Genomic DNA, 72,089 nt, shown 5'->3' with positions numbered 1-72,089 from the left:
TCAAACGTCATCTTTTTGGTGGATATTGTTAGCAATTGATTTCACTTGGATTTTCATCTGTTATTCCTGAAATTGTACTTATTTTATGTATTCAATCTGTTTGTTTGAATATAGTCTTTTTATTTGGTCATTACCAAAACGAAAATTGAAAAACACCGACAGTAATTGTACTTGCCGTTTTTAACAGTAAGCAAGCTTAAAATTAATGTTTGATTAACAATTTTCGGGGATTTGATACATCGCATCTGCCCCAAAGAACTTGATATAAAGGAAACTACAGACACTGTAAGGTCAGCCTCATATCTTGACTTACTCTCAGAAATCGATGGTAAAGAAAAACTATTGAACAAACTTTACGACAAACGTGATGACTTTTCATTCAGAATTGTCAACTTTCCTTTCATATGCGTATGGAGTGTTGATATTACAACTCATACGTTATGCCAGAGCTTGCCGAAACTACGCAGACTTTTTGTATCGCGCTAGAACTCTAACAAATAGGCTCCTGAAACAGAATTATGTTGCTACAATATTGAAATCATCACTACAAAAGTTTTATGGTCGTCATCATGAAATCGTGGATCGTTATGGTGTATCCATCTGAACCATGAAAATTGATTTATTCAACGGACCATAGTTTTCTTTTCCTCGTTTGTCTACCCCGGACTTGACTTTTTATGAGAACTCGGCGGGCGGGTGTTTTTAGAAAAGCAGAGGACGCTTACCATACCCGTGCACCTGGTTCATGCTTCCAGTTTTTAGTGGAGTCCGAGTTGCTCATTTGGTTTTGTTGCTTTGTATGTATGATTTTAGTTACTTTATGTTCGTTGTTGTGTATGTCTATTTTCCATGTCCGTTCGTTGTCCCTGGATTGCATTCTTTCGATTACCGCTATATTCATGGTTCCCTTGATTACTCTTTGAGGCCAATTATCTAAAAATGTACAAACATTTTTTTGTTCCTGTGAACTGGAAATACATATTTCAGTGAGAACTGCCTAAATCAGTTTTTCCATATTCTTGTATAATCTGAAAGTTATGTTATATTTTCTGGTTTGATGTACATGTGAAATTGTTTTGAATTTGCATTAGATTTAGTAAATATTATATTCCTATGTCGTCTTGGTCTTTGTTTGAAACATATTTCATTTACTACACGTACTTTACATAGCCGGGTCATTTTTCAAGTATTATAAGCATAAAAAAGACCATGAACGAACAAACGATTTACGCATAAATAACAGATCTGTAAGTACAAACAGTACCTCCACTAAAAATTTCGGAATTACTTTGGAACGGTTAGATGTTATATTGCATTACCCCATTTACTTCACATATTTAATTGAAATACCTAAAACATGCAACTTGACAATATGTTCTAGTTTTTATCATTGTATTTTGTAATCTTAAATTTTCATTTTTGATGACTGACATAGTATTGATAAAAACTATGTGTCATACGTTAAGTGTAATAAATATAATATGGGGACAAAATTGAAATTAAATGCGGAAATCGGATATACAATATGTTTTTGCCAGATTCATTCCTATATATGCATTTCCTTATTTGATGAAAACATGTTATTAAAACCAAAAGAGCTATTGAATAAAACGGTATGTAAAATTAGTTTTTAAATGAAATAATCGTTAACTTATAAATTCATGTGTTTTGTTGATACACTTACTAGCAATGTTCAAATACTTTTAAATCGTAAAAAATATATTAAAGCTTTGGTTAAATGGTATTCAAAGCTAAATTGTTCATGGATAAATATTTAATGAAATGGAAGAGGAAGATCACAAACATGTCAATACGTATAATGGCAGAAGTGTGTTCAGTGCTCATTCAAAACCAGAAAACTTTGGAAAATTCAGGAAAAAATAGGTCAATCAAAACTTTAAGTGAGGAAACAGGCAAAATAAAAACAAGAAATAAAAAAGTAAAAATAATAGACCATTGAAACAACAAACAACAACAACAAACAACGAGAAGAAACTGCTTCATTGTCTTACAGATATAATTACAAATAATTTATGTTTACTTAGAATGTTTCGATATGTCAAGCTTCATGTAGATTCCAAAGAAAGACGATGTTGTTTGCCTTTGTAGTTGTATTTACAACTTTTGAAAGTAGGTGCTTATAACGTTTGATGATAGAAGATAATATGCAATTGATATTTATAATGTCTGACGCCTAGGCTTATACTTCAGTAGAAAATTCTTTTGAGGGGTTTAGTAAATGCATCAAATACAAAAGAACAATTTAGTGCTTGAAAAACATGTATCTTTTTTCAAAGTATTTATCTCTGAGAAATTGAGATTAAGCAGTTGAGCTTGAACGTTCAGGATTGATAGAATTTAAAGATTTCCATCAGTCGTCATTGTTTTACTAGAACTGTCTTGTTTTATCAGTCCACTTTTGATATTTTTTTTTTCATTTTTCAAATCATGTATTTGTAGCATGTTTGTACAAAAATACCACGAATGCTTAAAACTTTATAAGGTTTTTTTGTGTGAATTTGTTGCGCCTGTTTTTCATGCATTAATTCTAACTGCGCGTTTCTTTTAGATGTATTCATGTGCAATGAAGAAATATGTCTGACTTGGAAAATTGCTCAAAAGTCGTTGATCATAACATGCACTGTACCCAAAGCGTCACTTCGTATTTCAATCATCGATCCAACGGGGTTCACACAAGCCTACTGCATTCCTTCCCTTAGAATTTGTGAAACCTCAAGAGACAAACGTGTGATTTTTTCTGCTATTAATAAAGATATTTTATTTACTTTGCCTTTAAAACTCGAAAACACATGGAATGGAACTTGGAAATGCCTTCATGGGGTTCGCAGGAATGTGGCAAAAACCAGTGTATCATTTACAGAATCAAAAGGTAAATCAAAAACAATCTTCGTTAAAGATTATTTTGTTAAAATAAATCCTTTCTTTTCTCTTAAAATTAACAGGTAAATTGCTTTTCACCCCAAAATGGACCACAGACCAGCGTACAACATTATAGATGGATATGTTGTCATGTTGTCCTGCCAAATAAAATTAAGTTTCCGTTTATTAGGGAACAAATAATTTTTTAACATAATCGTCCAAACACTGCTGCTAGCCTCGGCAAGGTCAGGATATTTTAGGCGACGATAGTATTTTCCAATCAATATTTATTACCACCTAGCTTAAGGCTTTTCTATTAAGGATAGAGAAGGTACAATGTAACATCTGTTATATGTACATATGGGGTTTTGACTCTATGATTGATCTAATACCGAGACTGTTTATTTGAGATATAACTCCATTGGATTTCGGCTGGCATGAAACCAAACCGTATGCACACATACACACACATAAATACACACACACACAAAGCTGGCCGAGTGGTCTAGGGAGTTGGACTTTGTGCAAGCGGTGTTGCAATAGATGTCACAGCGGTTCGAGTCTTGCGGAAGGAACGGCCAAAAATTTGTTTATCAACTTCTCACGAACTCAATTTGTTATGTTTCTTATGTTAATATTAACTTATTCTTCGTGGTTTTTGGGGAGTTCCCATCTATCTTAACTTGTGCCAAAACACGTGCTTATTTTGCAGTGGTCAAGATAGAATACCTGAATTTTTATAATAAGATTTAAATATCAAATATGGACTGACAAACTTTTGTTCAGATTTCTAATGGAAACCTGTAATTGAAATATTTTTCTCCTCCTCTTCAGGCCATGTTAGATGACCTAATGTCACTGCTGTAATATCAATTAAAATCATGTATATATTTCACCCAGTACATTAATGCATTGTCCGTTAAATATGTATCGTGAAATGCTTTTTCAGGACCAAGCCAGACTCTGGTTACCACATCGATAATGCAAACAATTACCACAACTGATAACAGGACGGAAGAACAGATTGGTGGGTTATATCCAATCAGCTTTAAAATCAATTTCGGAAAAAAAAATATACTTATGTTTTCTATTTTATTTTTTATTCCTTTCACATTCGTTCAATAGATTAGATCGATTTTTGTCTTTAAAGAATAGTTTCACTTAATTTATTTTGGTGCCTTTTCCAGCTTGCTTTATGGTATGGGTTTTGTCCAACATTGAAGACCGTGTGGTGACCTGTAAAAATATAGTTGTTCGCTGCTTGTCTGGTGGATGACTGTGTCATTGGCAATCAAACCACATCTTCCATGTTTATATTTATACAGACTTCGAAATATGTACCATAATTGTTTGTCTTTAAAAGACATGCGCAAAGTTTCTAATAATTGTCTGAGATTGTAATTATAAGGGTTAGGAAGTTTTGATTCTATATTCCATGTCAAGGAATGTCTGTCGAGTTATAAAATTTCTTTCAAGCACAATAAAATAAATGTTAGTAAACGTTTGAGGGAGTTCCGCACATGACATATATTACAATTACTATTGTTAAAAGTTGAAGCTGTAAAACGGTATATTTTATACATAAGTAATTGCCAGAAAAAGCCCGTAGACATTTATTCAAATAATATGGTTGTTATAGAGGAAAGAATAACTTAACAGATGCATCCCCAGAAAAGTATTTAATACAAACACCACAGTAATGATTACTCATATTCTTCATTATTTGTATTGCACATTGTAGAACTTCTGTGTGATGGATTTTACTTTCTATTTCGATAGTTTCGGATTTGAGTATTTCATGCATACAAATAAGTTTTGGATTAAGATCTTCCTATGTATTTAATTGTTATGCTGCTATTACGAGATTTCTCCTAGAAACACGTGTACAGAATATCAAAATTTGCAATACCGGATATATTATTGATATTTTTTATTTTAAAATCTTTTTTTTTTTTTGTTTCTACTTTGTTTTGTTTTGATTTTCTTTGTAATCGTTTACATTATTCATTTATTTCATAATATTCGAGCGTCGTCGTCTTTCCAAATCAGAACAAGAATCAGAAAACACTATCACTATGTCTGTACAGTTGTCAAATATAACTATATATCATTCATACAGGTTTACTACCTGTATTAGTGTTTCTTTTCATTTTTTATATCGGACAATCAAGTTTTCACATCATTTGACTCACTCCGGCACCGGAGTGTATATTCCTTTGTCTGCTATCGTTTATCAAAACGGTTTAATTCTATTTCAGAATACATATTAAGGACCTACTTTGGAGCGTTGACTGGTTTATTAATCTTCTTATTTGTCGTACTTGCGGTTTGTAATATGTTTATTAGTAGGAAATGCATATCTTCAAATATCGATTCAAAACCCATTGCTATAGGCGATAAAGTTCCACAAACTGTTATTGACGTAAACGAGAGAAACAATGTTTCTTACCAACAGGATAACATCTCTGAAGTTGACGAATATGAAACAATCAACGAGGCTGACATTATTCAACATTTAGGAATATCCAAACATAATACAAACGTAGATGTTAACTTGCAGATAAATTCAAGTCAGCACGTGTCGACTTTATCTGCATCGTCAAGTTCATCTGGTAACTTATATCTTGATGTAATTGACAGCTTTGATTATAGGAATACATATGAACGAGTTTTACCACGCGATAAAGACGATCAACACTACACCATCACCGATCCTCATTGCAAATGTGTTAACGAAACCAATTTATTTGATCAATGTGAGCATCACAAAACTCAGACTGAACACCAAATGGCCTTAAGTCTTGACCGACGACAGCTTTACAACAAGAATAAATCTTTGCAGAAGTATCACAGAAATAGCTGTCCGGAGATTTTTACAAGGGAAATTATGGCTTAGGCAAAACAGTTTTTTAACTACGGCTATACTGTGACAGTATTATTGCTCTTGTGTTACCAGTTTTCATGGTTTTGGTGGTTAGGCTGACTGAAAAAAAACCTGAAACATATGAAATTCATATTGCATTTACTTCATGTATAAGTCATATGTTGCACTAAATATGATTTTCATATGGGCATCATTTCGTCTGTAAAATTGCCTATTTTTAAATTCAAGGCCTGTGTATCCTTGCATTGGGGTGTAAAATTGCCCTTAATTATCACGTACACTTATATGATAAAGATATACATGACTTCATTATCACACTAACTTATCATAATACATGTACAAAACAATTTTTTTTTGTGAACTGGCAATACATACTTCAGTGAGAACTGTTTAATTAAATCTCGTATAATCTGACAATTATGTCGGAAAAATTATTTTCCATTGTTTACCTTTTTCTGTCCGTAAATTTATCAATCTGAAATATCAGACATGTTTTGTAAATCCTAATGTGCATATGCATTTGTAGCAACAAAAACGTCCATTATAAGTATGTCTTTGAATAGGTCTGATCCGCGCAGTTTAATGGTTTCACAATCTACACAGGGATGAAATATGTTCTCTTGGTCTTGCTGCAAAAAAGTCAGCACTATATATTGCTTTGTTATCGCGATTTTGATTCTGGTTTGAGATAGAAGTGAAGTTTTTTGGTTTTTTTTACGTGCGTCAGATTTAATAAATATCATATTGCTAAGTAATTCTATTAATCACACATAGTTTACATAGCCGTGTCAAGTACTATAAGCATAAAAATACCATGAAGGAAAAACAAACGGGCCTATCAGGTACACACAATAAACGTAACTCCACTAAAACTTTGGGGAACTCTAATGTACTAGGAGGATAATCTGTCGTTCACATCTGCTTTTTGATTGCTATTCAATTACATGTAAATACGTCTGTGCAAATGGACTTAGAGACAAGATTAATCTATGGGAAACAGAGTAATATAGAGCTCTATCCAAAATATGTAGAATGGTCGTTATTTATGGCTAAACGTATGAGCTGTTCACTTAAGGCCCAAAAGGGCATTTTAACCCACAATTTCGTTTGGAATGCATGTACCAAGTCAGGACCATTGCGATACGAGCTACTTCGGTGATATAATATCTATTTGGTCAGATTCAATTATGACTTGACTTTGTTATGGATCAGATTAGCATTCGGTAATTTTGTTGTTACTCTTTTTATATAATAATTATTCACACTAATGGAATCAAAAGGTAAAGAAAAACATTCAAATATCTGCAGTAATTTTCTGCCAGGCAGTATTATCAATCTAACCACGTTATTACTATTAGAACGGTAAAACGTGATTTTGTTCTACTTCATTTATTTTTATAGATTTGAAAATCATTAAAAAACAAGGAGTTTGAAACAAAACGCAAATCAATTATCAAAATTTGAAAATATGTGTGGTTGTTCGCACGAATATATTGGCATTTATTTCGCTGTACCTGTGTATAGTGTTATTTTTGGGCAACCTGCAGCCTGTCATATGGTGTGAGGGTTTCCTCGTTGTTCATTTAAAACCCACGGGTGGATTTGGACCTTTTCATCACGGTGAGATCGTTGTTTTTTTTTACATATTTACGATTTTTCGGTTTATTTCGTCTTGAAGTTCCTCATTCAATAGTGAGAACATAAATCTACAATTTTGATCCGTGACATAAGTATTGATAAAGAAAGCAATGTGTAAAAAATATGACATGACTACAAAATTGAAATGAAATCCGGAAATTTGATGTACAATATGTATTTGATTGAATCATTCCCATATATGCTTTCCTTACACGCTCATAAATGTTATTAAAACCAAAAGGACTATTGCTTATAGATCAAATGGTATTCAAAATTAGTTTCTGAATGAAATAATGGATAATGTTTAAAATCATGTGTTTTGTTGATACACTTACTTGTAATGTTCAAAACTTTTAAATCGTAAAGTTATTTAAAACTCAAAAGTTTATGGATTACTAGTATGTCAATTGCTTATAATACAATTGACAGGTTTTTCATACTTTCGATGAACTTGAGCATTTTGTATTCATTACCCCGGGTTCTCATTTGGTGGAACAAAATAATTCATATTTGTGATGTATTCGTTACGACCTTTCATTTGATATGCGACAACATAACCATATAAAACAGTTTAGTTTCTACACTCATTGCATGACACCCCAACCTATTTTTTTTTTTGGGGGGGGGGACATCGATATTTCGGATGAATGATTTAAGACCTTTTATTTTATATGCAACAACCTTTCCTTCAAGTTTTTTCACTTGATGAAATATACAAAATCACAGACGGTTGGACAGATGTTAACTAGGGCTTAAAAGGTGGAGCTCATCAAGAGAATTATTTCATATGCTGCATGTAAGCACTTATGTCTTATCGTTTTCTTGATATGAAGGCCTGAAATGTGCAGAGAGAATGCTTTCTATCACTTTGTGACCTTTGACTATAGGTTCAAATGAAAGGTCACTTGGACTAAAGATCTTTGGTATAGATCAAGTATCTCTATAACTTCCGGTTCTAAAAATATAAATTTTCGAAAATTAAGTAAGATTTTTTTAATGGATATAGGGTGACCATGTTGAAAATCATCTATAAAAGGGAGATGATGAAATCCTTCACAGGGTCATCCTGTAAATGTCTTAAATGAGATATATTCCATATAAAGAAATACTTTAAAACATAAGAAAAACAATAAAGTCTTTCCCAAATAGGGAATGGCCTTAAATACTTAGTAAAAATGGTCGAGGAAGATCACAAAGCATGTATAAACATATAGTGATGTGTTGACAATTGCCGTATTTTTTAAAAATGTCAATTAATTGAATTTTTCACTAGGAGTATGCCAATAACAGAAACTGTGAGCTCATTCAAAGCCAGCTACTTGGTAAAAGTAAGGAAAATAATAACTCGAAAAAACTGCTTCATTGTCTTCAATATATAATTAAGAAATAAATAAAGGGAAATCTATTTTATAATTGTTCCACCACAGGCTGCCCATTTATGTCACATTATTTAACCCCCTAGCCCAATGCTGCAATCAGAAATCAACTTTGTGGTCTCAATGCCTTTAAAGGACGCCATATTAGAATTACATATAGTTTGAAATTTTTTTTATTCTGTTTAGATAGAATGTTTCGATATATCAGCTAGTTCCCAAGAAAAGATGATGCTGTTTGGCTTTGTAATTGCGTTAACAGCTATTGACATAGGTACTAATAATGTTAAATGATTTCGCTATAACCTTGATTTTCTTGATTACTCTTTCGCACAAATTACAAAATTAATTTTTATGACGCCTTAGCTCCTATCCCAAATGCTTTTAATACAATATATAAACTCTTTCAGTTAAAGTACTGAACCCAAAAATTGCATTAGTTGCATGAAAACGCGTTTATCCTAGAGAAATAAAGGTAAAAACAAAATTACGAAGAACTAACCAATCAAGAAACAGGTCATGTCCAAAATTAGTCTGGCAAATAAATATATATTACACCACCGAAACAGCAGGTACCGCAATGATCGTAACTTGGTACAGGCATTTCAAATAAAATTGTAGGTTAAATCTAAGTAGTATAGTATGTCGTTTAGTCTTAGTACTTTCGGGTGGAGAGTCCGCGGGATGTAACATCCGGTGGTCGTGGACCAGAAGTGACCAATAGGAGGGACCGGAAGGGGACCTTTGGGAACCGGAAGTGGACCTTTGGTGACAGGACGTGGACTTAGATTCTTGACCTAAAATTGGGATCCCTTAACGTTGGGGAAGAGAACGACCCCATACGAACCCCTTAAATCAATTAGTGTAATCCAATGGCATTCTTTTTAGAGGTCATTATACAAAAGGAGGGAATGGTAAGAGCTTTCTTTCTCTGTCTATTTTTTTTTTATTGTGGTATTTTTTTTTTTTAAAAACCTTCTTAAGAAAGACAACCCAAGAAGCCTTTCCTTACAAAAGGATATCTCAAAACCGATGACAACTACTCAAACAGTTTGCGTTATACACAATTGAAACATAAAATATTTCAAATACGTTAGCCGATAGAGCTTCATGACAAATGTCAAATCAAGCTTAGTGTAAGTCACATGTATAAACCTAAAAAAGTAGTAATAAAAGTTATACACTCTTATTAAAAACAAAAGACAAACATTGAACGGTCATACAAGGTGGGCTCAAATTAACTACGAAAAAAACTACGAAAGAAATATGGAGAAAGAAAACTTGTCAACATACATCATTATACCATTAATGGTTTACCCAATAGACCACAAATAACATTAAGATTATTGAGTGCGCACGACATGTAAACATTGAAAATATCATTTTTTTTTAAATTTAAATCATAGTTAAAAAACAATGGAAATGCCCTATTCAGAAGTTCTGTTTAACGTCCTTAGTGTAAACAAAAAATCACTGCTGCACACCTTGAAGGGAAAACAAGTTATATACAACCATTACCAACATGAAATAGTTTTACCCAAAACAGTCCCATATAAACACGGATAAAATCGATGGAAAGGTTTAGGGTATCTGTAAATATTGAATAAGTGACGAAAACGTCGACAATAAATATTTAAAAATATGAAATGAAAGGCCATTCGCCATTCAAATTTTGATAAAGATTGTAATCAAAACATCGACTGAACAACATGATCAAAAGTTAGAATTACAACCGTCAGTATAATTCTATTTATACAAAACTTAAGCATTAAATAGGCCAATAAACAGATCTTCTTTAGGTGCAGTCTTTCTTTAAAAATCAGACAGGAGGGGATTCATACATGTAAAAAAGAACCCACCGAATTCACTTTTTTCTTATTCAGAATCAGTTACAGACCACATAACCAGTCATAGTTTTTCATGTGGATATTGCACTTTTGAAATAAAACTTATATAGATTGTACATGAAATTAACACTTTGCAAGCGTTATCGTTCTGAGTTTTGTTCAATTTGGTTGATTTAAGTGGGAGATGAATGCATGATTTCTTAAAAGTACAGATCTGAATATGGAAAGGACAACTGTTATGTAAAAATATAGCATATGTAGATTGAAAAAAGACATTGTCTGTTTGGTGGGTTAATTTTCATCATGAATCACTTATATTTTCGTATACGAATATAGTTTCTTTTTTAGTATGTTTCGTCCTGATTTTGTCCTTAACTTTATTGCTTAATATTTGTTGCAGAAATGTAGGGCAAGGATCAAATTAACAATCGATTTTTTGTCATTCTGTAGTTTTATGTGAAAGTTGTGATTTTGTCCTATGGAAGAAGGTTAAAATTTTGAACATTTGGCGGTGGTCACTTTTGATGTGTACGGAATCTCCGAAGCAAAGGTGCTAAAAATTAAAGCAATGATGGTGAATTTTTCTTGCACTCTCATAGAAATCTGGTTTTATTAATGTCACCATATTGGTGAGGTTTTAGGTTTTATATATATATATAAATGTGTCTGTTGAAATGCACTTATACTTATATAGTTATCAATGAGGAAATCAAGAATGCTGAAAACATTACTTTCTGTGTAGCAAACTTTAAGTTTAGATAACTTGATTTGTTATGTTGATAAGTAATTCCTGAAAATGGATGAAATTTTAAAGGCCTTTCTCGATATTTTATAAACTAGAGTTGTTTTTTTTAATCAATTTACATTTGAAAGATTTTTCATATTTCAGATCGGGTTTTTGCATCATTTGTGTAGAAAAATACCATAAACGCTTGGACCTCCGCAATGTTCATTCATAGGTGTTTTGTATAACTTTGATATTGCTTTTGTTTTTTACTTTCAAAGTTTTAATGAGCATTTTTATTTTAGATATGTTGATGTGCAAGGAAGAAATATGTCTGACTTAAAAATTGCTCATTGTTCACTGATCATAAAATGCATCTTACCCAATTCATCGCTTCGTATTTTAATCATTGAATTAAAGGGTTCAAACAAGAATACTATATTCCTTCAATACGGATATGTAAAACCTCAGAGGGCATACGTGTAGAATCTTCAACTACTGAAAATGAACTTGTATAAAAGTTGTCTATATAAAGCGAAAGTATTTGGAATGGAACTTGGGAACGTAGTCATGTTGTTAGCTGAATATGCAAAGGTATCGTTAATGTATCGAAAGGTAAAATGGTCTACCAAATTGGGATAAATAATCCTTAACATTTCTTAATATAAAAGAAGGGAAATCATAATTAACACGAGGGAACAGGGAAAAACACCCTAAATTACAAACATTAAAAGTGTGTATTTCATTATTTCAGCTCCTTTTTTAACAAATTTATGTACTGTTCTGTTTTACAACTTTTGGTCATTTTTTGCATTCAAGGGTTGGTTGGAATACTCACTGTAATGTATGCATGTAAGGACAATGTTGTTGATATGAACATTAGATAAATTTATTATTATTTGAAAAATTGAAATAAGAGGCTAAGAAAGAGTAATCAAGGGAACATAGATCCTAGCGGAAATCAAAAGAAAATAAGCCAGGGACAAAGACCAAACATGGCATGGAAAACAGACACACACAACAAAGAACATAAAATAACCAAAACATTACGTACAAAGTAACAAGAGTAAATTAAGAGTATTTTTCACTATGGATAAATGAAAATCTTATCGCCATTATATTTGTTCAAGCAGATCAAAAAATTTTAAAAAAAATTAAAAAAGGCTCGCATATGTTGCTTATTAGCAAAGTTCACAAGAAAAAAAAACTGTAAGGTCTCCTTTTCCGTTTTTCAAGGGGAATAATTCTCAAATGGCGTTGTTATACTATTTTGATCCTAGATATGATGTATAGGCCTGGTCATACGGATCAATTTATTTATTGAAAATATCTATCTGTCTGTAATTCGAGGTATTATTTAAACTGACGAAAATTCGTCATTTTGACCTTCCATGTACTTTTTTCAAATAAAAGCGTTGCAGAGCTGTTTCTAAGGTTCATTTCATCAATTGAAATTGTATTTTTATCGGTAAAGGTTTTAAAAGAATAACCCACACTAAACAAGCCATCGTTTTGTCATTTATAGAGCAATGAATCTTGTCTTAAAGACCATCCGTACAACTCTAACCCTATAGAATTTTTCCAGCGCATCATTATTATTTGGTGGTGACTTAACCCATACCCCACCCTAAATGTTTAAACTAAGTACAAAGGAAACATGAAAAAGAATCATTTCAGAAAAGTTTTTTTTATATTTTAAAAGACAATGACGCCAGACGGATTCGACGACCACCCCAAACAAGGTAAACTAAATAAATAAAACAAAAATCATTCAATTTATTTTGATTTCAAGACTGCATAGCAAAATTAAAAAAAAACATTAAAATGATACAATACAATAACTTCTTTTTAATGCACATGCTTTCAAAGAACTGAACACCCTGTGTGTGGTATCTAACTGATTTGTCAAGGAAATTATCAAATTTTATACGTATTCTTCCTCCAGCGGCAAAGCAACTGCAAAATAAATTAAAAAAAAAACAGTATTACTGCTAAGCTTATTATTACACATACAATTACAGGGCTTATACAGAAAGAGATAAGGAATTTGAAGAAATTCTCACTTGGTGATACCCCGATCCTGTCCCTAGAAACCATAAAGAAAACCCAATATATATGTATACACTCAAGGCCCATTAAACTCGAAAAATAAAGCAATTATTTAACATCTGTCCGCATCACTATTAACAGCGTTCTATACAACCTTATTTAATCACCTTTGAGTTCGGAAATGCCTTTATTACGCCAGAACCATTGCAGTGATTTCCAACTTTCCGGTTTTTACTTTGTTTTTGTCATATGTATACGGAGTTTCTTTTGCATATTCTATTGTCCACTGTTTATAATCTCTTAGTTCGCTTATAGTGCTTTATCAGTAAAATATTGTTCACAAGTAGAACAGGAAGATACTTGCACATATAATAACTATTTTTAACACAAAAGAAAGTGTTATTCAATTATATACCTTCTTCTCTTTGTTTTGGTGTAACAACATCGATATTGTTTAATTCTGAAAACAAAATGATTACAAAGTAATACAGTAGTATAAAAGTAGTTAACATTTAGATCATAACCTTCTTGTAATTATCAAAATGATATGCCCTAATTTTCTCATAATTAACATTTAGATGTTCTAATCTTTTTTTTTTTTTGGAAAGTGTTACAATAAATAAAAAAAAAAGAAACATATATGGTGAAACGTAAACAATGTACCAGCGTATAACCTAAACACAAGATAGTACATGCTTTTAGAGATTAACATCTTTTTCAAAAAGAGTAAACCCACATTGAAGTAAGCTCTACATGGACCGATCTACGGTGACATAACGATGACATGCTTCAAATTACAGCGTAAAATGTAATGAAACGACACGGAGACCCATTAATGACCAACATCTGACTGTGGAGAGGTGCGTTAAATCTCTGTGGGATTAAACTTGTTTTATAAGACCTTAACCATCCCTTCAATATAAGGTCAAATATGAACTGAAACAACTAACACACTTTAAACTTAATAATACATGAAATATTTCTACATGGAATACCTCAACATACAAGATATATAAAATAAGATGTCCGCTTAAAAACGCTAGCAGTTAATAAATTCTAGCTCAGAGCATATCAAATATTGAAAATATCATCGAAAACTACAAGCCTTAGAAATTATCGGTTGTATTGCTACCCCTTGTTTAAAAACATTTCACTGTGAGGAACTTTTTGCTTCAGTAAAATCTGATACTATATTGCAAATACGAGAAAGCGCAGTTGCGAAATGTAAATACTCTGAAAGTTTTATTGCTCGTAAGGTACCAATTTTCATGGTGGCCTAACCACGAATTATTATGCCCACCGAAAAGGAAATTACCATTGATGTGTATACTGAAAACCTCAAAACCACGGATTCAAGAATCCACGAACTTGTGTTTGTAACTTAATCCACGAAAGTTGGAATCCACGAATTAAAATACTTTCACAGTACCACGGGGAAGGGGTGTTTCAGGAATATCATCATTTGGATATACCAATACACTTATTTATCTCATGATACTTACTACCTTCATTCAAAAATAGCATGCTTAACATGCATCCAGTAAGTAATCCGAATCCTAGAAAAAGCCATTTTGCTGAAAAATATAATGTACAATGATTTTGAAGTATGAAAATGATGTGGTAATTTCAATATCCCTTTTGAACTTCTACGATCGTCAGTATGAACTCATTGAACAAAAAACAATGTCTTACGCGAGCAGTTCAATCGTATTTGTCGTGGTGTCAATCACAGTGTCAATCACAGGACGGTCTTTCAGACTTTAAAGTTGGAATTATCTACTTAAAAGTTACTTAAAATTTGGAATTATCGACTTTAATGTTTGAGTTGGAATTATTAACGCAAAAGATGAAATTATCGAACTTTATGTTGACATTTTTTATTTTAATGGTGGAATTATTGACTAAAAATTTACTTTTTAGATGAAATCATGCCTTAAAAATTAGAATTTCCGACTTTAAAGGTGAAACTGTCGATTTTAATGACGGAATTGTCCACTTTTAACTAAGAATTTTCAACTTTAGAGTTAGAATTGTCTGACTTATCGACTTAAATGTTGGAATTATCGACTTTAAAAAATGGAAAAATCTTCTCTTTTTTCGGAATTGTCGATTTAATCAGACGTAATTTATTATTTACATTGGAGCATGCAGGGGATATGATTTGATACGTGATCCTTTTTAAAGTTGGGATGTATTTCAAGAAAAATAAGAATAAATAAGTATTGAAAAAGATTATTTTTTTGTTGATTTCATTTTGTAGATAAAAGAAAAAATATTAATCGAATGATACAAACGTGAAATGCTTTTACTACTTGCAATATAGTAAAATACCTCGTGTTTTCTTTGTAAGTCCTTATAAATACAGATGAATTTCTAAATTGCCCCAATTATCGCTCATCGTGGTTTCTTATATTGTGCGAGACTCCCAGATTATCTTTTGCGGGCAAATTGCTTATTTATAAAGGGCATAAAGGTGCCTAAAATCGTAATTTTGTTAATAGGTTGGTGTGTTAAATGCACCCTCTGAGCCCATGAGTTACATGTACAAAATGTATATTGAGATTAGCCTTTAATTTTGAGAAGTGGGCTTGGATATGCATATCCATAAATTCCAATTAGTCATGTATCAAATCATTTTGCTCCGCTTATTTTGAAGCAGTTGATAGAAACGTTTTGATTAATATTGATTTTTGACAATATCGATGATAGAGTGTCGACAATTTGAATGTCGATAATTCCAACATAAAAGATGATAATTATCACATAAAAGTCGATATTTATTCCAACATTTAAGTCGGAATAAAAATGAAATCCGTGGCCTTAATGCGCTTCAATGCATTTGTATATTGCTTGAATATTTTAATCCTTTATCTTAATATCTTCAAACAGCTGATGAAGTCATTCTAATGTAAGTACCAAAATAAAACGTATTATTTTTTCTTACATTGGCACGGTGCATGGTCAAAAACACCTACGACTCCGCCAAACCCAAGTAATAATGAAGTGAAAATCGCAGATACACCCTTCTTTACCCCTGAAAAATAAAAAAAATGAATTAATATACATTCCTGTAAAACAGTGACAAATGTTGTTGCTGCTGCTGTTTTTTTTTTTTTTTTTTTTTTTTTTTTTTTTACAGGTTTTAATCACATCTTGTGTATCTATATTTATTAAAACTGTCCTTTAAAATATAAAGTTGTTGTGGAGTGAAGTAAATGTTAATCACAATCTAGATAACTCTTGTAAGAAGAAATATTATTACATATGAATGCAAAATAGTTTTAACAGGTAAAAAAAAAACGTTTTCGAATTTCATTACTTCCTCTTTATAAAGCAAATCAATATATTTTTTTTATTTCTAAAATCATTTTATATATTTATTAAGCACATACTTGAAATGATCCTATTTGGGTTTTCTAAACCATTTATACACTTCCACTTCAATAGTGTTTGTTGAAACCGCTCTAAAACGAAAAATATACGTATTTAGTGTAATCTGTACTTTTTCCTTTGAACTTGTTGAGGGTTATTTTTCCATCTACCACAAAGAACTTGAGATACAGGATACTACAAACACAGTGCAGTTAGACTGATACTTTGACCTAGACTTAGAGATCGATGGTTAAGAAAAACTATTCACCCAACTTTACGATAAACGCGATGTCTTTTCATTCGGTATTGCCAACTTTCCTGTCATCTGTGGCACCATCCCTTCAGCATCTGCGTTTGGAGTTTTCATATCACAACTTTTACATTATGCCAGAGCTTGCTGTAAAGACTTTTTCGTATCGCGCTAGACTTCTTACAATAAAGCCTCTTCAACAGGGTTATGTTGCTACAAGATTGAAGTCATCACCACCGGATTTTCGTCATCATGAAGTCGTGGACCGGTACGGTGTATCCATATACACCATGAAAACTGATTTGTTCAACGTTTCATAGTTATCCATACCTCTTTCGTCTATCCAGGACTTTTTACGAGCAACTCCGCGGGTATTTCTAGAAAAGCAGAAGATTTTACTCTACCGGCGCACCTGGTCCATGCTACCAGTTTTAAGTGGAGTCCGAGTTGCTCATTTACTTTTTGTATGTATTATTTTGTTTGTTTTTATTTTCTTTGTTGTGAGTGTCTGTTTTCTATGTGTGGTCTTTATCCCTTGATTTCCGCTATTATCTTGGTTCCCTTGATTACTCTTTCGTACATGACAGGATGTTTGAAACTATCTGTAAAACATAGGGAGAGATTATAACGTCATCACACTATCTATAGAATATTGAATGAATATGACGTAACAAACCTAATTACGTGAAACTGCACGAGCTTTTGTTGTTTATAATATAATCAACAATTTAGAATCAAATAAGCTAAGAATATAAAATGCCCTGAGGTATTTTTAACATGGAGCTGAGGCTGCAGTTTATTTCTCTGATTAAAAAAAGCAGCCAATGAGACACTTACAAATATCCGATTAATATAGTATAATAGTGGGGAATGCGGTCGCCGTACTTGTCGTTTTGGTCATAAATGTTTGAAATGCGGGGTCCGCAATATCAGTCCTTGGTTAAAAATACTCAGTCCCTTCTTAAACAATGAATAATGTTTGAGAGATATGTTGGAGAGTCACAATTGTCAGTTGCTGGATTTACAAACGGTTTTAAAATTAATTATACAGTCCCCGTTTGAACTGTTCAAATTTCATATCAGTAGATAAACAAATTGAGGCTCGTTGGAAAAAGAGATCAAAGAAATGTTGGCTGGTCGTGTAGCTGGACCATTCAAACGGATATTAAATATTTTAATTTGATGATTTTTTAACTTTTTTGGTTTCATTTTCAAAACAACTTTTTACTTCGACAAATGCTTATCAATTGCGTGTTCGACATCTTGTTCCATTTCGAAAAAAACAAAAATTCAAGCTTTCTGCGGTAGTAGCCTATATTCTTACTGAATCTGCCATTTTCTACTTAATATCTACTGAAAACCCTTAACAAATTTAATTTCAGTAGTTTTATGAGTTTTATTGACTTTTTAGTGGAATCAGTACTGTCGTTATGAGTTGTCAAGAGCAACTTCAGTAAATTCGGTATCTTCACCCAACATCAATTATGTAGTGTTAAGAGTGTTCAGTATTTTCTGTCAAGGGAAAACAAGTATATGTCTAGTATTGTTAAGTGCACATAATATTAACAGACTCACATTATATTCATACTAAAATTAGACATTAAATCAGATTGAGTTTACTCCCTTAAATTGGATTTATTTTAAAGTCCAAATTTAAAGTGCAGTTACTAAAGGTGTTTTCCAACGTCCTTGACCACCCATTTCGGGTCCCATAAGGAGAGCTAAATTTGGTGGGCTCTAAATAATAAATATTTTTTCTTCTTTTCTTTTTCATAGTAAGATAAATTAAAAAAAAACTAACTAATTAATTAAAGAATGAATGAAAGCTTATCATTATTCATTAGTAATAAAATGATTAACATTATAATTTAGGGATAAGTAGAGAGTATGTATAAAAAAACAATTGTGATAAATGAAAAAAAAATGAAAATGCCAACAGTTCCGTAGGTTGGTGGAAGCCTATGATAATAAAACATATATAAATAATTCAGTAGTTGCTTGTTTACAAGAGAGCGATAACCTGAAAAAAGATAAAAAATAGAAATTTGTTTTAAATTAAGTCTTTTTTTAAAACGTACCATGAGACTTTATTATTTTCAATGATAGGGCATACATTTGCGTCAATAGGGGACAGGCGGTATAATAAACAAACATGTTAACTCACCTTAAATTAAATCACAGCCCTGTTAATTAGTCTGACAATTATATTAAATATATCGAAGCACCTTCCTTTATCTAAATGAAAAAAACAAAACAAAACAAAAAAAAACAAAAAAACAAAAAAACAAAAAACAAAAAACAAAAAACAAAAACAATTGAAATTGCCTAGACATATTGCTTTCTTCATGGATCCTTAGGTCCTTATTAGGTACATGTACAATGCAGTAATAAAACGCAGGGTTACTTGCGAATGTTGCTTCTACTTAAAAATCGCATTCGAATGACGGTGTGAGGGCATCCATTTAGTAAACCTAATACAATTTCTCCCAATCAAGTATGAGTGTGAAGTTGTTTTTCATTTTTCTAACGAAACCATACTTTCAAAATGTAAATACTTCCATTGAATGGAACTACATCGATCATTATTTCATTATTATTGAAGATTTAACTATGTTGTGAGGCACCGTCTTTGGACTTCAGAGTATAGTGAGTTAATACTGAATTCCCTTCCTTGGTAACCTTTTAAATACTCCCTTTCCGCCAGGAATGTATTTTTAAAAAGGATTTTAACCACAATTCAGTGTGTCTAAACACCGCTCAGGAGTCCTGGGTACACATAGAACCAGATGAAAACAATCAATTGACTAGATACCTGTATGAGACGTTCGTCGTTATACTAGAAAAAATATAAACGAGTATTAACGCTATTTAGACAATAAACCGCGCAATCGGACCGGTACGCGAAATTATAATATACCTATAACTTCAATCTCAAAAGAGATGAACATGTTGACGTATTAACTGATAATGTACTATCATATACTTTTAAATTTATTACAGATCTATGGTGTTATATTATGTTTAATTAAGTTTTTAAAAAATAAGTTTTCTTCTTTTTTCTTCTTTTGTTTGTGTTTTTTTTTTATGTTGTGTGTGTGTGTTTTATTATAAAGTGTTATTTAAACAAAAACAAAAATAACGTGCCTGGTAGGTTTTTGTTATGATATGTAACATACAAGTATTACCGGATGCGTATTCAGAATCTGTAGCGGATGTTTAGATGCTTAAGATGTTTAAGGCTGGTGGAATATCTCACTGTTTATCTAGTAAAAAAACGGACAAGTTGGTGCAAAATTGTACCAGTTACATTATAACAATATACATGTTAAATACGTAATTATACTCGTTTCAGTTTGCCTATGCATAGTTATACCTAGGCCATACTTTCAAGGATCGCCTTGCCGGAAGAGCTACGGATACGATCCGAAATAAGTCATAGCAATCTGCATCCCCGTAGCTCACCGTATTATATCCGTAATGATTCGTAATGGTATGTAATAATACTTGGTTATCCGTGACAAATTTTGAACATGTTCAAAATTTTACCACGGATGAAACAACCGTAGCACAACCCTACTTAACCATATAAGCTCGTACTGGCCAGTTTTAATTCCTATTAAAACCGTACTGATCCCTACTAATTCGTAGATTAGTAATTGTCAAGGACTTTTACGGTTACTTACAAACAAGTACGTACTAGCACGGTTACACTACGTTATTGCTAAGGATAGAATACGGTGTTCTACGAATGTATTAGGAAAAGGTACGACCCCCCATTACGTTGAATTACGGATTGGTAAGGATGAGAAAGGTTTCCCAAGAATTTGTACGGTTTACTACGTGCGTAGTACGTTGCATCCCGACAAAATACGGATTATAACGTTCCAGTTTAAGATCAATGGAGCACTGTCATAGGAATATGGCAACACTGTCAGGCATCAATATAAACTGCCACACCAAACCGACATCAAAATGACACCAGAATTTTGTATAAATACCCTGCGTATGCAGTACCAAAGATAAAGTATTGGTTTTGTCGTAGACACAGTAGATCAGTAGTCCTAAATGAACCATCAACAACTCATATTTGCAGTTAATTGGCTTGGTCTTGTAGGGACGACCGGAGGCAGAGGAGTCTGTGGACTAGGGACTAGCTTCTCCGAAGACCTGTCCATGGGCAGTATGAGGTCCTAATGGCTGAACTTAGATTAGAAAATCCAGAGGCATTTAAGAACTTTGTGAGGGCTCAACACAATTTTATAACTTTTTGATATCAATTATATTGTTAACTTTGTATTGCAGATCTAGTGAATTTTTTTAAAAAGTAAGGCCTTATTATAAATAGAATGGGCGGTTTCTTTTACCTTTGAACGTTTGGCAGTCCGTGACACAAAAACTATTGACGTGACTCCATAAATTCAGTACGGGGAAAAATGAAATTACATAATTTAATTGTGGACGTTTCGAAAAGAGCACATGTACAGTTACGATTTAATTCGTCTAGTTACATGTAAAAATAAATCGTCATTTTTAAAAATCGAAACCAAGATATTGTAGTTAACCATAAATTAATTATATCGTAAATGGCTGCACGCGGAATACTTTAAAGATTATGTGGTATTACAATTAAATTCATAAACAAAAATATCTTAAAATTAAGACAAACAAAAACAACAAAAAACACCAAAAAACACAAACAAGCACGAAAACAAAATATCAACAAACATGTTGTGTGTGTAACTGGCATATGTAACTTTACATGCATGTACATTTGGTACTTTCAATTGAAGGTAAAAATACTATTTTCTTATACTGAATCACACTGAACAGACTCTTGTTTAGTGCTGAACTCGATTATTGAACATTACTGAACAGCTACTGAACATACTGAATTTACTTTGAAGCGGACTACTGAACACACTGAACGCTAACACGACCCGGATAAAACGCACTGAATTTGTACTGAATAACTGAATTATACTGGACGATTTTATGTTCAGTAAATTCAGTGTATGTTCACACGGCTTTTTGGACATTTCAGTAAATATATTGCCTACTAGTGCTGGAATTTGGCTACCAAAGTTTAAAGTTTCCACCTTAGTGCTTGGTTTACAATTATGATGTAGGACATTCTAAGAGTGTGCCTTATCCATGTCCACTCCCTCCTTCTTATTTGTATTTCTATAGGAAGGTGGTTCTTCCTTTGACATATTTCTTCATTTACAATCTATTCTTCCTATTTGATCTTCGGAATGTTTCTCAAACATCTGTTAGTCAATGTTTGAACTTGTGTATTGTTGATTTTGTTGTCCACCTGGCCTCAGAAGCTTATTACACACGGATTTTACATTATAATTAAAGATTTTCCTTTGGTGTTAATGGAAATTTGTGAGGATGTCCATATTGCCTGTAAGGTAAAAAAAAACAGCTGCTTTTTTCAATGCGGCATTTTATGTGATTACCACCGAGTTGTGAATCAATATTACCAAGGTATGTAAATCTATCTACATCTTCTAGTTCTTCTTTACTTAGATCGCTGTGTTTTTCTCATTTATCTGCATAATCTTTGTTTTTCTCAAGGTTCAGTAAGTGTGTTTATGTGAATAATTGGGCATGTGCTTGATTCATATGCCGATCTTATTATTTTTAAAAGTGTTTTCCGGAATACCATGATGGTGTAATAGCTTCCAAAGTGATGATCTATCAATGCTGTCAAAAGCCTTTTCGAATTCCACAAAACATGCAAATGGTGATGAATTCCACTCTAATGATATGTTATTCTTAGTATGGTTACTTGATCTGTACAAGAGATATTTTGTCTGAAACCAACATGCTCATCGCGGAGACAAATGTGAACAGCCGTCATCATTCTTACCAGCAGTATTTTGTTTAGGATTTACTTGGAACAGAAAGTAAGGTAATTCCTCTCAAGTTTTTGCATTATCCTAGATCCCCTTTCTTTGGTAACTTTATGATATGTCCATGTTTTCGTTCCGCTGTTACGTTTCCTAAATCCCAGATTCAGGTGGTACGTTTTCTTAATCCCAGATTTTACCAAGCAGATTATATAGCATGTCCACTGATATGTTTATGTCTGCTTTGATGGACTCTGCAGAAATGTCGTCTAAACTACTGATTTCCCATTTTTAATAGCATAATGGCTGTTCTAATCTCCTGTTCAGTTGGTCTGTTATTGTTGATGTTTACATAGGTTTCTCTTGGTGAAATGTCTGGAGGATCTGTTGGCAGTGGATGATTTAATAATTCTTCATAGTGTTCTTTCCATCTATCCAGTTGTGCCTTTTCATCTGCCAGGACCTGTCCTTCCTTGTTATTACAGTTTTTTCAGTTGTTTTTTTTATTCCTTGCAAGTTTTCTTGTGATGTTGTACACTTCCGTCATATTTCTTTTGCCTGCTGCTTCTTCTGCTTCCTTTGCTTGGTTGTCAAAAAAGCTCTTACGGTCTTTCCTAACTGCCCTTTTTACCTCTTTGTGCCTCTCGTTATACTTGTTTAGCTGATGCCTGATCTGCCCTAGTCTTATCTGTGTTCAAAGCTGCTTTACAAACTTTTCTCGCCATGATCTTAGAAAGGGTGTCTATACAAATCCATTCATGGCATTGCCATTTCTTTTTCCCTATGACTTTGTCACATGTCGCCTTCCATACATTTCATATCTTTTCTAATTGCTGTTCCTCTGCGGTGTTTTCATCAGATAGATCGCCTTATAGCGATTTGAAAGTTCTAGATGCTATTCCTGTCTGTTTGATGTTCTTATATCTAAGTAGGTTGGTGTTATAATTATGGCAGGTTTTCGTATCCATGTTTTGATAATTTTTGAACAATATAATGATGATATGATCCAACGTCAGTCCCTCTTTTATTTCTAACATCTACAAGTGGTCTCCGAAAGGTGCTACCAATACAAATGTGGTCTATCTGTTTTTCTGTATGATGATCCGGTGATACCCATGTTATTTTATGTATTCTTTTGTATGGGAATACACATCCACCAATTATCAAGCTGTTAAAAGTTCAGAAGTCTTTAAACATTCGCCGTTTTCATTCATATCTCCTCGACCTTCTTTTCTCATAATCAACTCATGTCCTGTATTATAACATTGTATTATGAAAACTTTTCTGTTTTTTCTCTAGGGGTTTTCCATCCCTGAGACGATTGGTGCTGCTTACGAGTTCCATCTACCCGGATTTTCTGTCAGAATTTACTTCCATAGCCTTTGGTTCAATATCCTGATCCATTAGCCGATGATAAAACACTTGGTCCGTCATGTGGAATAACATTTTAGGGCTAGAAATTGAATACTTTTGAAATGGTAGTTGGATACCTGGTGAAAAGTTATCAAACGTGAAAGATTGAATAAATTTTCATTGACCATAATTTCTGTTGTTTAGTATTTTCACTCGATTGATAAAAAGATATTATGCGGTTGACAGTTACTTTTTTATTCTAAGCTTCGTATAAACATAAATATGATTAAGCAATATATACCCACACCCGTGTATTTGATATGTTAAGTTATCAAGAATAATAACGAAAGCCTTCGTTTTCCACTCTAATAAATGTCCGTTCACCTCTTATTGATATACCATAACCATTGTGAAGCCATAAGTCTTGATACTTATTTTAACACCAATAAACATACGTATCGAAAAGGAAAGAACTGCAACCATAACGTTTTTGTAGGTATTAATGAATGGTCCTTCAATCGAGTCCCAACATCAAACCTAAACTGCGTCACTGGAGTAAGTACTATAATTCTCGTTCAGTATCATATCTTATTCCATGATAGATGTTAAACATTTTTAAATTCAAGATCGAGTTACACAGTATTTCATTATTGTAGTGCAAATAGAAGATGGCGGGTATCAAGAATAGTCATTGTCATTTTTTTTATGATGTTTACCTATTCATAAGTTGACAAGTATAAAATATATTCTTCAGTAGCTTAATAACATTGCCCTGACAGTGTTTTAACACTGAAAATATCAAATCCAAACCGAGGAGTAAAAATGTATCAAGCAGAACAGTTATTGTTTTCATTATTATGTGTGTCTAAGATCACGACGAAAATTGTTAGCATCTCTTCTTTTTTTCTGATGAATTATATTACAATAAATGAAATTTTCAATTTTAACAGGTTAAAACAATAAATTATTGTGTGATGGATGAAATCATGCACATCGTATTTTATAAATGTTATATCTAGTTACTTTGAATCACAAAGTCCTACACACAGGCAAATATTTTTCACGTGAAATTAATGATAATAGATCTTCACATGGAATTTACGTGTTTTCATGGGAAATTCACTTATAACACGAATAACATGTCAAAAATGCACCACGTGAATTTCACTTGAAAGCTCGAATCATCCGAATTTCAAGTGAACTCTGTCCAAAAGTTTATTTGCTCTTTTCGTGGGAATATTATGTGAAATTCGTGTAAAAATCATGTGAAATAATTTTGCCTGTGTACTCATACAACTTCAAAGAATGTAAGAATCTATATTTGTTCCGACGCAGTCGGTAAAGCTTCGCTGTTTACCCTTTGACCTTAAGGACGCTCTTCTATGGAAACGCAAGTCACCTGATCGCAGTTCTTTTTCCCAATTGGCCTACAAAGACTGATAACTTAGTGGCGTTCGCAAAATCTGTATCGAAACCTTGGAATTGCGTTCGAAAAAAAACTTTATCGGAACCCTAAAAAAGCGTGCCATGTATTACTTTCTTGAAAGAAATGTAAAACTTTAGAAGTAAAAAAGAACAAAATTTTGCTGCGTCGGCTACCTTTCTATTAAAGATAGTACTGGTCAAGATTTTTCTAAATCACGTTTAGGAAGAAGACCTGGTGAAGGAGAGGTTATCCAAACTAACATTTTTCAGTTACATGAACATTTCAATGGCTCATGATATAAAAATTTTAAGAAATACTAATCTAAAAGGGGAATGACTCAAAGTAGAGGTATCAACTTCTACAATAAAGATGTCAGCCTCCAGTGACTCTGTCCTAAACTAAGATTGTAAAATATTCCTTCAAATGGGTAAATATTATTTACTAGTTAGGGAAATGATTCCAATTGTCATATTATTATATTAATCAAGCATGAATGATATGATAATCATAGGTGCCATATTTAGCTATATTCATTACTATATTCCTTCCTGATAAAATTTTTATACTTCTGAAAATTATTTAAAGATTGAGAAAATATATTTGGATAAATCTATTTAGCCTAAAACGATTTAACATTGATTTATCACTTGGTATATAAATACTTTGTAAGTATATTTGACTTAATATTTTATTTTTAAATTTGTTTCGAACTTTGTAAGAAATAAATTGTGGGAGTTTGGGGGTAACCCAGAGCTACTGCTTTACTTTTAATAATAACTTTTAAAATGTAAAGTAAGAAGCTAAGCTGATATCTAAAATGGGACTTTCCTGTATAAAAAAAAAAAACAAAACAAAAATTGAGTTTTTAACTAACACTAATTAAATATCATTTAAATTACTTGATTCAGTGGGAAAGGGACAAACTATAGTAAATACCATTTTTGATGCCATATTTTTTGCAATTTTTCCTTACGACCAGGACAAAAATATACAAATACAATTATACTAACCATCGACGTCGAATGCATTTTTTGTCTGAAAAGACAATATTGCTAATGTCAGCACCATTGCAGTTAAGATACTTAGCGACAAGACAAGCAATACTTCAGCAATGCAGTTGTTATCTGTAACAAAACGAAGTAATGATATAATACTAGCGAAAATTTTGAAGTTAAAAACGGATAAATTTTAAGCCAAATGAATTTTGTCAATTTGATTTTTTGTACGAAAGTCTTAGAGGGTATACAAAATAATTGAACTATATCGTTATCTCGATATATACATCGTTAGCACAATATGATTACAGTTCTAGCTTTGCAAATACAATATTATAGGGTTATTAAATGGTTATTTTCATATTAATCCTGTATTATGTCCAAGTACAGTCGTATTGGGTTGAGATCACTTGTATTGGCCCCATAATACAGGATTAATATGAAAATAACCATTTTATGATCCCTTTATTAACTGATGACTTAAAATAACAGGAGTTATCTGTACAAACCTTTAAATACAGCTCAGTGTGACATATTTCCTATAGTCTGTTTCAAACAAAATGGCGGACAAGTTTAACTTTTATACAGGGCCAGAATTAATACAGGGCAATTACCCTGTATAAATTATGGTTGCTAAAACCTCCTGTTGTATTAAAGGGGCAATTTACATTGTATTTTAAGTCATCAGTTAATAATGTTCAATATCAGCATCTCTCTGGTAATAACAGTTTTAAGACAGAAGCAGTTAACCCGGTGAGTTAAAAATTGTCAGCTGCTTTTTATTCAAACTAGAAATCAATCAAAAGCTTAAGCCGTGACTAAGGCGGGCTTATAAATTAAATTTAAAAAATCAAGATATGACAGCAAATATTTTCCGGAAGTATCAGAAATACAAATTTTTCATTTAAAAAAACACGCAATACAAGTAGTCAAATAGAACAGCACTCGCACCTGGTCTTCAATGGAATATAATTTAAAGTTACTCTAACATGTACAGTCTCATATTTGTCATTTTGCCTTTACTGCAGGGTAAATCATTTAAACAATTTACTATAAGACATTCTTCCAGTTTTTGGAGTGCTCTGCCTTTAATTGGTAAGTAAAAACGCATGCTATACAGACTAAAATTGAATGTCTCACCAGCGTTAAGAAGTGATGAACGTAAATCATTTTCAATGAAGTGGATTTGTTCCTTGTCGAATGCACTAACTAATGAGGTTCAAATTACCGTTCAAATTTCCGTGTGTGAACGTCGAAATTACGCAGGAATACATTTGTTTCTTTTGACATCTTCACGAAAAACATAGAACACGATTTTAATTTTTATCACATGGTCTATTGCTACGTGATATCAAGTCCAAGATTTAATACAAGTGGTCTTAGATATACAGTTAGGTAATGGCGTATGTTTTTTGTCGATATTTTTAGTTTGATATCTTATTTTTTTTGTTTTTGTTTGTTTGGTTTTTTTTAATAATTTTCCACATTTCTGCATTATTTAGTATTGTTTGCACCATGATACTTCGTTGAAATAAATGATTTCGTCTTAGTAAATGTGCTTGACGGCACCTCACTGGGACTCGTGTCGGGGTATTGCAAAATAGTTGCTAGACTATTACCATAGTGTACTTAATTGCAATATGACGGATGCCGGTGAAGGAACAGGACATACTTATTCTTCCGAAGCACCTGATGTCACTGCCGGTTCTTTGTGGAACTTCATATTACAATTACTTAAGTTAATATGTGACACCTTGTTTACTTTTCTTGCGTTTTTAAGTGTAATCTATTTTATCGAGTTCGTTACATTGTGTTCAAATCATCTTTGATTCCTTTATTCAGGCTTTGGCCATGTATTGGGAATAACAACGCTTCGGCACTTTTTAAAACAAATTTTTGTTCGATATTCTAAATATGAATATGCAGTTCCACTATCACTCAACATTGTTTTATCTTCTAAAATGATTAACAAACAACATACAAACGTCTTCGTAAGCAGAGAGTAAACTGATGACCTTAACCAGTTACAAGTTTTTTTCCTACTTCTCTCGTTTACATTATTTATGATAAAAGAGACGACTTTAATTTTAATATCATAAATTTTGCTTACTTATGTAGCAGTATCCCTTTATCTCCTGCATATGGTGTTATATTTCACAAATGACTCGCTACGCTGGAGAAAGTACTAACTTCTTGGATTTCCTTGAACGCCAAAAATATCTGCGTGACTGACCACTGAATCAAGGGTGGTATGATGAAACGCGTCTTAAAAGACCTCTTACCAAACATTTTTTAGATATCAGTCCTTGGTTGAAAAATACTTAGTTTCTTCTAAAACAATTAGTAATAATTGGTTTTTTTTTTTTTTTTTTTCTTTTCTTTTGTAAAATGTTCTATGTGTTGATGTGACCGTTGATATACCAAGTATGACAATAACATGCAGATGCTTTATAATCACCGCTGGTATAGTCATATCGCAAACAAAGATTAAGGTTTAGCGCGCTGTAAAACCCAGATTTAACCCACCATTTCGTTTGAAGTGCCTGTACCAAGTCAGGGCCATTGCGGTACCAGCATCTCCGGTGGTGTAATATCTATTTTGCCAGATTTATTTTGGACTTGACTTGATTATGAATCGGATTTAGTGTTCGGTAATTTTGTTGTTACCCATTTTTACAAACAATCATGGAAAAGCAAACTTAAAACAATTACCAAAAAGTGTCCTGCATGCTTTGGCATCTGTTCGATTACCTGAAGACGAAAAGTAATAGATTTTTAATACGAAAAAGATGCATTTAGTTTAATCATAAGGTGCACTTAACAAATAAAAGTCATGCAATGGAACGAACTACGTGCACATTTATGTAGTTTGGTGTTAATGTGAATTTGTTTGTGTTAAACCCTTCTAAAACAATTCAGATACACAAGAGGCACTACATGTGAATAAAGAGATCTTTTTTGCATGTGTTAGATATCAAAATTTGGAGCGCTTTTGGTATGTTATTTCATAGTAGAATGTCAGGAATGGGTTCTAAAGGAACATACGAAAAGCATGATTAAGTAATTAGGCGGAAAGACAAAACAAATTGAAATAGAAAAGCAACTAAGAATACATCAAACAATTGAAGCATATATGTTTACTTTTTATACTAACTTCAGTTCTTGCAAATGCAATATTCAAGATACTCTAAGTTCAGTTGACTGGAAACACCGGCACTTTCTAATGATCCATGCCATTTAAACAAATTACAGGATTTCTTTTTTATATACCTGTTATCACTATTACTTTGACTTCAACTTGGGCGATGTCTTTTGCTTTTCCATGTCTACACGTCCAATTTCCGTTGACCCCTTCGTTCATGTCTTCATTGAGAGTAAAAACTAGTTCATAAGAACTTGGATTTACTTTTATATTAACATTTTTTCGTCGTGAATTGCACTTTAGATTAGCAAATGGAGGAAGACAATCTGCTTGAATTTTGCCTTTTGGATCTTCAATTAATGCTTTAAAACGGAAATCGTGGATTTTACAAATTAATGTTAATTGTTTAGATGATATTTTCCAGTTGAAACATACATTAGGTTGAGAGGGCATTGAACCTAGAAGAAAAACTAATTTTGATTAGAATTACAAACAAACATACAAACCTTTCTTAACTAGTAAAAACATCTAATATTCGCAAAAACTTATTTATCTGTAATCAAGAGATAGTTGCTTAATAAAACTTCACAATAATTCAAACGATGAAAACTCGAATCATAGTACACAAGAGTAGACTACATGTTCGGTCTTATAAAACAGCGAAAATGAAAGTAATTGTCATTTCACAATGTTTTTATCACTTTATTTTTCAGAAATAAAGTTTGAATGTTTTACTTCAGGAATTGACACTGGGTGAAGTTAATATATAGTATGTTAACAAACAAAAATCATATATAGTGTATTCCATTACAGAGACAGAGAACGTCTGCGATGTCAAATACATTTTTATATGAATAGCTGAAGATTGTTCTGTCGGGAGTTCCTTATTTCGAAAATGATGTATGTAGAAGAAAGTAGTAATTTGTTCTTTAACGTATTACATGTTTTCCCGGCGGTCGACACATAAACGATATAATAATAAAGCGGCGAATTTCAACAAGGTCAAAGGTCTTTTTTGTAAAAATTTGACAAAACTTTACATCATATTAGCAATATTCATGTAGCTGAAAAAACGTATATGACACTATTGTTAAATTGCAATACTCTTGAAAATTCCTTTCCGTTCGAAAACGAAACAAAATATGTGTGACGATAGATCTCCAAATTATCCCGAAAAGATTTTTAGGCAGAAAGCTACATAATATATTTTTCTGTTGTAAATAATGGCTTAGGTTAACAAGTAAATATTTCCATTTTGGCAAATTACATAACTTCTGGACATGAAACAGTGATGGTAATACGTCTGTCACTTCTACAAGCTGTAACATCTGCATGATTTTATGTCTTAACATACCTCTAGTTAAGCTGATCACGCACAAAAGCACGAAACAGCATTGGATCCTAAAAACAAAACGCATATTTTAAGGAAGTCTTATTTAAATCTGGGGAAACCCTAGATGCTGAGGAATAATGAGTGATCATTGCTTAGTTCTAGATAATCGTAATGCTATTTAAATGTCATGCCATGCAAAGGAGGAAGAACATCTATGCTTAAATGTTGTAATATTGAAAAAAAACAAAAACAAAACAAAACAGAAATTCAATCAGATCAGATATTTTTCCGCCAATTGTCTCTTCTTTGGAACAATATTTCCTAAGTTTCTCTCCTTGAAAGTTGGTTTTTACAATTACTCATTTTACATACTATGAGTTGATGTCTGTCTGAATTTGTTAGATAAAGAAAAGAATGCTACGAGTTATATTATGATCTATCTGAATATATGGGTCTTTGTTCAAGTAGTTCAATGTCGTGTAAATAACCGAGACCTACATACAACTGGTCTTATTGTTGTAAAGTGTTTAAGTTGAGAGATGGAAACTTATTAAACAACCAGGATGAATGTGGTGATGTGAAAAAAAACCAACTCCACGATAGTAAATGAAAACTCAAGGACAACCATAGATTTTCAATGCACTGCAAAGATACCCTAATGCCACAGGACAGGCTGCAGCTGGACCTTGTCAGGATAAACATCATTCACAGGTACAGCAAAATAATTGCCCCTATAGACTTTAGAAACAAAAAAAGTTAAACGAAAGTGTAAAAGACATACAGAGACTTGGGACAGGCGCAAAAATAAATGCAGCGGAGTAAAAGAACTTTGGCGTGATCACAATTATATCCTTTTGAACAGGACCACAGTGGAAAAATATGACACCATTAGAAATAGCTAACAATCAGATCCAAAAAGTATGAGTCCTTCGTTAAGATAGAAATAAAGTCAAATAAAGATCCTAATTATAAGTTTCATGAATACAAAAATAAAGGACTACAAGCAGTTAACTGACATTCCAGCTCTAGATTGTTTTAAACCAAAAACAAAACTATGTCCTAAATTATGTTGGAATGTTACTATATATAAAAGAACAGTTGAGACAGGTTATCGATATTAAACGCTATCCGCTCGTGTCAATATCGAGATGTAGGTAAAGAATAATCAAGGGAACCAAGGTTATAGCGGTAATCAAAAGAATATAATCCAGGGACAAAGACCAGACATGGAAAACAGACATACACAACAAAGAACATAAAGTTACTAAAATCATACATACAAAGTAACAAAAGTAAATGAGCAACTCGGACTCCACTAAAAACTTGGAGCATGGACCAGGTGCACCGGTAGGGTAAGCGTCCTCTGCTTTTCTAGAAACACCCGCCGAGTTGCTCATAAAAAGTAGAAAGGGTCTGCGAACTACCGGGGTAGACAAACGTGGGAAGGAAAACTATGACCCGTTGAATAAATCAGTTTTCATGGTGCTGATGGATACGCCATAACGATCCACGAGTTCATGATAACGACCATAAAACTTCTGTAATGATGACTTCAATCTTGTAGCAACATAACCCTGTTCCAGAAGTCTATTTGTTAGAGTTCTAGCGCGATACAAAAAAGACTTCTAATTTTATAGTGCCTCCATAATGGTTCTATTTTCAATTTTTTTTGTCATTGATGAGATAAATATATAGAATAGAAGGAATATTGTATATTGACAAAATATCATTGATAGCAATAAGTCAGCATTTTTCAATGCTAAACTATATACTCTCTGTTGCTTAGCTCTTTGTCTTTAAATAATGCGTTGACGGATAAAAAAACATTGTCTGCGCAAGTCTGATGAAGAGCACAGATTAGTGTGGTTTATGATTAGATGTATGACTATCATATGTATTTAATGGTATGCTACATATGGAATCGATCTTTTACAGAATTGGACCTTTTCTGCGTTGGGTATGAAGGACAGCATAAACAAATTCAGGCAAAAGAAGGCAAGCAATCTTAAATAAAATAGATTTTACAAAACGTCTTAAAAAACTGGACATTCGAAATAAACTTCGAATTGATGCAAAGTTCTGAAACAGTAATTAACAAAACACTTTAAACGATGAAAATATCCTTGAAAATACTTACGCATGCAAATGGTTTCTTTCCGCTTTAGATGACTGTTTCATTTTTCTGGTCTTTTCGCTGAAAGGAATAAGACAAGTTTGCCTGCTGGTGATCATACTTATTAATTGCGTTTAAAGAGTTTCCACATTTTTGTTTGTTTACCTAAATTAGATAAATAGTCTGCATTGTGTATCATGCATTATAACATTAAGTTATCGAACTTTTTATGTCCAAAATTTGATTTCATTCTTTTTTTTCACATTTGTAAGATAATTGTTAACCAGTGTGTATCTGTGAAAAGTTATCATGTTTACATTTTATTCTGATCGCGTGCGTGTTTTTTGTATTGACCGCAAGATTCTAATAGTTTTGGATATCAGTAAGTTTTCTTTTTTACATTCTTCAATTACGATAATCAGTGTGTAAATGAGTTCGAGTTATCTCTCTTGGACTAAAAACTATAATTAATGTACTATTTTGATTTATTCCCTAAAAGTCATGGTATGTTATCCCATTTTTGACCTCCCAATTTCTTAAAAGTACAATTTTTTAACCAAAATTCAATACAAGTATGACTTATGCTGTATAGAATACTAAGGAACAATAGACATTCCTATACTTTTATTTGCGTTGTATAGTTAAATTCCAAAGAATGTTTGTTTAGGCCTCTTTTTGTCCCAAAATTGAAAACTGTTGGAGCCATGATCCTCAAAATCCATACCAATCAAGAGCGACGACAGCGAAATACTTAGATACGACGCTACAAATTGCGCTTGTATAAAAAAGTGTTCAACACAGCACTTCAAATTAAAGGCATACTAAGTAGGTCAACATTTAAATTTGAACTCAAAGGTCATGTTATGACTAGGAAAGAAGAAAAACTGAATACAATAAAAAAAAATCATGTCTATCAGAATGAAGTAACGAGAAATATGTGCAAAAACAATGTTATTTTATGGATAAATATAGTAAAAAATCTAATTAAAATTTCAGCAAGTAAATTGAAAAAATAACACATGTATTACATCAGAAAGTTAAATCTAATGTACAATATAATGTGTGCGTATAACATCAGATTTTTAATGCTCGACATTTGAAATTGATAAATACGATTCAAAGCTTAGCGCAATTTCAACAAAACAAAGAACGGTACATACCTATACTCAGACGTGTATAAAAACAATAAGGATACTGTAAAATGTTTCTTTTTTTGTTTGTTTTTTTTTTTTGCCGGGCCAATCATTTTGCGAGTTGCATGAACCATTAGTTTGAAATCGAGGCTGATCCGCCATTTTGGATACATTAAAGATAACAGCTGCATTATAGAATGGAAGAACGTAAGTCTTTAAGGTCATTAACTTTATGATAAATGTAATAAGCTATTGCTTTTTTAGCAGCAAGTCTTATGTCTCTCATGTATGTAATGGATCGTGAGCCCTTGTCCTAAACTTTTCCAGCAACAAGCTAATAAGCGACTTGTTTAGGGAGAAGCCGTTTGGCTAAACGAATGAGGAAGTCATTTAAGACAATTTAAACGACGGTAGGTGTCAATAAATTGGAAGAAAGTATTTTTATTCAAATTTTAACAGTATGTTATTTATGTGACGCCGAGTATAGTTGAATTTCTAAAAAGTTGTCTATTCAGTTTGTTCGAGAACTAGTCAGGATTTTTTTATTTTTATATCTCTCGATTCCATTTGGACCTCTCTTTGGGGCTTAAGAAGAATGGATAGGTCGAGATATTTACCTGCTTTTCCTAATCAAATGAAAAATATCATCATCGTTGCAACCCTCGGCTGATGTTACAAGGTAAATGAATATTTCAAAATCTTCTATTTCCTGATTATTTATTTATAATGGATCTTTCGTGTAATCTTTTCTGTTGTAGTTTTCTTATTAATGATCTTGAGACTACGTTGGCTAGCTCTTATATGTAGTCTTTGTGTTTTGCTTTGTATATCCTGATATTTCGACGATAAGAGAGCCAGCCCATCAGTAAAGTTTTGTTGTGAAGTTCCACCTTATCGTGTTAATACGGTTAAACGGTTAAATGTTTTCTCATGTCTGTCTAGACATCAATAAATTTTAGTCAAAACATGCCATATTTTACGGTCTAAACAATTGTGTCTGGGGTGTTGTATCTGTCACATGATTAGTCCATTCATATTGTATTCATTGTTGAAGGATCGTCATAATGTTACTATAGATATGCAAATCGACATTCATTAAAAGGTAATGTTGAGCTTTTGAATGGTAAAGAATATAAACGGACATTTCATAAGAACCATGCCGTAACCACTTGTATAGTATTATGCTAGGGACTTCAGGAAAAAAAATCAATCTACTCGGAAATCCTCTTTCTCTGTTTAATTCAATTTATATGACCTTCACATGAAAATTCAAGTTAAAATACAGTTCAGCAAATTATAGTCCATTTCAAATTCAGGCTCTGAAAATACACAAAAAATATTAAATGTAAATGTAAATGAACTTTTATAAAATAATGTGCAAATTAATTTAGTATTCAACAAGGGTCTTATAGTCTGTGCTTAACTCCCGTCATGATAAGAGATACACATACATATATATGTGTGTGTGTTTGTTGGTGTGTGATTGCATTTATTTATCTTTTTGCAATAATTTTTATTTTTGTTCTTTAATTTTGCCATAAAAATATATCTACATCAAATAAAAAATATAAACCAATATTCAAATATGTACCCTACATGCAGCTAATAAGATAAACATTTTCTACTCTGATTTACAGCAAACATACTAATCAATTATGAATTAATTAACAAACTCATACTTACAGTAATTTTAAGGTTCCTTCTTCCAAATCTTCCTTCATCTCTTCAATAGTCATATCATATTTTTCTAATTTGCTATGTTCTTTTTCATTTTTTTTTGGTATTCCAGTAGACAACCTGCAATTGATAATATGATTAAATGTTTTGGTAGCATAACATTTTCAAAGCAAGTAACATCAAATATAATTATACCACCACAACAGGAAAATATGAAATAATCATTAGATGCATAAAAAGCATTCAAAGCATATAACATTTACATCACAAGACAACAAAGCATAAGCAATTCTGTGTTAAAAAGCAACACAGACATAAAGAGTTAATATTAGTAAACAGTATGAAAATAATGGCAATTTTAAAGCACAACGACCAAGCTGATATTTTTTTTATAATAAATTTATGTAATAAAGAAGCAAATAACCTAAATGCACAACACTACAACCACACTAATATTTTGTTTTGGATTTCCAATTAATGATGACATTTTATAGACGTATTATTCTTCATTGGTTCTTACATAATATAATACAATACCATAGATACTTTATGTTCAAATAAAAAATAAAATTTACTTCTTATTACAGTAATTGCTATATACATATGAAGACATGTAACATGTTGAATAAAAATCCATTTCAATTATAGCTGGCTTTTAAAAAAAATTAGAATAATCAAAAGTTTGATGTGAAATTCTTATTCCTCACTAAAATCAGACTGTTAATATATAACCAAATTTTTTTTATTAAGTTTTGTAAGAAAGGGAGATAATAAAACTCTTTTTCTCAAAATAGTAAGAAAGGGAGATAATAAAACTTATACTCAATATAGTAAGCATTAATATTTAAAGATGAATTTACTGGTTTCGCTTTCTACGCTTGATATAGCTGAAGATATTATGAGGAGAAGAATCTCTATCACTTTGCTCATTACTATCTTCAGGAATAATCAAGGGAGGAAGGTGAAATTCTAATTCATCACTGGAATCAGATTGTAAATTTGGAGCAGTGCCTCTGCAACTAACCTCATAGCCAATAGGAGGCTGTGTTTCATCATCACTGCCAAATGTACATTCTGATTCAGGTGAAGGCAAAGGAGAATCAGTCTGTTTAAGAATCATTGAGTCATAGAAACTGGTTCGAAAACAAATTGGAGGTTGTGTTTCATCTGAATCAATAAAACTTGCACTGACTGATTCACCTGCATGCTCATTGGCGTACTCTCTCTCTCTCTGACAACAGTTGACTTTCAAAATCATTTTCAGAATGTTTTAAAAGTAACTTTGTATCAGAATCAGATTGGGTATCATCACCAGATGAAAACCCTATGACGTCAATCAGCTGACTGTTTTCTGATGAAGACTCATTTGATGATGTCTCTACAAAATCTAAATAAAAAAATCATCATCATCAACAGCAGCAATTATGCTTACCTTCTCCCCACATGTACAGCCATTGCAGTCTCCTGGATATGTGCAGGCATCATGAAGTTCCATGTATTTTTATCTTGGAGAACTCCAAAATATTCACCAAAGATAAATCTGTACATTAATGCTGCATTAGCATCATCACCTTTTGTAAATTCTATCCAAAATCTTTTAATAAGACCACTTCTAGCCACTTTCTGTAAAATCACAGAACATGAACGTTTCATTCTTACGATCCTGCTGAATTAATAAAATACAACCCTTTCCTTATAGTTAGGTTACTACAACAAAGTACATCTTAACAAGCATCCAAATAAGATTTTGTTTTCAATATGCATTTAAATATATATCAATCCAAATCATTTAATAGAGTTAACTAATTCAGTGGCAGACCTGGGGGTGTGCAAGGGGTTAGTACCCCTCTTTTTTACTACACAAATTAAATCATGTCATAATATCATCCCTTTTTCTGAGGAACCAAAGCTTGCTTCCAACATTTTCAAATTGTATAGATCCGCCCCATGCTAATGTCAAAATGTAAAATAGAAGCTATCATACATACCATTAAATGAGATGAAAATGTTAACTTCGTATTCCTATGCAACAGATAGGTCTAACTGTTCTTTCTAACAGAAAGTACAAATATGCTGCAAAAGATAAATCATATTAATGAAATGTGTATAGGTTTGTATTATAAAATAGTATCTTAGTTCTCATTTTAGGGGGAAGACAACATCAAGAATAAACTGTATATTTTTTTCTAATAATTTACTTTTATGTGCATTCAATAATTGTTTATTATATTTTTTTTTGGGGGGGGGGCAAATTATTTGAAAAATTGTCTTCCTAAGCTTGGTCACACTGTAATTGGCATTTATTGTAATGGTGTTTTGCATTATCCACAAACTTTCATATGATATAGGATGGACAGATAATAAAAAAGCTTTGGTTACCACCCCCTTCTTTAATGATGAGTTTGAAAATCTGCATAAAATACTAACACACAAATAGTAAAATGTTTGTATTGAATATTCAATACAAATATATATATCTTATATTGCAATTTAAAATAAGCTGAGTTACGTGTATTTTATGAACAAGACTTTATCAAAGGGAGACAACTGATATCACGAATAATTGTAAAAATGATAAATTTATGTAAATTGCAATAAAATAACGCTTAAACTCAATCATTATTAACTATAAAACTCAATTTCATCGCTTCAGAAATAGTGCCAATGGGTGCCGTTCACTACTTCATTTTTCATTTGCTAAGAAGCATGATGAATGCGGCAAACAATTTTACCACAATTGGCACAAAATCATAATTTTAAAATATTTAAAGATTGTCAACCGTTTACAATTATAAGTAATACTTATAAACTATAAATAAAATAAAATTGAAACAATTAACTTACCTTGTCTAGTGCGTATAACAAATAAATAACAATTTAGGTATCCACGTGAAAGCACGACCCCGCGAAATCAGGAGATTTAGTCGATATTTACCGTTGGGTTATCTGCCCTTTTACTACGTTCTTAAATTCGGAAGGTGGTCACCTGAAGTATCTAATTACGCTTATCGTCGTTAGATTGTAGTTAACTGGTAAGTCCCTTTCAATTCATTAATGAGAAGTTGAAATGCAAAATTCAATTATTCAGCAGGTTAAAACAATGTCGAGCCTCTTTTATACTTTGTTGCAATAAGATGATTCTGGTTTCAGAATTGTCTAAATTAAATCTAACGAATATATGAGCTTTATTGAATTATATATTGAATGCTAGTCTGTTTCATTATATTATTGAATATTTCTTTTATCATTTTTGTTGCGTATATTAAGGTCAAATGCTATATATATTTATGTTAGATTTCACAAAAGAAAATGTACAAAGGTCAAATATTGCGTTACATATGCATTTTAGTACTTCATGTTCGAATGACTAAGTAAGTCGATCTATACCAGAGGTTTCCAAAACACGTTTCTGACTTTGATTTAAAAAAAAACTCTCATGTATGTGAATTATTTGATACCAAAATTTCAAACATTCCGTTTATTCATCCGCCAGAATTAGTCAATAAGTTCATCATTATGAGACTGACACAAACATAAATACTTGCTTTTGTTTTGTTTTGTTTTGTTTTTTGTTTTGTTTTGTTTTTGTTTTTTATTTTTTTGTTTATTTTTGTTTTTGTTTTTGTGTTCTGTTTTGTTTCTGTTTTTTGTTTTTGTTTGTTTTTTGTTTGTTTTTGTTTTTATGTTTTGTTTTGGGTTTTCCAAGACATGACATCGGGATACAATAAGGAAAGTTAAATAAAGTTATTTTGATAAAAAAAAACAAGGGTTCATTCTATTGTTTAACGATTATTTGTTCTTCGGTCCACATATAGATTCAATAAATTTCATTTGCTTAAGTTCGTTTTATTCTTATAACGTGTTACTATTCTGTTACAACGTATCCACTTTAATAAAATTGTCTTTTCAGGGAAATGGCTATGAGATGAATGAAATATATATGTGCACACTAACTACTAAGGTGCAAGAAGACCATGGGCATTATTTTACTTTTTTTACTGGTTTTAAAATTCGGTTTCTTGACAAATGCAGGTAAGAAACTTATGTTATTTATGGCGTAAAATGTATTTATTAGGTTGTTTTTAGCTAGAATATAGATTATTCTCATAATCATATTACAACATGAATATGCACAATTAATTCATTCTATTCGTCAGATTACACGAAAATATCGCTTGGTTACATGACTGATTAAATACATTGATTATTCATATATGCATATAACATATAGCTATAGGTAGCGGATTAAAGTGAAATATACATCAAGTATATACAAACGTCTCAGAATGTGACGACTCTATTCGCTACACTGCTCCATCGGACCAAATTGATACAGGGAAGATGACGTAAACATAGAAAGGTCTTAAAAAATCCCAGCGTTTGTTTAATTGTCAAATTTGCGAAGCATATATTTGGTCGTTCCCTCCACGGGACTCGAATTGTCTTGAATTTTGATACTTTTTTTTGGACAAAATTTTGAGAAATATAAATAATACATACACAATTATTTCCAGTATTAATTGGAAAGTAACAGTTCCGTGTATTGTCAAAGTGTTGACTCTGCGTTGCCAATGATTGCCTAGTACTCTTTTATTACCTGTTGTCAATAATTTTATTTTATCAATATAATTTTTTAAACATATTATGTTGAGAAAATCCAAATAGATACATGAAATGAACAAAAACACTTTTGTTTTTGCTGCATGTTACGTTAAATTAAATTTCTTTCTACAATATATGTCAATTGGTAGGAGCTACAACATTCTAGAATTCAGGCTATTTTTTGAGAAGACAAATCCCGGAAATGTTTTGTCCATTTAAGTTTGCTCACTCACTGCCGAAAAAGAGTCTCCAACAGGGAGTTGTGCATAAATTGTCAGATTTCCTGTCCTGAAAACTTTTTATTAATACCGAAAAAAATAAATGCACCTTATGTGAAGTAATTTGCTTGAAGAAAGATGATTTTTCGCCATCTTTATAACGAATTTGATACACTTGATCTTATAACAAATGAAATTATTACCACGAATTCTACTTTAGAAGAATTACAGGTAGAAAAAAAATAAAAGTAACTAAATCAATTTAAAATCAGACATTTTTGCTTCTGACACGACTTGGATATTAGATCCAGGATCAGTAAAGACATTATATATGACAGATCCTCTAGACTTGTATCATTGCCTTATTATGCAAACATCTTTGTTTAAAAAAAGGACAGAAATGTGAAACGCATTGCGTCTGAAGATCGTGTCAAATTATACTTCAAATCGAATTTATGACATCGATATGATAAGATAAATTTAGTCTGCATAAAAAGATAGTATGTCACTCTGAATGTATAATAAACTACCTTTTATTCACGAAATATATTTGATAGCATTTGACCTGCTGCGAAAGAGTCTGATCATAAAATGCATTTAAGAAATTCGTAGATAGCATACACCTTTTGATCTTTTTGTCAATGAAATCATTCTTGCTTAAAAAAATTGCTTCTTCCTCCAATCAATAATTGCAAGCAATCACGCAAATGAAAAATTGTAGCAAAATTAAGTCGATTGTGCTGGTTGAGTGATAATGTTTGAAAAGCAAAGAGCAAAGAAGTAGGATAAATTTAATACAGAATTCATACGTTCAATGCCTTTACCTGATGTGATTCAAGTGGCTATCAATTTGAATTCAAAATTACACTTGGAAACAAGTTTTGAAAGTATTCCAGATATAATAAAACACAAAAAACAAACACGCAGTAACTCTGCAAAAATGTTTACTAAGTAGATGTATCTGATTCTATTTTTGGATCTTTGAAACTTATACCAAGAAGTTTTCTAAACTTAATCGTTTGGCTCCATTTGGGTTCACTTCGATGAAGTTGTTTCTACATGGAGAAAATTATAAAGAAGTATCCAATAATCTGTTAAGATGCAAATTTTGATCGTTCCCTCCGCGGGACTCGAACTCGTACTGCTGTGACATCTATGGCAACACCGCCTGCACAAAGTCCAGCGCCCTATACCACTTGGCCAGATATACATGGAAAGCATACATTCAATTCAATGGCATAAGTGATTTTTCCAAAGAGCCAACATAAGCATGCCAAATTAAGTAGAATCAAACGAGACCAAGAAAAATGACTTCTATGTGAAGATACTACTGCTATGATATTATGATTCAAAAAGCCAAAATAAAGATGTTTAAGCGTTAACACATCTGTAAATATGTTAGCTGTGTCGATGGTTTAAATTGATAATAAATTATTTTAATCCAATCCGAGTTTTTATTGTGCTCATATAATTTCTTCCAGTTATAAGCGGTGCAAATCCACAGATGTCGTTCAGTGGCGTTGTAAAGGTACTTGAAAATGGGTCTAAAGTATTTTATTTTAAATGCAGTGCGAAACAAGTCCCTTGCAACGGTTATGTGGAATTTTTGCAAAACGCAGTATCAATTCATGCTTTGGTCTTCAATGAATTTAGCAAAAATAATTGTTCAATGAAAGAAGGAATATGTTGGGCATCATCAGATGGGAAAGAGTATTCATGGATCTACCAGTTTTCACAAGAGAGCAAAAATTTTTCTTGTCATATGTATTTTAAAGACACAGAAGTCACGGAGGTTATTCAGTACAATGGAACAGGTAATGTCAGTTTAAATACTATTAAAATAAATTAAACCATGTTGTAGACATCAAATACAAATCACTATTTAATTGAGCAAAAAGGTTTTGATATCATAGCATTTTTCCTATGCACACTGCTGGTTATGTCATGATAGGCAGGTCTTTCAACCAAACATGATAAAAAAAAAACACGTTTTGTTTGTTTGTTAGTTTGGTGTTCTTGTGGTTCTTTTCTTTGGGGGGGGGGGGGTTAAGATCATGGTTTTAGTTGTTGATTCGATAACAGTGATTGTACAACATATCGATAAATATATAAATGTTACAAATTTCGGTAATATGCACACTTGTTTGGCACAGTAACTAAGCACTTAGGTAGGTCAAGATTCAAAAGTAAGCATATGTAAGACTTGGTCAATCAAAACAAGATAGAAATAGAAAGCCAAATCAAACAACGATGAGTTCTAGCGAAGTATGTCAAAGAAGCCATAAAATTGTAGCCTCGTGTTTAATACAAGGAATGAAGCATGGGTGTTTTAGGGTTTGTATGTTATGGAATTTTTCGGTAGATAATATATGATACATAATTTTAGTCTGTCAAGTCTTACTACCGCAATGGTGAATAACTACTTCAATATACTGTTCCAGATTTTACTAATCGTTTAGAACAAATGGATAATTATACAACACCCAAATTACATACAACGACACAAACAGGTATGTTCATTTAATCATAAATACTTACTTCAGATCAAAATTTAACTTGTTTAATTTAATTCTACTATAAAAACCTTTACCAGAATAAAATGGCGTAGTTCAATTAAGATATAGTTCAATGCTAACTTACATTTTTGTTGTTTCTTTAATTGACCTATTACCATACAAGGACAAAACGTATTATCAAATATTTCTAAATATAAGGTTGTGTCATCCCAACTCTATTTGGACCTGAGGAGGCATCTTCCGTACAAAAAGTGACAATCGTATTGCGATGGCCTCTCTAGAAGATAATTTTTTCTTATACAGAATAAAGTTTCCTCCATATTACAAATATCTTATTTATATTCATCAACTTACATATCCTTATTAATGTTTTAAGGGAATGATAAGGAAAAGGAAGCTGAAGTTCCATGTAGGTATTTCTGACATGCTTATTTTTATTATATATTTATTTGATGTATTGTTTTATTATTAAATTTTATATTGTCATTACGTTTTTGTGTTGTATTGCATTGATGTTATCATTTGCCTTTTACATGACGTAAAAGAGCAATCAAGGGAAACAAGATTCTAACAAAAATAAAAAGAATGTAATCCAGGGACAAAAACAGATATGGAAAACAGATAAACTGAAATAATACATAAAAAGTAACAAAAGTAAAGGAGCAATTAGGACTCCACTAAAACTTGAAGCATGGACCAGATGCACCGGTAGGGTTAGCGTCCTTTCTTGCCCATAAAATGTCAAGTCCGGGGTAGACGAAAGAGGAAAGGAAAACTACGACACTTTGAATAAATACGTTTTCATGGTGCAGATGGATACACCGTACCAATCCACGAGTTCATGATGAAGACCATAAAACTTCTGTAGTGAAAACGTTAATATTGTAGCAACATAATCCTGTTCCAGAAGTCTAATTGTAAGAAGTTTAGCGGGATACAAAAGGTCTGCGGATTTACGGCAAGCTCGGGCATAACGAATGAGTTGTGATATGAAAGCTTCATACACAGGTGCTGAAGGGATATTTACTTTCACATTCAGTTTTCATTATATTAGATACATTTACCTCTAATTTTTTATAGTGGACGTACACAAATGAAGCTATGGTGACATGAAAAGCACGCATTCTGAAAAAATCATTATATTCGGAGTGGTTTTCTTATATTCATGGTGCTATATAACATAACTATTTCCAAGGACAATATCGAAAGAATGCGTTCTTGTATGAGAACAATGACAGTTTTTAATGTTTGTTATGTTTTGCTTGTGATTTGGGTTTGTTTTTGTCTTTTTTTTTTTTTTGGTTTTGTTTTTGTTTTTATTTTATATTCTGACGTAAACAGTAAATCAGACATTAAGTTGTTTAGTACTTTTCTGATGATTTGAACAATGAGCAATGAACCCTGTTTCAATTTAGTTCGGGAACGAACAATATTCTGAACATTCTAGCAATTCTGCATTTTACAGCGTCAATAACGGCATTATGTTATTCACTTTCAACTACAGCTAAAATTTGTGATTTACTTATTAATATTTATTGTTTTTGTTTGTTTGAAATGACATGATACATTACTTAACGAATAATGTTTTACCCTTATAGCATATGTACCAATATTGGTTATTACAGTATTCATATGTGTACTAGGATTCGGTAAGTATAGCTTTTATTGCATTGAAATAAAACTATGGCTAAAACGACTTGAAATTATCCATAAATTCAAGGTTTAGTGAAACAAACCCGTAGTGATTTCAATAAATTATCTTAGGAGAAATATTATTGAATAAGCATAACTACTAGACCAAACCAAACTCAATGCTAGAAATATGCTACATGTTTTGTTATCATTGATTCATCAATAGCTGTGTGGGTATTTCCTAACTTTCATGCCATGTTCTCTGTCATATGTCAGTTGATGCATTGGATTCTAATCCTTTTTTAACATTTCATAGATAATTTATTTCAATTTCCGACAAGCCAGAGTATACCACTGAACGAACCCCTGTTAATAGGGAAAACCTTTTTTTTCGTTGAACAAATTCCTAATAAACACATTGTTTACTTTATTATTCATTTGTAAACTGGAATTGCTCAGTGTTTTTTTATTAATTTCGTACCCGCTTAAACAAAGGATTGAATTGAACTTTCAAGCTTTATTACATATCTCATCATCTCGTGACTTCTTTGTACATGGTAAAATCAAGGTCTATATACTTTTTACCACACTGAACAGCCAAGGTTTTAACACGGAAGACCAGAAAATCTTAAAATAACTGCTCTGACCTTTAAGGCGATGTATGTTTTTTAACAATAGGCTTCCCTTATTTATCATTTACAATGAAGCCTTTTCATAAATAAATTAATCTTTTGTGGGATCTTCATCTGGATAAATGTTAGAATTGAATGTCACCGGCATATATGCATATAAAGGTGCTTCAAAATGTTCATAATAAACACCAATTTCCTATTAGCATCAGCATCAAACAACGACATTAACCAGTTTTGGAAGTTAATTCGAAACTTCAGAATGATATATATATATATATATAATACAAAAAAAGACGTCATTTTCTTTTCACTGGTCTTCAACACCTTCCACAATTCAAAAACAAATCAAATCTAAAGCAGAGGTATTTTTATATTGTTTTTCATTAAAATTGTATTTTTCTGTATGTTTTCTTTTTAGTTTTGTATAAAGCCTGTACACGAAAAAAAAAGCAAGGTACAGTATGTAATCATTTCCAGTATTTTGATAAGGAAAAACATATTCGGGATAACTTTGACATTTTTTTTAAATAGCAAAAGCTGAACTTTCATTTGTACAGTATCTTTCGCAGGCCAATTCCTGATGCAGGGAGATAAACCGTAAGCTATGTGTAGTTTGTATTTCGTGTTGTGTTTCTTAATAGTTCCCAGACCCTTTCTATTTTTTATGAGCAATTCGGTGGGTGTTTCTAGAAAAGCAGAGGACGCTTACCCTACCGGTGCACCTGGTCCATGCTCCCAGGTTTTAGTGGAGTCAGAGTTGATCATTTGCTTTTGTTACTTTGTATGTATGATTTTAGTTACTTTATGTTCTTTGTTGTGTATGTCTGTTTTCCATGTCTGGTTTTTGTCCCTGGATTGCATTCTTTTGATTACTGCTATAACCTTGGTTCCCTTGATTACTCTTTAATTCCGTAACAAAATCACATCTAAAGTGTCACTACAATTATGAAAAACAATTGAAATACATTTATTTTCGTTGTACATTTGTTTATTTATACAATTCGTTTTATTTATATGGCTGACTCTGTCCCACATGCAAGTATCACTAGAATACAGTTTCGAATATGCAATTGTATGGACAAAAATTAATAGATACTGCATGAACTGTAATAATAGTTTGATTATTTTTTCAAAATTTCCAACACTCCGCATACTACGTTTTAGCTACTATATTATATGTTCTTTATTATGTTCATTTCAAAGCATAACACCTATGTAAATGCAAAGATGGTGAAATATTCTTACGTCCTACGAGGATACTGACCAGCTTCTAATATTAGAATAATACTATCTACTGGCCTTTATCGTAATACAATTAGAACATTAAAGAAGAAAAAAATGCTTATCAATACAAAAGGTTTTAAAAAAGACAGTTTGTGTTTAGGTTTATAGTATAACAGATAATATTTTTGTTTTGGTTAATGGCTTTTCTGTTTGAATAGTATAGTGTGGGTTATACGCTTGTTTGTTCACATGCTATAAGTGTTGGTGACGTTTAAAATGTCTTCATCTAGATCAAATCATTATTATAATATCTAGTATGTATCAAGCCTTTTTGTCATAGACGTTTGACGGTCTTTTTTCGATGTCATAGATAAATTTTATCCAATTTTACAAATTTCACAAGGGGGTATTTAGTAAGGGACGAATAAACGTATTGTATATTTTCCTTAAAATACCTTTTCAGTGTGAAATTAAGTTTGCATAGATAACGAGCTATTTTGAGTTTTCATTTACATTATATAAATAATACAGTAATCTATCCAGACGTTTTCCGAATATATAACAAACATCAACATACTACTTCACTTTAATCAAAAAGGATATGATAATAAAAGAGTAACCAAGGATACCAAAATGCTCGTGGTGATCAAAAGAAAGTAATCCAGGGACTAAGACCAGTTATGACAAACACACACACACACACACAATTATAGACATAACATAACCAAAATAATACGTACAAAACAAATTACATGAGTAGCTCGGACTCCACTAAAACTTGGAGCAGACCAGATGCACCGGTAGGGTAAGCGTCTTTTGCTTTTCTAGAAATACCAGCCGAGCTGCTCATAAAAAAGTCAAGTCCGGGGGAGATAAAAGAGGAACGGAAAACTATGACACGTTGAACAAATCGAATCTCATGGTTCAGACGGAGATACCGTAGCAATTATGATAACGATCATAAAACTTCTGTGGTGATGTTTTTGCTTTTATCTGCAAAACGTATTATATCCAATGTTAATTATCAGAGGTAGACATAGAAAATAATAGCATTGATAAGACCTATACTGCCACTACTCTCTCCAAAGAAGAGAAAGTGGAAAACAATAAATCTGCGCTCTCTTCTATTGGTCTCTATACCAAGGACGATGGTTGTGATTTACCGCCCTCGTAGACTTCCTACAATTAGGCTTCTGGAACAGGGTTTTTGTTGTACAAGATTGAAGTCCTCGTCATAGAAGTTTTATGGTCATCATCAAGAATTCGTGGATCGTTACGTTGTATTTATCTGCACCATGAATCTGATTTGTTCAACGTGTCATAGTGTTCCTTTTCTCTTTTTTGAACCCCGGACTTGACTTTTGATGCGCCACTCGGGGGACGCTTACCTTGGCGGTTCACCTGGTTCATGCTCCCAGTTTCTAGTGGAGTTCGAGTTGCTAATTTACTTTTGTTACTTCGTATGGATAATTTCAGTTACTTTATGTTCTTTGTTGCGTTTGTCCGTTCTTTGGTCTTTTACCTTGGATTGCATTTTTTTAATTTCCGTTTAAATCTTGGCTCCCTTAATTACTCTTTGTTACGGAAAACTCTTTCATATCGTATGAATTGTGATATAAAAACTCCATACGCGGGTGCTGAATGGATGTTGACAGGGATGTGAGGAAAGTTGACACTAGGGGTATGAAAGGTCATCGTGTTTGTCGTATAGTTTATTCAATAGTTTTCCTTATCATCGATCTCTAAGTGTAGGTAAAGATATGAGGCTGACTTCACAGCGTCTGTAGTATCGAGTATCTCAGGTACTTTTATCCCACGGCCGAGGCTACAAATTATACATTCAATTCAATGTTGTGAATGTAGTCCGCTTTCAATATTTAGTTCCTTTCTATCTTTCTTACTTTCTCCATTATTTTTTACCCGGCATCATTTTTTATTACTACAGCTAAAATTATTATTTAATTATATTTCACACAATCAACACTACCAAATATGTACAGTATTGATTATCAAATTGTAGTAAAACATATTATTTATAACGATTGCATCTGTATATGTCACCGGAGCACAATGTCGGGATGTCTGTTATTCTTATTTGTGCTTTTTTCGGGAAATCAAAAGAGAAGAATTTTAATTCAAACATGTATCTAAACATGTAAATATATAATTTCGTATTAAACTGACACATCTAAAGATTGACATACTTTTCCAAATTAAACCTCAATTTCATAATTAAAAATCAATTATCAACTGTTTATTTTGATAAACATTATGAAGAGTGCCTCAGTATAAGTAACGGAAGCAAACTAGATAACAAGTCAGGATGTAATTTATTATTAATTAATCCATGAAATAACTTCACGCTTCAAGTAGCATTTCTGTCCCGTTTTATATTTTAACATACTTTGAGAAATGTCAAATACAAAGCTACAAATTCAATTTGATTTTTAACATCAAAAGTATTATTTGATATTGAAATGTCGATCCAGACTCTGCCAATTCAACCACAATTTTATACTTCAAAGTTCAATTAACAACTTTAAATTTTGAAAACATAATGAAAGAAACTTAACTTCCTTTTTCTTTCCCTTTGGGAAATGTAAGCGTAGCTGACAAAGTGAAGTATACAACATGAACAATGAGCTAAAAGATGTCTTTAATGAATACTAAAGAAAATGAACAAAACGGTTTGAATTTGGCATGTGATAACTGTTGCAAAATAACCTACTTACCGTGTGATTTACATCCATATTCTGAAGTCAGTCTTTGTTAACCTTTCAGTCCATAGTCTACCGTCTCTGTTTTGTTTAAAAGAAATTCTCCCTTACCGAAACTATTTTGTGTATATTAATCTCACTTAGCACAATCTTTCTTAATGACATCTAGTTAATCTTGTTAAGGGGCAAGGTGTTGACCGTTTTCATCTTGTTGTAGGTGATATCTTAAAAACCGTTATACCTGGAATGAAATTTTTAGAATATAACATTTTTTCTACTAATTTTTTTTCACAGCCTTGGAGGATGATTACAAGAATAAGTGTGATAAAGTCTTGTGAATCAAATTTTGATTTTTCAAAATCCAAGAGACCTTCGGTGGTTTTATTATTTCAGTTATTTATATTTATTTTGATTCAATCGACCACATATCTACTATTAAATGTTCAGGTCTCCTTTTGGCGAAGCATTAAAATTCCCTCCCATTTTTTTTATGGCTAGCATCTGTAGATGACCTGTAGGGTCATGCGAGCTATTGTCATCATTGGATGTTTGTTGTCCAGCCATCGTGTGTCGTTTGTATGAAAACTTCAGAAAAAAACTTGGCACAAATGTAGCTGAAAACCGTATTGTTTTCATTTGTAAAAAAAAATGCATGACTGCTGTCTACAAAAATAAAACAAAGCATCAATTGACAGATAATTTGCTTATATCTTGAAAATCATAATAGATAGAATTAACATGACGATTGTTTTTTTTTTTTCTGTTTTTTTTTTTTTTTTTTTTTTTTTTTTTTTTTTTTTTGTTTTGTTTTGTTCATTAAGTTTGTTTTCCAGTGGTCCCTTATTCTTGATATCAATGGCAGTTTTTAAAGATCTTTTCTTACGATTTACTATCTAACATTTCAAAGAACTGATTATAAAACATAAGAAAATAAGTAGAGCCAGCCAAAAAGTCAAATTCACCTTTCCGAGTAATAAAAAGAAAAATATCAAGTGAATTCTTAGTTAAAATAATTTGACAATTCTAACATCGTTGGGAATTTTTCAAACCTTTTTTTATATTTCCATTGGTGTCATGAGACATAGTAAAATCAACCACAATTAACAAATAAAAGGTTTTGCATTCATGTTTTCTAAAAAAAAAAACAATTTCTAATTTTCGGTCAAATCTTCGCATGTGTGTTTGAAAGTAACTCAACCATGGGCCTTCCTTAGGATTGATGTTTTCTTAAATCGAACGTAGACGAAAGGACATATTTGTGCGTTAGTTGTTTGTATTTAACATAGGACACATACACAGAGATTTAGCAATGAATATTAATTTTGCATTAAGAACACTTTTGACATTTTTTTACATTATAATCAATATAAAAAGATAAACATGACTGGCATTTTTGTCTTGACTGTGATGTTGCAACTACTGTATGTCAACACTAACTCCTAGAAGATGTATGTAAAAAAAAACAATTCAAGATTTTACCTTTCCGGATTAAAAGTTAAAACAAAAATATTTAAAAAATCCTAATATTGTATTTAGAATGTTTTGACATCTCTTTACATCAAAATCAATGTAATAAGATAACATGACAGGTTTTTTTGTCGACATTGTGATGTTGTGAGTACTGTATATGAATGAACTGTGTTGTTAAACATACAATCTTAGAAAATATGTGTGAAAAAACAATTTAAGACTTTACCTTTTGAGTAATAAAAGTTAAAACAATAAAAGTTGAAAAATGGTTATGTTTTCTACTAATTTGCAAGTGTTGTTGAATAATCATTAGTCTGCCAAAGTTTATCTGTTTTAATTTTTTATTTAATTATCCATTTTTTTTTTTTTTTTTTGGATTTTTGTTTTATTTGTTTTTGTTTTGTTTGTTTGTTTTTTTTTTTTCGTGAAGTCAATAAATATTAATACTATGTTCTCCATATCAAGATCTTCATAAATATCATATTTAAACAAGATTTTATGAATAGAAATTTCCTATATACCACATTTATGGGTCACAGTCAATTTTGACAGGAAAAAAGGCCAGCTCAATCGTGTGAATACTGTATGCGGTGTTATTAAATCGGGAAATTTGTGGAATGTTGCAGTAAATAATGCCTAAATAATAAAGTATCCAATGAGGATAACATCCCACTCGAAATCTTTCATATCTTTATTAACTATGTAAAACTGTCTTAGTACCACGGATAAGATTGTTCCATATTACGATTCTTTGTGAAATCAACCACTGAATAATTATTCATCCATCTACATCTCTTACAGAAAACGTAAACGGAATTGAAGACTTGAAAGAATATTCTGACGAAACTCAAGGATTCAAAGAGTCAAATGGTAATGCTTATAGATAACCTATTTGTTGAGTATGGTATAGAGGCAATATTTAGACCGAATTAAAGCCATGTATCGATAAGTATAGGTCAATAAAAAATGTCCCTTGATTTGATTCCAGCTGTTGACTATAATTATGTAATCAATCTAGCCCGATGAAGACAAAAATAGGCTCATATTTCAATTTACATTTACTAACTGTTACAAAATACTTTATTTTAACTTCATCGTGTCAGCAATTGCCGTCACATAGCATACTTCGTTCGTCAATAAGCGCTTGGTCCAAATGTTCCCAATGCTTCAATAAAATTCTGCTCTTTCTTTTCAAAAATAAACAATTTCTAATTTTCGGTCAAATCTTTGCATGCGTATTTGAAAATGAATCATTAAAAAATCTAATCAGTGAGTGTTCCTTAAGACTACGGTCTTCTAAAATAGAAAGGAGTTGAAAGAACCTATTTGTGTCGTTAGTTGATTGTATTTAACGTTCGACACATACATATAAAATTAGCAACAATTATCCATATTGTATTTAGAAAGTTTTGACATCTCTTTACATCAAAATCAATGTAATAAGATAACATGACAGGTTTTTTTGTCGACATTGTGATGTTGTGAGTACTGTATATGAATGAACTGTGTTGTTAAACATACAATCTTAGAAAATATGTGTGAAAAAACAATTTAAGACTTTACCTTTTGAGTAATAAAAGTTAAAACAATAAAAGTTGAAAAATGGTTATGTTTTCTACTAATTTGCAAGTGTTGTTGAATAATCATTAGTGTTTGTCAAAGTTTATCTGTTGTAATTTTTTATTTAATTATCCATTTATTTTTTTTTTTTTTTTTTTTGATTTTTGTTTTATTTGTTTTTGTTTTGTTTGTTTGTTTGTTTTTTTTTCGTGAAGTCAATAAATATTAATACTATGTTCTCCATATCTCACATCTTACTTTTTCATAAATATCATATATAAACTAGATGTTATGAATAGAAATTTCCTATATACCACATTTATGGGTCACGGTCAATTTTGACAGGAAAAAGGCCAGTTCAATCGTTTGGATACTGTATGCGGTGTTATTAAATCGGGAAATTTGTGGAATGTTGCAGTAAATAATGCCTAAATAATAAAGTATCCAATGAGGATAACATCCCACTCGAAATCTTTCATATCTTTATTAACTATGTAAAACTGTCTTAGTACCACGGATAAGATTGTTCCATATTACGATTCTTTGTGAAATCAACCACTGAATAATTGTTCATCCATCTACATCTCTTACAGAAAACGTAAACGGAATTGAAGACTTGAAAGAATATTCTGACGAAACTCACGGATTCAAGGAGTCAAATGGTAATGCTTATAGATAACCTATTTGTTGAGTATGGTATAGAGGCAATACTTAGACCGAATTAAAGCCATGTATCGATAAATATAGGTCAATAAAAATGTCCCTTGATTTGATTCCAGCTGTTGACTATAATTATGTAATCAATCTAGCCCGATGAAGACAATAATATAAGCTCATATTTCAATTTACATTTACTAACTGTTACAAAATACTTTACTTTAACTTCATCGTGTCAGCAATTGCCGTCACATAGCATACTTCGTTCGTCAATAAGCGCTTGGTCCAAATGTTCCCAATGCTTCAATAAAATTCTGCTCTTTCTTTTCAAAAATAAACAATTTCTAATTTTCGGTCAAATCTTTGCATGCTTATTTGAAAATGAATCATTAAAAAACCTAATCAGTGAGTGTTCCTTAAGACTACGGTCTTCTAAAATAGAAAGGAGTTGAAAGAACCTATTTGTGTCGTTAGTTGATTGTATTTAACGTTCGACACATACATATAAAATTAGCAACAGTTATCCATATTGTATTTAGAAAGTTTTGACATCTCTTTACATCAAAATCAATGTAATAAGATAACATGACAGTTTTTTTTGTAGACATTGTGATGTTGTGAGTACTGTATATGAAAGAACTGTGTTGTTAAACATACAATCTTAGAAAATATGTGTGAAAAAACAATTTAAGACTTTACCTTTTGAGTAATAAAAGTTAAAACAATAAAAGTTGAAAAATGGTTATGTTTTCTACTAATTTGCAAGTGTTGTTGAATAATCATTAGTGTTTGTCAAAGTTTATCTGTTGTAATTTTTTATTTAATTAACCATTTATTTTTTTTTTTTTTTTTTTTTTTTTTTTTTTTTTTTTTTTTTTTTTTTTTTTTTTTTTGTTTTGTTTGTTTGTTTGTTTTTTTTTCGTGAAGTCAATAAATATTAATACTATGTTCTCCATATCTCACATCTGCCTTTTTCATAAATATCATATTTAAACAAAATGTTATGAATAGAAATTTCCTATATACCACATTTATGGGTCACGGTCAATTTTGACAGGAAAAATGCCAGATCAATCGTTGTGATACTGTATGCGGTGTTATTAAATCGGGCAATTTGTGGAATGTTGCAGTAAATAATGCCTAAATAACAAAGTATCCAATGAGGATAACATCCCACTCGAAATCTTTCATATCTTTATTAACTATGTAAAACTGTCTTAGTACCACGGATAAGATTGTTCCATACTACGACTTTTTGTGAAATCAACCATTGAATAATTGTTTATCTGTTTACATCCCTTGCAGGAAACGTAAACGGAATTGCAGGCTTGAAAGAACATTGTGACGAAACTCAAGGATTCAAAGAGTTTAATGGTAATGCTTAAAAATAACCTTTTTGTTGAGTATAGTATCAAGGCAATACTCAGACCGCATTAAAGCAGTGTATAAATATAGGTAAATAAAAAGGTCCCATGAGTATTTTCCAGCTGTTGACTATAATTATGTAAACAAGCTCGACGAAGAAAAAATATAAGCTCATATTTCAATTTACATTTACTAACTGTTACAAAATACTTTACTTTAACTTCATCGTGTCAGCAATTGCCGTCACATAGCATACTTCGTTCGTCAATAAGCGCTTGGTCCAAATGTTCCCAATGCTTCAATAAAATTCTGCTCTTTCTTTTCAAAAATAAACAATTTCTAATTTTCGGTCAAATCTTTGCATGCGTATTTGAAAATGAATCATTAAAAAATCTAATCAGTGAGTGTTCCTTAAGACTACGGTCTTCTAAAATAGAAAGGAGTTGAAAGAACCTATTTGTGTCGTTAGTTGATTGTATTTAACGTTCGACACATACATATAAAATTAGCAACAATTATCCATATTGTATTTAGAAAGTTTTGACATCTCTTTACATCAAAATCAATGTAATAAGATAACATGACAGGTTTTTTTGTCGACATTGTGATGTTGTGAGTACTGTATATGAATGAACTGTGTTGTTAAACATACAATCTTAGAAAATATGTGTGAAAAAACAATTTAAGACTTTACCTTTTGAGTAATAAAAGTTAAAACAATAAAAGTTGAAAAATGGTTATGTTTTCTACTAATTTGCAAGTGTTGTTGAATAATCATTAGTGTTTGTCAAAGTTTATCTGTTTTAATTTTTTTATTTAATTATCTATTTATTTTGTTTTTTTATTTTTGTTTTATTTGTTTTTGTTTTGTTTTTTTTTGTTGTTTTGTTTTGTTTTGTTTTTTTCGTCAAGTCAATAAATATTAATACTATGTTCTCCATATCTCACATCTTACTTTTTTCATAAATATCATATTTAAACAAGATGTTATGAATAGAAATTTCCTATATACCACATTTATGGGTCACGGTCAATTTTGACAGAAAAAAATGCCAGTTCAATCGTTTGGATACTGTATGCGGTTTTATTAAATCGGGCAATTTGTGGAATGTTGCAGTAAATAATGCCTAAATAACAAAGTATCCAATGAGGATAACATCCCACTCGAAATCTTTCATATCTTTATTAACTATGTACAACTGTCTTAGTACCACGGATTAGATTGTTCCATACTACGACTTTTTGTGAAGTCAACCATTGAATAATTGTTTATCTGTTTACATCCCTTGCAGGAAACGTAAACGGAATTGCCGGCTTGAAAGAACATTCTGACGAACTCACGGATTCAAGGAGTTAAATGGTAATGCTTATAGATAACCTATTTGTTGAGTATGGTATAGAGGCAATACTTAGACCGAATTAAAGCCATGTATCGATAAATATAGGTCAATAAAAATGTCCCTTGATTTGATTCCAGCTGTTGACTATCATTATGTAATCAATCTAGCCCGATGAAGAAAACATAGGCTCATATTTCAATTTACATTTACTGTTTCAAAATGTTTTACTTTTAACTTCATCGTGTCAGCAATTGCCGTCATATAACATACTTCGTTCGTCAGTAAGCACATTGTTCTAATGCTTCCCATGCTTCAATAAGATTCTGCTCTTTCTTTTAAAAATAAACAATTTCTAATGTTCGGTCAAACCTTTGCATACTTGTTTGAAAATAACTCAATGTTTGCTTGTTCTCTTATCTTGTTATTTTGATTTTTGAATTGTGTTGTTGTTGTTGCTTTTTTTTTATTTGTTTGTATGTTTTGGTTTTTGTTTTTGTTTTTGTTTTTTGTTTTTTTTGTTGCATTATAATCAATGTATAAAGATAAACATGTGACAGGCAGTATTTGTCTCTTCACTGTGATGTTGCAACCACTGTATGTCAACGTCAATTCTTAGAAGATGTATGAAAAAAAAAACAATTCAATACTTTACCTTTGCGGGTTTAAAGTTAAAACAAAAATGTTTAAAAAATGGCTCATTAATTACCAGTGTTTTTAATGATCTCAGTAAATTTGTCATTGTTTTATTGTGTTGATGTGTTTTTGTCAAATAGATAAATATCAATTATATTTTCTCCGTGTCTCACTTCTTACTGTTTCAGAAATATTGTTTTAAAAAAAAGAATTTTTAATTTTAGGTTAAAACTTTATACGATTGTTAGAGAATAACTCATAAAAAATCCCATCGGTGAGTGTTCCATAGGATCACAGTCCTCTGAAATGGAAAGGAGTTGAAAGGACCTACTTGATTGTATTGCACATATAAATTTAGCAATGAATATCTGTCAGATATAGAAAGTTTTTGACATCTTTTTGGATTAAAATAAATGTAATAAGATAACATGACAGGCTTTTTTGTCTACGTTATGATGTTGCAACTACTATATATATATGAACTTGACGCTACAAATCGATCTGACAGACCTACCCAAGTCTTAGAAAATATGTGCAAAAACAATTGAAGACTTTACCTTTTGAGTAATAAGAATTAAAACAATAAAATGTGAAATTTGAAAAATGGTTATTTTCGCTACTAATTTGCCAGTGTTATTGAATAATCATTGGTTTGTCTGTTTAAATTTTTTATTTAATTATCTATTTATTTTGTTTTTTTATTTTTGTTTTTGTTTTGTTTTTTTCGTCAAGTCAATAAATATTAATACTATGTTCTCCATATCTCACATCTTACTGTTTCACAAATATCATATTTAAACAAGATGTTATGAATAGAAATTTCCTATATACCACGTTTATAGGTCACGGTCAATTTTGATAAGTCCAGTTCAATCGTTTGGAAACTGCATTCAGTGGTTATTACATGAAAGTTCTTATAGATGCCGTCGAGGACTTTGCAAGAAAATGGATAAAACGAGAACAAGAAGACATTGATTCTCTGTCAGAGTGGTTAAAGGCCATGAGGTCTTTAATTTTTAAACGAATGAAAGTTTTAAGTAGATCAATGAGTGCCAAGGCTACATCGGTTTTCAGAGACCCATATTTAGCAAAAACATTATCTACTACACATGACAAATATATTGTCGTACCTGCAGACAAAGCCTAAAGCAGCATTAATTTCGTCTGCAAAACGGTTTAGATCCAATGTTTATTATCAAAGGAAGACGTAAAAAATAATAGCGGTCATAAGACCTATACTGCTACCACACTCTCCAAAGAAGAGATTGCGGAAAACCAAAAATCTGTGCTTTCCTCTTTTGGCCTCTCTACCAAGGACGATGATTGTGATTTACCGTCTATGTACTGGATTTCTAAACTCCACAAGAAACAATGTTTCATAGCTGGATCTGCAAAATGTACCACCAAACCTCTTTCAAAACTTTTAACTTCTATAGTCACAACTGTCAAAGAGGGTCTGCAGTAGAGGTATTAATTCAATGTGGATCCTGAAAAAAATTCGGAAGATCTTTTGAAGACAATCAGTTCAAGACTATTATCTCATTTTATTATATAATAGCATTTAGACCTATGATTTTTCAACACTGTATACTTCTATTCCCCATACGCAGTTAAAATCTCGACTTACAAACATTATACATCCTTGTTTTTCCAAAAACAAATATGGTACACCTAGATACAAATATATATATAATTCTTGGTAGAGATTCCTCATACTTTGTAAGAAATAATTCCAAATCATATTCCAAATATACAGAGGAGGAAGTTTACAAAATGCTGGAATTTTTAATGGACAACATATTTTTCCAGTGTGGTGGACGTGTTTTTCAACAAACGGTCGGCATTCCAATGGGAACAAATTGTGCTCCTTTACTTGCCCACCTATTCCTTCACTATTATGCGGCTGACTTTATAGCTGATCTGATCCGACAGAAAGAATACTGTTTGGTTAGATAATTTAATTACAGTTTCTGCTATATAGATGACGTATTATCCTTAACCAATCCTAATTTCGGTGATTTGATACTTAACGGTTTACTAAGTATCGCAGCTAATGGTTTGTGGTCATTCTGGACTATGACTTTCCGTCTATACTTATATTGATCGAAACGCTCAAGGTCACAAAGCATTGATAAAGCCTCTTTTTCGATTTGATCCCAGTTGCGCTCAGAAGGTTTGAGTGCTCTAGATGCGAATTCGACAGGTTTTCCATCTTGAAGTAAAACGGCTCCTAGACCACTTTTACTACTGGGGTCAACTTGTAGAACAACTTCCTTGATGACATCAAAATATGCCAATACAGGTGCGTCAGTAAGCCTTTTCTTCACTCGCTGAAAAGCATAATCACATTTACTGGACCAGTGCCATGGTACATCTCTTCGAGTTAATTCACGAATCGGTTCTAAGTCATCTGCAAGATCAGGTAGAAATTTGGCCATATATTGGACCATATCACATAATCTTTTGACACCTGAAATATCGGTCGGAATAGGCATTTTCAGTATTGCTTTGACCTTTGTATTATCTACTTTAACTCCTTCGTGAGTTATCCGGTGACCATGAAAAGTTATTTCAGTCAGTCCAATTTCTTTCTTGTCATCATTCAGTAAAATATTTTGTTCATTGCAACGCTTGTACAAATTTTGCAGTTATCGCTCATTATCAAACTTTGCTTCTTGTTCAGTGTGTCCACATCCTGCGACTATTATATCGTCTGCGATGGTAAATGTTCCTTCTAAGTCACCTAGTGCTTCAGTGAGTTTCCGCTGAAATATCTCACTCAATACCTTCAGTCCAAACGGTAATCCCATCTGTAGCGTCCAAATGGTGTAATCATTGTTGTCAGTTCACTTGACGATTTGTCTAATTTCACAAGCCAATATGCCTCACGGACATCAAATTTACTAAAGATCTTAGCATTAGCTAATTTGAGGAGTGGCATCATCAAGACTTGGAAGTTTATAATGTTCTCTAAAACAGTATTTAACGGTTGCGGATCTATGCATATGGGCAGTTTTCCATTCGGTTTCCTCACTCCTGCCATCTGACTAACCCATTTTGTCGGTTCAGTTACTGGGATCAGAACTTGTCTCTCCACCAACTTGCCGATTTAGTTTCCTACACGGTTGTGTTGTTGGAGGTATTTTCTTATCAACAGTTAGAGCTGCCTTCCCTAGTGTACCAAGCTTTTGTTTGTTTATCATAGCAATAAAAATTTCACTATTTATAGTAACAAATCCCATCTTTTGAATTGTTTTTAAAACTAGTAGATTAATGTGGCCATTAGGTACGATTTTGAATTTAGTTACCGATTCTTCTCCAGTGGTAGGATTGATGATTTTCAGATCAGTTTCTCCAAGTGGTTTCATGTGAGACTTATTCCAAATTCTTAATGTGACTGTTGTTGGACGTGCTTGCTCTTTGCAGACATATTTCTGACAAATAGTATTAATGTCGGCACCACTGTCTAACTGAAAGCGAACGTCACAGTTGCAGAGAGTGAATGTATCTCTTTACATTTTGCTTTGAAGTGGTTTCTGCTTTTGCATGAGTCGCATGTTTTACCCCATGCTTGTCATTTCTCTTTTTTCAATTCGTATTTTCTGCCACAGAATTTACATTCCCTATATGAACTGTTATTTCTGTCATAGTTCTGTGTTTGTTTGGCATGGTTGTAAAAACGTTTGGTTTTGGGGTTTTGTATTTGGTTTCCACTGACCTTGTTAATAGTGCGGGTTGGAGTTTCCACTGCTGACCTTGTTAACAGTGTGGGTTGGAGTTTCCACTGCTGACCTTGTTTACAGTGTGGGTTGGAGTTTCTCTCAATTCTTTGACATGTTTGTTGGATTGTTCATAAGCTCTACAAATTTTGATTACTTTTTCTAAGTCTGTTTTGTCCTCTCGCAAAAGAAGTATTTGTAGCTTGCCCTTAGCAGTGAAAATTACCACGTAGCATTCTGTCCTTCTCTTTGAAATTGCAAGACGCTGCTGTAGTACGGTTCAGTTAAGAAATTGTTAAAAGGTTCCTGATATGGTACCTTCCAGAATCTATGAGATTCTAGTACTTCATTCATTTTCATCGCCTGCTGCCGCCCATTGAAATTGATCATAAATGTCTACAACTTGGGGACCTGCACAATTTATAATAATTGCAGTTTGCACAGCGTTATCTTTTTTCTAAAGCTCTGCTAGCTGTTAAATAGATCTTGACTTGTCTCTTCCATTTTTGGTAGTTTTCAGAAACGTTCCCTTTGGTGACATTTAATGGTGGGGGTAATCGAAATGTGTTTGTGAAACCGTCGGCCGTTTTCAGGGTATCAACCACGTGCGAATTAAATTTGGTGCTTTCTGGACCATTTAAAGAGAGTGTTTATCATGTAAGGCATTAATTTTCAACGTTTCAGACGATGGGTTGGCTCATAATGCTTGAAATCGGCTGCTTACAGGCAAAACAATCAAGAATTAGCTTGCTATCAAAATGTGTAATACATAAACAAAGCATATCTATTTACAGACAAAACATCCGGTCTATATATACATTATTAGGATGCTGTCCATGTGTGAGTCACTGTAAATTACAGATTCGAACTTGTGAAACGTATTAACTGTTTCAACATGAGTCATAATAAATGACCCAGACGACAATCAACTATTTACAAGACCATCTACCATGGCCTTCCCTTCCGACAAGGTAGAATCATATCGAATATCGTTTCCTCCTATCTCAGATTAATATTAACTCCAACCACGATGGTGCTGCTGCTTTCTGTTTTATCTAAATATAACTAATGAATTTCGTTAAAATTTCCATATATTGTTTTATACAATATATTAGTTTTTTCTATCTTCTACCAACAGGAAACATACGAATCATGTTGTTGATTATGAGACCAATAATACAATATCCATGCAATATACATTTTCAATACCAATTTAAACTCAAAAAGGTCAAACATTAGCTACTATATTATATCATTGTATACAGGTATCAATTAACCGAAAAGCTTCGATAGCATTCAATGTCATTAGAATTTATATCAAGGACAAATTGGTTCCTATTAACTTGTGGTGAATTCAGTTGTGGCGTGGGACATGCTTGTTTGACAAAAGGTTTTAGATTCCTTCTTAGAAGTCAGTTTTGTTTATCTACATAAAAACCAATCTTTTGAAGCAGAGCAGATAACTAGATATAAAGTGTCTTTCTTATATTATATGTTGTATTCTACTAGCTTTAGCTTCTGATAGCAGAAGTGAAATTCATGTTTTTTGTTTTTGTTTTTTGTTGTTTTTTTTTTTTTTTTTTTGTTGTTTTTTTTTTCAGTCATGACTTCGTTTCAATAGAAATATATTATCTGTTCCTCTTTTAATAGATCCAGCCATTTTTAGGAAAATAATTAGATTCTTAGTCAATGTTCAGAACCTAGTCCTTCCAGCACTACCTGTCGATTTTATTTCAGAGTATTCATCTCAGTACGAACATATATATAAAATTTAAATCATATATTTCCTTTTCGTGTGCAGTAATATACTAATAATTCCTCGGTTGTTAACATATTCAAGAGCTGGTATCCTGATTTCTTTATCGTCGTTCTTGCCTGAGAGAAAAGCTATAAAATACTACATCTCATAGTTCCGCTACCTGAAAAGAAAGGGCTGTGCTATTTGCGCATCAAACATTAATCGGCTGGAAGAGTTTTTTTCAGTTAGAGCGCAAAAACAGAAACCCCAATCTTTTTAAAATGCAAGAGGTCATATCTCAAAAACTAAATAAACAAAGTTAATGTAAAATGAAAGAGAGCTTTCTTCCATCAAAGTTAACAACTGACCTACAAGTTTTATTTAAATGGTTTAAAGCGTTTTGGAGTAATCGTACGAAGTGTTGGACAGCAGTATGCCATAATGCATCCCATCAAAATTCACAGACGTATAAAAATTAGTTTTTATACCATAAAATATCCAGATTTAATTGAAAATAGATAACGGATTTCCATAATATCATCAATATATATTTTCAGCATTGTTTTGTTTGAGGTCATGAGTTTGATCCAATAAAATTGCCAATAATTCTGACGATGTTTTACATTTTACTATTAAAATTGACTACTGATTTTACCAACTTTCCCAGTGAATGAATGTGTTTATTACAATATACCAGAAACAATTGTAATGGAGGCGGGAGGTTCACCATGCATAAAACAATTTTCATCGCAAATAGGATCTTTGCCGTCGTTTCGACGTTCACAGATTTTGTATTGATATAACCAATTGTTATTCGGACTTTTTTTACCATCCCTTTTCACTATATCTAGAATTTATCAGTCCGATTATTCTGTTATTATTCTATATTTGTGCTATTCCGTCACGCCGATCTGGATTTTTAATTTGCAAGACACCGAAACAACTGCCCAAAGGAAGTCATGTCGGCCCCTAACATTTATTCTGACTCTAAGCCTATCTGTCATCAATCTATCTTCTTTATATATGTGCTCAGCTGAGAAGCAATTTTCAGTTTTTTGGGATCAAGACCACGACTTTCCATACTCTATACAACACACTTCAACTACACTGCAAATGCGGTACTGCAGAGGACAGAAAAGTAATATTTAGGCTTAAAGAATCAAAACTCAGGGTATGGTTTTAATTATTTATTATAGTTTTATCTGAAGATGTATCATTGATAGAGACAAGTGGTTGAGAACTGATATACAAGTAATATAAATTGTACTGATAGTAATACGTAAATAATAAAAACATATTTTAATTTTACATACAAAGTTTTTTGTCGCTTTTTTATTTTACCTAAATTTGAATCTGCAGATCTGCCATTGTACTTTAAAATACTACACTTTACATAATGTTCAGCCATTTGTGGATATTAAAAAAAAACTCACAAGACAAACAAATACCAAACCTTTTCTTATTTCTTGACAAATCAAAACCTTTCACGAAGAAGTATCACTTTAGTAAATTAAAAAGAATTTAGAGACACTAGAATTGGCAGTAATTTATTAATGAAATCATTATCTACAACCAGTTTTTTTTTTACTGAAAACTCCTTAAGTAACCATCTAAGCCATTCTATCTTTCACCTTTCAAGAAAAAAAACAGAAAGCTATTAAAAAGCAGAAAAGGCATTGAATAAATTTGAAGAAAAATATAAGTAAATCATACCTTTTTATTTGTATGTGTGAAGATTGAGTCAAAAAATCAATTTTTACAAACAATGAAACTTGATTGTACAAACAATGTCAGTACAAAAGGAACATGCAAGGGTTAAGGACCTAGGGTAAGGGACATAACTCTTGAAATCAGTGATATGTTTTTATCATATTCAATTTCACAAAAGCCTATCGAGCTTCCATTTGAAAAAGAAAGAAATCAATCCAAGTTACTTTGATCCTTGCACAAGATTTATGTCAAATATTGAATACAAACGTTCCAATGAGCTGTTATAGTTGTGTCCACTACCCTAGGTACCTCCTTATGTATTTTATGTTTTCAATTTTTGTTTCAGGCTTGCAAAATAATCTTTTTTTATCTCCCATTAAAAGGAAAGCAGTAAAGACCAAGTACAAATTGAATCTAAAATGTTTCTGTACATATTAATTTGTACAAAATAGTTAGAATTTCAATTTCCACAGTTTTGAATTCAAAACTATGAACGAAACCTAAATTCAAGTACTGTTTAAGTTTACGGCTGTTTCAATTATGGACTGCGGATAAGTTAATGTAAATAATGTCATTTCCAAGGTAGGTTATAAGACTGTCTTACTTCGATAAACAATTATCATAATATTTAATAAATTTAATAAAATGTCCTTAAGATGCTTTTCGAAGATTGACAGAGTAATTCTACACACACTAAAATCCATGATGCATGGTTAAGTTATAACAGACAGATATACAAATTAAAACTAGAGCTCCCAGAATCTATGATACATTATCCTTTACAATACAGTTTATATACATATTGCACGATTGTTAATAGACTATACACAAATTGTCAATACTAAAACATTGTCTGTTCTACATATAAACATGAATGTGGTGAGTCACTGTAAATGTAATGAGAATAATCTCATGTTAATATACATGTATTGAGACATGTCTCATTTAAAAATATTAAGAATAATCTCGTCAAAAGAGTAAATTAAAGCCAAATGGGTTAAACTTCTTCGAAACAAACTTAAAGCAGAATATATGTCTGTAAAACAAAACATCAATATACCCTCATTGTCAATGGTCTTTTTCATAACAAAAACATGTGCTTTTCAGCAACTCTATGACCATTATAACTAAGGTTTTCAAGAAAAGAAACACATATACATATTGGTGTAGAATAAATAACTGTACAGCTGGTAATTTTCGCCAGCACTTATTTTGGTATATATTAACAGTCTGTCCAAAAAAGGCTAAGTAAATTCTGCAAAACATTTACTTCAGGCTTAGATACATGCGCCACACAGCATTTGCTAAAATTAGAATCAGCAAATGTTTTGGCATACTTTTTTGCCTGAAAATCACCAAACTTTTACATCCGTCAATGTAATGCACTATACATGTACAGTATTTACAAAAAAGATGCTTTTGTTGAAACAGCTGTGAGACAATCAGGCCTTGTGGGGACAAATAAATCATAAATGTTTAATGGAACATTGTCCATATGTGCAAATATATTATGAAAATATACAATGTACATAAATACTTTACAAATATTTTCATAACAATAAATTTCAACATTAAAGAGTTTATTCGTGACAACAAAGCAGCAGACCCAATATATGGATTCAGTAGTAATACTAGTGTAAACAATTACCTAAGCACTAGTCTAGTAACAGTAACATTCATATCAATTTCTTCTAGAACATGAATAAGTATCAAGCATTCCCATGGCAAGTGATATTTAGCCAAGGGGAAGTTAAATGTTTACGTTGACATGTTGCTTTCTATTTCTTGGCAGATGATTCATACTCTTTAACTTTTCCATGGCAAGCAGAGATTTTTGTTAAATCTAACTGAAAAATGGGGGCTCATTTCTACCTACAATGTACTTCATTATCTTAGAACACTGGCCTTGGGTACTGAGAACATTTCTTTTGGTGTCCTACACATGTTTTCCACAGAAAACCAAGCAATATAAACCACTATACAAATTTATATGAATATGTATAAATATGCTACACTCTGTTACAATAAAGAATGGACTATCAGCTATCTTGTGGAGTCCCTAGAAATGGACTCTAATCATAAATCATATAATAAGAAACATACATGAGGATCATGTGTTTCTCCTCGTGGGTGAAACATACTGGAATCATATGTAAATAATATGCAAGTCATGTGTAAATAATTTGATAATTTACATATGATAATCACTTCAACCTATGGGTCGGCTTTACATAAGGTAATCATGCATTGCACTACTCATGTGTGAATCTTTGAATCTCATGGTAGTTTACATATGTTAATCAAAAATAGTTTTAAGGCATGATTCTCTCTAATATCGACTGATTCAAATCATATGTGAATAGAAAACATGATTATCATATGGGAATCATATTTTTATCAAAACATCTTATAAGTATATCATGTTCCAATTATGTGTATGTCCTATTTAGCAATATGTACATATGATTCTCATGTGTGGCACATCTAGATGTGTAAATGGTTAAATCTTTCAACATGGTCTTCATAAACATTTTATTGTGTTTCCTATTGTACAGATAATTTCACATATCTGGGTTTGGTTATTAACAAGAAAAAATATATCATTTAAAAATTTATAATTTGAATTTGTTAATGTAATCACAGCTCTGTTAGACCACATCAGTATAGTGTATGAGTGATGAATATCATTGTACACAAAGAAAAGCAATCAAGGACTAACAAAGGTCAGGAATATCATTGTACACAGAGAAAAGCAAGCAAGGACTAACAAACGTCAGGATCGACAGCCTGTTACTGTTACGAAAATGTTCATGTTTACATTGATTTGAAAGGGGAACAAAAAAGCCTTAAATAAAGCCTTCAACGTTAATTCAAAGACAATTATTAACCCATAACAGTTGCTAAATGGCTCTTTCAAATTTTGATTAATAGTAAATTCAGGATATAATGACTTCTATCCCAGGAAATATCTGTCCCAACTAAACAAAAAAAATATAACAATATGCATTTAATTTAATTTTTTTTTTGTAACTGATGTGGTCTTTTAGTATCTTTGGAATTAGCAGAACAATACAGAATGACAAATTATATGGCAATATACAGCAAATACATGTACATGTAAGAACAATACAATTTATATACATGTAACAATTTTTTTTCAAAACAGCATGTTATTAACATTTCCATATAAACAAAAAAAATACTAGTTTGTTATCAATAAATTTCTCTCAAATACATTTGAAACAATTTCTTCCAAATATATAGATGAAGATGTTTACAAAATGCTGGAATTTTTAATCGACAACATATTTGTCCAGTGTGGTTTGACGTGTTTTTCAATAAACGGTCGGCATTCCAATGGGAACAAATTGTGCTACTTTACTTGCTGACCTATTTCTTCACTCTTATGAGGCTGACTTTATAGCTGATTTGATCAGAAAGAAAGAATATCGTTTGGCTAGATCCTTCAATCTCAGTTTCCGTTATATAGGTAAGGTATTATCTTTAAACAATCCTAATTTCGGGGATTTGATACATTGCATCTACCCAAAAGAACTTGAGATAAAGGATACTACAAACACTGTAAAGTCAGCCTCATATCTTGACCTACACTTAGAAATCGATGGTAAAGGAAAACTATTGACCAAACTTTACGACAAACGTGATGACTTTTCATTCAGAATTGTCAACTTTCCTTTCATCTGTGGCAACATCCCTTTGGCTCATGCGTATGGAGTGTTCATATCACAACTCATACGTTATGCCAGAGCTTGCCGAAACTACGCAGACGTTTTGTGTCGCGCTAGAACTCTAACAAATAGGCTTCTGGAACAGGGTTATGTTGCTACAAGATTGAAGTCATCATTACAGAAGTTTTATGGTCGTCATCATGAACTTGTGGATCGTTATGATGTATCCATCAGCACCATGAAAACTGATTTATTCAACGGGTCATAGTTAACCTTTCTTCGTTTGTCCACCCCGGGCTTGACTTTTTATGAGCAACTCGGTGGGTGTTTCTAGAAAAGCAGAGGACGCTTACCCTACCGGTGCACCTGGTCCATGCTCCAAGTTTTTAGTGGAGTCCGAGTTGCTCATTTACTTTTGTTACTTTGTATATATGATTTTAGTTACTTAATGTTCTTTGTTGTGTATGTCTGTTTTCCATGTCTGGTCTTTGTCCCTGGATTACATTCTTTTGATTACCGCTGTAACCTTCGTTCCCTTGATTACTCTTTCTTAAAAGTCTTTCAAAATTCTAAAAATGATATTAAATATGAATTGGTTTGAATGTGCAGCAAAGGAGTAAAGGAAGAATACAAATCTCTTGAAGTAAGGCCATTTCCAAATAATGTATCGATGCTTAGGCTTTATCTCTTTTTGTTGGAAGATGCCTCATAACCCATCTTTATCATATCAATAGAACACAAAACTGAAAACCACATCCCGCTAATTTACTTTCTAGCTATGAAAAATGTAAAAGGCACCCTAAAATCTTCCTTGGGACATTTGAAAGGTAAACGAAATGCCTCCCTCCCTGATTAGTTTCATGAAATCTGGTCAATAAACCAAAAAATTAACTTTGGATGGCCTGAAATAAATCATTGGAAATATTATCCAGAATATCAGGAAAAAATCAAGCCTTAGAAAATAATTCAAATGTTTTAAATATTTTTTTCTTTAATATATTTACACTAACAATAAACATGCAGCACTCCACATTTCTAAACATATGAAAATGTTGTACGATAAATTTGAACACAAATACCTTTTAATTAATCTCTATGAATTATGACTATAACAAAATTGTCCTGAGCAAAAAGTCTCTTATGGCATCAATAAACTAAAGCTAGCAGTCTAAAATAATATTTAATACTGCCAAACGTGAGCAAGAAAAACAAAACCTATTAACAAATCATGAGGCATAAAGAAGTACAATGAAGTTTGAATAATGTACAGCAGAAATTTCATTTTTATAAGATCCTACTTTTAGCTAACATAAATCAATTTATTTTTGTGGAACCATCATTTTTTCCCATTGTAGAAAGCCAATTCATCTACACTGAAAGTAATTATATTCATGAGTATCACATTTTGTGGTTAATGGGAAAGGCCAAGTTCATAGAGTCTTGAATTCTTGGTTTTGATGATCCTGTCATACAATTTAAAGTAAATAATCCTTTTCATTAGGAATCAACTTTCATGGTTTACCACAAAACCACAAAAATTTGTACCCTTCGAACATAAGTAATTAACAGAGTGTAACTACTCTCGCAAACATGAATTTCATCAAATAGAAAATTATCAATAATGATTTATTTAATTTAATTTATTCCTCACAAAATAAGCAAAAATTGATTTCCATGTGGTCCACTGTGAACCAGAAAAATAAAACCTCGAAATTAGCTTAACTGGTCATGTTCAACACAATTGGGATTCAATTTCTACAGGAATGATAATTTTAAGAGTTGTAAGAGTAATTGTAAGAGTCCTTACATGTACTTGACAGCACTTTGGTCCGAGCAGTATTATGCTGAAAAACCGTTTTAGTAACATATATTTGAGCATAAATTGTTCGGAAATTTTTAGGGTTTTTTTTTTTCTTTATTTTTTTATTTTATTTTTTTATTATTTATTTTTTTTTTTTTTATTTATTTATTTATTTTTTTTTTTTTTTTTTTTTTTTTGCTTCCTCTATTGCACACTATTTAATCGGTTTTTAATCATGAAATTTGCCTTTCTATTAATTGCAAATGATAATAGGATGCAAAATCAATATTTTATATGAACTTTTTTGAGAAATTAGTCCCAAAATTGTTTTGTCTTTTAAGAGATATCCAGTCTCTTAAAAATTTCAGGAAATAAATGCAATTTAAAATGTATCAGAAGTTTAGAGTAATTATCCTTTTTATATTGCAGTATAGTGTTTGCATACTTTGACTTGAAACTTAACTTTTTAAAATAAATTACTTAAACAAGTAAAGATACATAATAAAACTTCAATAATAAAAATTTCCTGAAAGTTAAATCTTATGAAAATTTAGGGTCTTTTATAACAGTATTGAACACCAATCCAGCTTTACAGATTCTAATGTATTTTGGTAGTGCATTAAAATTATCTGACTAGCTTAAAAAGTAACATCATTGCTTAATAAATCGATTGTTGTTTGTAATTACATTTTTTGTAAAGGCGCCATACCAATATGACTAGCCAAAAACCAAAAATTCAGCAAATATAGAAAACCATTACAATTATACCATTACTGACTAAGTAGTCCAATATGGACTTTGACCAGGCAGTACAGTCTATTTGACGGCTAAATCCTGTATTGGTGTATTGGTTTACTTTTGTATTTTGTATTGTATTGGTAGTTTTGATCATACTTAGGCTAATATTCAAACATAAATCAATAATAAGGGATAATTTCTCTTCAAATTCAAAAGCAAAGTAATTATGAAACTTAAGGGTAATATTCAAATGAAAAGCTTTCTTGAAAGTATGTTGGTAATTACAGGAAGTCAATTTAGCAATAAATACTCGTAACCAATCGTAAATCACTTTAAAAGTGGCTTATTCGCAAGAATTCGTGTATCTCGTAATTTCGGCTATTCGTACGGATTTTAAAATTAATGTATGTGAAGGGAGCATTAAGGATGTAGACCTAGGGTAAGGGAAACAACTCTTACAAATCATTGGAACGTTTGTTTTTAGCATTTTACATCAATCCCATGTAAGCATTTAAGTAACTCATTTCATTCTGTTTCGATTAAAAGCTTGATGGGCTTTGTCGGAATTTAATATGATACAAACATATCGCTAGTTTCAAGAGTTATTTCCCTAACCCTAAGTCTTCCTCTTTAAATAATATACAAACATAAAAATGATCAACTAGGACGCAAAACATGGTCTTCAAAAAGAAGTCGCTGAGACGCAGATAGAGCAAAATATTGCATGATTTTAATCTTAAATAACAAAGGCTATTTTGTCATCAAAATCTTGAAATGTTTTTATTCTGTATTTAAATGGAGTCAGATAATCCTTTAAAAAAAGAAATCATTCATTTAGCAACCAATGCCAAAAGCCTGAAAATTCGTATTTCTGTAATACCTAACTAGATTGTAATTTTATAGTAGTAAAAATCAAACATTTTGACATAACTTTTTATAAAATTTTATGTTTTGTACAATCTTTAGTCAAAGATATTTAGATATTTTGTAAACAGAGACTGACAACTACATGAAACCAAAGCGTCGATAAATCCAACATTACTTTTTTTACATGACTGTAAAACTATGGGTACTAAATTTTTTTTAAAAATATGATTCACAAGTGTTTAAATTACAAAAGGCAGACAGGTAAACATTAAAAATTATAGCTTCCAGAATTTATTATAGATTGTCCTTTCTAGTACAATTTGTTTAGCCAATGAGTCACACACAAAAAAATGTGAATAAAAATGTTGAAGAACATTTACGAATAGGTTTATAGGTTGTTAACAAATAACTTTAAAATTAACATGTGGTTAATACGGTCACAGGATTTTCATATAGTTAAACAAAATTTGAGAAATGTACGGACGACAGGGCACCAACTCACTCGGATCTTTGTTACAGATGAGTTGGAAATGTGTGCTGTAGGCATTCACAATTAAACATCAGCCGATTAGTTCATAAAATTTGATGTACCAAAATCTGTCTTTTTCAACCAAGAGATATAAGAATGCAATGAGCATGATGGATAATAAGTCTGGACCGGCGACACAATCATATCTTTGCCAGCACACAGAAATTCTCGATATTTATAAACACTGACCAAGTAAAGCCCTATATTATATCTCTTCATTAGAGTGAGGGCTATATTGCAATCACTTTGTCCGTCCATCCGTAACACTTTTTCGTAACAGATGTCTCAGCTTCTACTAGAGTGAATGCTTAGATATTTGGTATATTGCCTTTTCAGGTATGTCGCCAATCTACTTCCTATATATGACCCACTTTGTAGTTATTTAGGTGCTGCATAATGGAAATTTATGTAACAGATTTCTAAGCTTTTACTGGTGGGAATGTTAGATACTTTGTATATTGCTTCTGCGTGACGTATTGTACGGAATCTCGCTTTCGCAGCTTTGACTGAAATGGTTAATTTGGGGTATTCTTAGCACAACGTGGCGTGCAACATCTTATTAAAGGTTAAAAATACCTTAACAGGGGTTGAAATTTTTTTGGGGAAGACCCGAGCCCTGGACTTTTTCATCTTTTGTACACTAAGCCAGAACAATGTTGTGTCAAGTCCGAATCGATAAATGCAATTT

General features: G+C 31.8%; 2 protein-coding genes and 1 long non-coding RNA gene across 6 annotated transcripts; 2 read left to right on the top strand and 1 right to left on the bottom strand.

Annotated features, from left to right (window-relative positions):
- The first annotated feature begins 2,044 nt into the window (after positions 1-2,044).
- Positions 2,045-3,905, top strand: LOC148598297 (uncharacterized). The gene is made up of 3 exons (XR_015918399.1): positions 2,045-2,130; positions 2,570-2,890; positions 3,830-3,905. It is a non-coding gene; the product is annotated as an uncharacterized LOC148598297 (long non-coding RNA).
- Positions 3,906-13,102: 9,197 nt separating this feature from the next.
- LOC148598296 (uncharacterized) lies at positions 13,103-34,496 on the bottom strand. The gene is made up of 11 exons (XM_088560698.1): positions 34,395-34,496; positions 33,259-33,315; positions 31,143-31,189; positions 29,917-30,246; positions 29,359-29,397; positions 26,662-26,775; positions 16,788-16,859; positions 16,340-16,429; positions 14,898-14,969; positions 13,811-13,855; positions 13,103-13,302 (listed from the first exon to the last, which is right to left on the bottom strand). The coding sequence occupies exons 1-11, from the start codon at positions 34,478-34,480 to the stop codon at positions 13,271-13,273; spliced, it is 984 nt and encodes a 327-aa protein (XP_088416824.1). The 5' UTR covers positions 34,481-34,496; the 3' UTR covers positions 13,103-13,270.
- Positions 34,426-57,037, top strand: LOC148598295 (uncharacterized). 4 transcript variants are annotated; one of them, XM_088560701.1, is made up of 11 exons: positions 34,433-34,574; positions 39,955-40,076; positions 42,346-42,678; positions 43,306-43,374; positions 43,757-43,789; positions 44,979-45,029; positions 46,063-46,098; positions 51,857-51,925; positions 54,578-54,646; positions 55,930-55,997; positions 56,835-57,037. In XM_088560701.1, exons 2-10 carry the CDS (start codon positions 40,019-40,021, stop codon positions 55,992-55,994), a joined length of 783 nt encoding a protein of 260 aa, XP_088416827.1. In that variant the 5' UTR covers positions 34,433-34,574; positions 39,955-40,018; the 3' UTR covers positions 55,995-55,997; positions 56,835-57,037. The 4 variants fall into 4 exon arrangements, with proteins under 4 accessions (XP_088416830.1, XP_088416827.1, XP_088416828.1 ...); XM_088560702.1 differs by lacking the exon at positions 34,433-34,574 and adding an exon at positions 34,630-34,777; XM_088560703.1 differs by lacking the exon at positions 34,433-34,574 and adding an exon at positions 34,905-35,046.
- The last annotated feature ends 15,052 nt before the right edge of the window (positions 57,038-72,089 follow it).

The sequence above is a fragment of the Perna viridis genome, chromosome 14 (genome assembly GCF_037379345.1).
Source record: "Perna viridis isolate PV_CMFRI_1.1 ecotype Kerala chromosome 14, ASM3737934v1, whole genome shotgun sequence".
NCBI classification, from domain to species: domain Eukaryota; kingdom Metazoa; phylum Mollusca; class Bivalvia; order Mytilida; family Mytilidae; genus Perna; species Perna viridis.
The sequence above is the reverse complement of the archived record's forward strand: the minus strand, read 5'-3'. Positions and strand labels throughout refer to the sequence as shown.

Excerpts from the sequence above, each read along its gene's own strand:
- LOC148598296 (XM_088560698.1), bottom strand. The coding sequence starts at position 34,480 with ATGATTGGCCCGGCAAAAAAAAAAAACAAACAAAAAAAGAAACATTTT. Across the intron at positions 30,247-31,142 it reads CGTGATCAGCTTAACTAGAG|GTTCAATGCCCTCTCAACCT; the intron begins GTATGTTAAGAC and ends TTTTTCTTCTAG. Across the intron at positions 16,430-16,787 it reads CCCAAATAGGATCATTTCAA|GGGTAAAGAAGGGTGTATCT; the intron begins GTATGTGCTTAA and ends TTTATTTTTCAG.
- LOC148598295 (XM_088560701.1), top strand. The coding sequence starts at position 40,019 with ATGGGCATTATTTTACTTTTTTTACTGGTTTTAAAATTCGGTTTCTTG. Across the intron at positions 40,077-42,345 it reads CGGTTTCTTGACAAATGCAG|TTATAAGCGGTGCAAATCCA; the intron begins GTAAGAAACTTA and ends AATTTCTTCCAG. Across the intron at positions 46,099-51,856 it reads TACACGAAAAAAAAAGCAAG|AAAACGTAAACGGAATTGAA; the intron begins GTACAGTATGTA and ends CATCTCTTACAG.